Source organism: Colletes latitarsis, unplaced genomic scaffold, assembly GCF_051014445.1.
Source record: "Colletes latitarsis isolate SP2378_abdomen unplaced genomic scaffold, iyColLati1 scaffold0030, whole genome shotgun sequence".
NCBI classification, from domain to species: Eukaryota; Metazoa; Arthropoda; class Insecta; order Hymenoptera; family Colletidae; genus Colletes; species Colletes latitarsis.
In genome coordinates this window covers 232261-304349 of record NW_027488380.1, presented here as the reverse complement: position 1 = coordinate 304349, position 72089 = coordinate 232261, and positions in this window count along the sequence as shown.

Here is a 72089-nt window from a genome sequence, read left to right as displayed (position 1 = left end):
GGCTCATACTTTCGCATTTTTCGCATACTTCTTGGCCAGATCCTGGGTTTTTTCCGTTTTGGATTATGTAGTAATATGGTACCACCCCGAAAAAGTCAATTATACCTGGTTCCGATTAATAGTTTGGAGGATAACGCCGGTTATATTTGCGTTAGTTCTCATATTTGCAATCATCTGACTCATACTTTCGCATTTTTCGAATACTTGTTGGCCAGATCCTGGGCTTTTGCTGATTTGGATCACGTAGTAATGTGGTACCACACCGAAGCAGTCAATTAAACCAGGTTCCGATTAGTATTTTAGAGGATAACGCTGGTTATATCTGGGTTATTTCTGGTGTTTGCTATCATCTGGCTCATACATTCGCATTTTTCGCATACCTGTTGGCCAGACCCTGGGTTTATTCTGGTTTGATTACATAGTAATGTGGTGCCACACCGGAACAGTCAATTAATCCTGGTTCCGATTAATATTTTAGAGGATAACGCCGGTTATGTCTGGGTTAGGTCTCGTATTAGCAATCATCAGTCTCATACTTTCGCATTTTTCGCATACTTGAATGGCCAGAACTTGGGCTTTTTCTAGTTTGGATCACGTAGTAATGTGGCACCACACCGAAACAGTCAATTAAACCTGGTTCCGATTAATATTTTAGAGGATAACGCCGGTTATGTCTGGGTTAGTTCCAGTATTTGCGATCATCTGGCTCATACTTTCGCATTTTTCGCATACTTCTTTGCCAGATCCTGGGTTTTTTCCGTTTTGAATTACGTAGTAATATGGTACCACACCGAAAAAGTCAATTAACCCTGGTTCCGATTAATATTTTAGAGGACAACGCCGGTTATGTCTGGGTTAGGTCTGGTATTTGCCATCATCTAGCTCATACTTTCGCATTTTTCGAATACTTGTTGGCCAGATCCTGGCTTTTGCTGATTTGGATCACGTAGTAATGTGGTACCACACCGAAACTGTCGATTAAACCTCGTTGCGATTCACATTTTGGAGGTTTACACCGGTTAGGTCTGGGTTACGTCTGATAATTGCAATGATTATCCATTTGCTTTCGCTTTTCTCGCATACTTGTTTGCCTGATCCTGGGTTTTTTCTGATTGGGATTACGTAGTAATGTGGTATCACACCGAAGCAGTCAATTAAACCAGGTTCCGATTAATATTTTAGAGGATAACGCCGGTTATGCCTGGGTTAGGCCTGGTATTTGCAATCATCTAGTTCATACTTTCGCATTTTTCGCATACTTGAATGGCCAGATCCTGGGCTTTTGCTGATTTGGATCACGTAGTAATGTGGTACCACACCGAAACTGTCGATTAAACCTCGTTGCGATTCATATTTTAGAGGTTTACACCGGTTAGGTCTTGGTTACGTCTGATAATTGCAGTCATTATCCATTTGCTTTCGCTTTTCTCGCATACTTGTTGACCAGATCCTGGGCTCTTGCTGATTTGCATCACGTAGTAATGTGGTACCACACCCAAATAGTCAATTAAAGCTGGTTTCGATCAATATTATAGGGGGAAACACCGGTTGTGTCTGGGTTAGGCCTGGTACTTGTAATCATCTGTCTCATACTTTCGCATTTTTCGCATACTTGTTGGCCAGATCCTTGGTTTTTTCTGAATTGGATTACGTAGCAATATGGTACTACACTGATACTGACAATTATACCTGGTTCCGATTAATAATTTAGAGGATAACGCCGGTTATGTCTGGGTTAGTTCTAGTATTTGCCATCATCTAGCTCATACTTTCGCATTTCTCACATACTTGAATGGCCAGAACCTGGGCTTTTTCTAGTTTGGATCACGTAGTAATGTAGCACCACACCGAAACAGTCAATTAAACCTGGTTCCGATTAATATTTTAGAGGATAACGCCGGTTATGTCTGGGTTAGGTCTGGTATTTGCCATCATCTAGCTCATACTTTCGCAATTTTCGAATACTTGTTGGCCAGATCCTGGGCTTTTGCTGATTTGGATCATGTAGTAATGTGGCACCACACCGAAACAGTCAATTAAACCTGGTTCCGATTAATATTTTAGAGGACAACGCCGGTTATGTCTGTGTTAGGTCTGGTATTTGCCATCATCTAGCTCATACTTTCGCATTTTTCGCATACTTGTTGACCAGATTCTGGGTTTTTCTGGTATGGATCACGTAGTATTGTGGTACAACACCGAAAAAGTCAATGAAACCTGGTTCCGATTAATATTTTAGAGGATAACGCCGGTAATGTCTGGGTTAGGTCTGGTATTTGCCATCATCTAGCTCATACTTTCGCATTTTTCGCATACTTGAATGGCCAGAACCTGGGCTTTTTTTAGAATGGATCACGTAGTAATGTGGCACCACACCGAAACAGTCAATTAAACCTGGTTCCGATTAATATTTTGGAGGATAACGGCGGTTATGTCTGGGTTAGGTCTGGTATTTGCCATCATCTGACTCATACTTTCGCATTTTTCGCAAATTTGTTGTCTAGATCCTGGGTTTTTTCATGTTTGGATTACGTAGTAATGTGGTACCACACCGGAGCATTCAATTAAACCTGGTTCCGATTAATATTTTAGAGGATAACGCCGGTTATGTCTGGGTTAGGTCAGGTACTTGCCATCATCTAGCTCATACTTTCGCATTTTTTGCATTCTTGTTGGCCAAATCCTGGGTTTTTTCCGGTTTCAATCACGTAGTAATGTGGTACCACACTGAAACAGTCAATTAAACCTGGTTCCGATTAATATTTTAGAGAACAACGCCGGTTAGGTTTGTGTTAGGTCTGGTATTTGCAATCATCTGCCTCATACTTTCGCATTTTTGCATTCTTGTTGGACAGATCCTGGGTTTTTTACTAGTTAGGATCACGTACTAATGTGGTGCCTCAATGAAATAGTCAATTCAACCTGGATTCGATGAACGTTTTAGGGGATAACACCGGTTAGGTCTGGGTTCCGTCTGGTAATTGCAATCATCATCCTCTTGCTTTCGCATTTCTCGCATACTTGTTGGCCAGATCCTTGGTTTTTTCTGATTTGGATTACGTAACAATGTGGTACCACACCGAAACAGTCAATTAAACCTGGTTCCGATTAATAGTTTAGAGCTTAACGCCGGTTATTTCTGGGTTAGGTCTGGTATTTGCAATCATCTGAATCATACTTTCGCATTTTTCGCATACTTGTTGGCCAGATCCTGAGTTTTTCTGATTTGGATCTCTTGGTAATGTTGTACTACACTGAGACAGACAATTATACCTGGTTCCGATTAATATTTTAGAGGATAACGCCGGTTATGTCTGGGTTAGTTCTAGTATTTGCAATCATCTGGCCCATACTCTCGCATTTTTCCCATACTTGTTGGCCAGATCCTGGGCTTTTGCTGATTTGGATCACGTAGTAATGTGGTACCACACCGAAACTGTCGATTAAACCTGGTTCCGATTAATATTTTAGAGGATAACGCCGGTTATGTCTGGGTTAGTTCCAGTATTTGCGATCATCTGGCTCATACTTTCGGATTTTTCGCATACTTCTTGGCCAGATCCTGGGTTTTTCCGGTTTGGATTACGTAATAATGTGGTACCACACCGTAACAGTCAATTAAACCTGGTTCCGATTAACATTTTAGAGTATATCACCGGTTAGGTCTGGGTTACGTCTGATAATTGCAATCATCATCCTCTTGCTTTCGCATTTCTCGCATACTTGCTGGCCAGATCCTTGGTTTTTTCAGATTTGGATTACCTAGTAATATGGTACTACACTGAGACAGACAATTATACCTGGTTCCGATTAATAATTTAGAGGATAACGCCGGTTATGTCTGGGTTAGTTCTAGTATTTGCAATCATCTGGCCCATACTTTCGCACTTTTCCCATACTTGTTGCCAGATCCTGGGCTTTTGCTGATTTGGATCACGTAGTAATGTGGTACCACACCGAAACAGTAAATTAAACCTGGTTCCCATTAATATTTTAGAGAATAACGCCGGTTATGTCTGGGTTAGGTCTGGTATTTGCCATCATCTAGCTCATACTTTCGTATTTTTCGCATACTCGAATGGCCAGAACCTGGGCTTTTTCTAGTTTGGATCACGTAGTAATGTGGCACCACACCGAAACAGTCAATTAGACCTGGTTCCGATTAATATTTCAGAGGATAACGCCGGTTATGTCTGGGTTAGGTCTGGTATTTGCCATCATCTAGCTCATACTTTCGCATTTTTCGAATACTTGTTGGCCTGATCCTGGGGTTTTGCTGATTTGGATTACGTAGTAATGCGGTACCACACCGAAACTGTCGATTAAACCTCGTTGCGATTAATATTTTAGGGGTTTACACCGGTTAGGTCTGGATTACGTCTGATAATTGCAATCATCATCCATTTGCTTTCGCATTTCTCGCATACTTGTTGGCCAGATCCTGGGCTTTTGCTGATTTGGATCACGTAGTAATGTGGTACCACACCGAAACAGTCAATTAAACCTCGTTGTGATTTATATCTTAGAGGATAACAGCGGTTATGTCTGCGTTAGGCCTGGTACTTGTAATCATCTGTCTCATACTTTCGCATTTTTCGCATACTTGTTGGCCAGATCCTGGGTTTTTCTGGTATGGATCACGTAGTATTGTGGTACAACACCGAAAAAGTCAATGAAACCTGGTTCCGATTAATATTTTAGAGGATAACGCCGGTTATGTCTGGGTTAGGTCTGGTATTTGCCATCATCTAGCTCATACTTTCGCATTTTTCGCATACTTGAATGGCCATAACCTGGGCTTTTTTTAGAATGGATCACGTAGTAATGTGGCACCACACCGAAACAGTCAATTAAACCTGGTTCCGATTAATATTTTCGAGAGTAACGGCGGTTATGTCTGGGTTAGGTCTGGTATTTGCCATCATCTGACTCATACTTTCGCATTTTTCGCAAATTTGTTGTCTAGATCCTGGGTTTTTTCATGTTTGGATTACGTAGTAATGTGGTACCACACCGGAGCATTCAATTAAACCTGGTTCCGATTAATATTTTAGAGGATAACGCCGGTTATGTCTGGGTTAGGTCAGGTACTTGCCATCATCTAGCTCATACTTTCGCATTTTTTGCATTCTTGTTGGCCAAATCCTGGGTTTTTTCCGGTTTCAATCACGTAGTAATGTGGTACCACACTGAAACAGTCAATTAAACCTGGTTCCGATTAATATTTTAGAGAACAACGCCGGTTAGGTTTGTGTTAGGTCTGGTATTTGCAATCATCTGCCTCATACTTTCGCATTTTTGCATTCTTGTTGGACAGATCCTGGGTTTTTTACTAGTTAGGATCACGTACTAATGTGGTGCCTCAATGAAATAGTCAATTCAACCTGGATTCGATGAACGTTTTAGGGGATAACACCGGTTAGGTCTGGGTTCCGTCTGGTAATTGCAATCATCATCCTCTTGCTTTCGCATTTCTCGCATACTTGTTGGCCAGATCCTTGGTTTTTTCTGATTTGGATTACGTAACAATGTGGTACCACACCGAAACAGTCAATTAAACCTGGTTCCGATTAATAGTTTAGAGCTTAACGCCGGTTATTTCTGGGTTAGGTCTGGTATTTGCAATCATCTGAATCATACTTTCGCATTTTTCGCATACTTGTTGGCCAGATCCTGAGTTTTTCTGATTTGGATCTCTTGGTAATGTTGTACTACACTGAGACAGACAATTATACCTGGTTCCGATTAATATTTTAGAGGATAACGCCGGTTATGTCTGGGTTAGTTCTAGTATTTGCAATCATCTGGCCCATACTCTCGCATTTTTCCCATACTTGTTGGCCAGATCCTGGGCTTTTGCTGATTTGGATCACGTAGTAATGTGGTACCACACCGAAACTGTCGATTAAACCTGGTTCCGATTAATATTTTAGAGGATAACGCCGGTTATGTCTGGGTTAGTTCCAGTATTTGCGATCATCTGGCTCATACTTTCGGATTTTTCGCATACTTCTTGGCCAGATCCTGGGTTTTTCCGGTTTGGATTACGTAATAATGTGGTACCACACCGTAACAGTCAATTAAACCTGGTTCCGATTAACATTTTAGAGTATATCACCGGTTAGGTCTGGGTTACGTCTGATAATTGCAATCATCATCCTCTTGCTTTCGCATTTCTCGCATACTTGCTGGCCAGATCCTTGGTTTTTTCAGATTTGGATTACCTAGTAATATGGTACTACACTGAGACAGACAATTATACCTGGTTCCGATTAATAATTTAGAGGATAACGCCGGTTATGTCTGGGTTAGTTCTAGTATTTGCAATCATCTGGCCCATACTTTCGCACTTTTCCCATACTTGTTGCCAGATCCTGGGCTTTTGCTGATTTGGATCACGTAGTAATGTGGTACCACACCGAAACAGTAAATTAAACCTGGTTCCCATTAATATTTTAGAGAATAACGCCGGTTATGTCTGGGTTAGGTCTGGTATTTGCCATCATCTAGCTCATACTTTCGTATTTTTCGCATACTCGAATGGCCAGAACCTGGGCTTTTTCTAGTTTGGATCACGTAGTAATGTGGCACCACACCGAAACAGTCAATTAGACCTGGTTCCGATTAATATTTCAGAGGATAACGCCGGTTATGTCTGGGTTAGGTCTGGTATTTGCCATCATCTAGCTCATACTTTCGCATTTTTCGAATACTTGTTGGCCTGATCCTGGGGTTTTGCTGATTTGGATTACGTAGTAATGCGGTACCACACCGAAACTGTCGATTAAACCTCGTTGCGATTAATATTTTAGGGGTTTACACCGGTTAGGTCTGGATTACGTCTGATAATTGCAATCATCATCCATTTGCTTTCGCATTTCTCGCATACTTGTTGGCCAGATCCTGGGCTTTTGCTGATTTGGATCACGTAGTAATGTGGTACCACACCGAAACAGTCAATTAAACCTCGTTGTGATTTATATCTTAGAGGATAACAGCGGTTATGTCTGCGTTAGGCCTGGTACTTGTAATCATCTGTCTCATACTTTCGCATTTTTCGCATACTTGTTGGCCAGATCCTGGGTTTTTCTGGTATGGATCACGTAGTATTGTGGTACAACACCGAAAAAGTCAATGAAACCTGGTTCCGATTAATATTTTAGAGGATAACGCCGGTTATGTCTGGGTTAGGTCTGGTATTTGCCATCATCTAGCTCATACTTTCGCATTTTTCGCATACTTGAATGGCCATAACCTGGGCTTTTTTTAGAATGGATCACGTAGTAATGTGGCACCACACCGAAACAGTCAATTAAACCTGGTTCCGATTAATATTTTCGAGAGTAACGGCGGTTATGTCTGGGTTAGGTCTGGTATTTGCCATCATCTGACTCATACTTTCGCATTTTTCGCAAATTTGTTGTCTAGATCCTGGGTTTTTTCATGTTTGGATTACGTAGTAATGTGGTACCACACCGGAGCATTCAATTAAACCTGGTTCCGATTAATATTTTAGAGGATAACGCCGGTTATGTCTGGGTTAGGTCAGGTACTTGCCATCATCTAGCTCATACTTTCGCATTTTTTGCATTCTTGTTGGCCAAATCCTGGGTTTTTTCCGGTTTCAATCACGTAGTAATGTGGTACCACACTGAAACAGGCAATTAAACCTGGTTCCGATTAATATTTTAGAGAACAACGCCGGTTAGGTTTGTGTTAGGTCTGGTATTTGCAATCATCTGCCTCATACTTTCGCATTTTTGCATTCTTGTTGGACAGATCCTGAGCTTATGCTGCTTTGGATCACGTAGTAATGTGCTACCACACTGAAGGGTTCAATTAAACCTGGTTCTGATTAATATTTTGGAGGATAACGCCGGTTATGTCTGGGTAAGGTCTGGTATTTGCAATCATCTGAATCATACTTCCTCATTTTTCGCATACTTGAATGGCCAGATCCTGGGCTCTCGCTGATTTGGATCACGTAGTAATGTGGTACCAAACCGAAACAGTCAATTAATGCTGGTTTCGATCAATATTTTAGGGGGAAACACCGGTTATGTCTGGATTAGGTCTGGTATTTGCCATCATCTACCTCATACTTTCGCATTTTATGCATTCCTGTTGGCCAGATCCTGGGTACTTTCTAGTTTGGATCACATAGTAATGTGGTACCACACCGAAACAGTCAATTAAACCTCGTTGTGATTTATATCTTAGAGGATAACAGCGGTTATGTCTGGGTTAGGTCTGGTATTTGCCATCATCTAGCTCATACTTTCTCTTTTTTCGCATTCTTGTTGGCCAGATCCTGGGCTCTTGCTGATTTGCATCACGTAGTAATGTGGTACCACACCCAAATAGTCAATTAAAGCTGGTTTCGATCAATATTATAGGGGGAAACACCGGTTGTGTCTGGGTTAGGCCTGGTACTTGTAATCATCTGTCTCATACTTTCGCATTTTTCGCATACTTGTTGGCCAGATCCTGGGTTTTTCTGGTATGGATCACGTAGTATTGTGGTACAACACCGAAAAAGTCAATGAAACCTGGTTCCGATTAATATTTTAGAGGATAACGCCGGTTATGTCTGGGTTAGGTCTGGTATTTGCCATCATCTAGCTCATACTTTCGCATTTTTCGCATACTTGAATGGCCATAACCTGGGCTTTTTTTAGAATGGATCACGTAGTAATGTGGCACCACACCGAAACAGTCAATTAAACCTGGTTCCGATTAATATTTTCGAGAGTAACGGCGGTTATGTCTGGGTTAGGTCTGGTATTTGCAATCATCTGACTCATACTTCGCATTTTTCGCATATTTGTTGTCTAGATCCTGGGTTTTTTCATGTTTGGATTACATTGTAATGTGGTACCACACCGGAGCATTCAATTAAACCTGGTTGCGATTAATATTTTAGAGGATAACGCCGGTTATGTCTGGGTTAGGTCAGGTACTTGCCATCATCTGCCCCATACTTTCGCATTTTTTGCATTCTTTTTGGCCAAATCCTGGGTTTTTTCCGGTTTCAATCACGTAGTAATGTGGTACCACACTGAAACAGGCAATTAAACCTGGTTCCGATTAATATTTTAGAGAACAACGCCGGTTAGGTTTGTGTTAGGTCTGGTATTTGCAATCATCTGCCTCATACTTTCGCATTTTTGCATTCTTGTTGAACAGATCCTGGGTTTTTTACTAGTTAGGATCACGTACTAATGTGGTGCCTCAATGAAATAGTCAATTCAACCTGGATTCGATCAACGTTTTAGGGGATAACACCGGTTAGGTCTGGGTTCCGTCTGGTAATTGCAATCATCATCCTCTTGCTTTCGCATTTCTCGCATACTTGTTGGCCAGATCCTTGGTTTTTTCTGATTTGGATTACGTAATAATGTGGTACCACACCGAAACAGTCAATTAAACCTGGTTCCGATTAATAGTTTAGAGCATAACGCCGGTTATTTCTGGGTTAGGTCTGGTATTTGCAATCATCTGAATCATACTTTCGCATTTTTCGCATACTTGTTGGCCAGATCCTGAGTTTTTTCTGGTTTGGATCTCTTGGTAATGTTGTACTACACTGAGACAGACAATTATACCTGGTTCCGATTAATATTTTAGAGGATAACGCCGGTTATGTCTGGGTTAGTTCTAGTATTTGCAATCATCTGGCCCATACTTTCGCATTTTTCCCATACTTGTTGGCCAGATCCTGGGTTTTTGCTGATTTGGATCACGTAGTAATGTGGTACCACACCGAAACAGTCAATTAAACCTGGTTCCGATTAATATTTTGGAGGATAACGCTGGTTATGTCTGGGTTATTTCTGATATTTGCTATCATCTGGCTCATACATTCGCATTTTTTGCATACCTGTTGGCCAGACCCTGGGTTTATTCTGGTTTGATTACATAGTAATGTGGTGCCACACCGGAACAGTCAATTAAACCTGATTCCGATTAATATTTTAGAGGATAACACCGGTTAGGTCTGGGTTACGTCTGATAATTGCAATCACCATCCTCTTGTTTCGCATTTCTCGCATACCTGTTAGCAAGACCTTGGGTTTATTCTGGCTTGATTACATAGTAATGTGGTGCCACACCGGAACAGTCAATTAAACCTGATTCCGATTAATATTTTAGAGGATAACGCCGGTTATGTCTGGGTTAGTTCCAGTATTTGCAATCATCTGGCTCATACTTTCGCATTTTTCGCATACTTCCTGGCCAGATCCTGGGTTTTCGCTGATTTGGATCACGTAGTAATGTGGTACCACACCGAATCTGTCGATTATACCTCGTTGCGGTTAATATTTTGGAGGTTAACACCGGTTAGGTCTGGGTTACGTCAGATAATTGCAATCATCATCCATTTGCTTTCGCATTTCTCGCATACTTGTTGGCCAGATCCTGGGTTTTTTCTGATTCGTATTACGTAGTAATGTGGTGCCACACTGAAGGAGTCAATTAAACCTGGTTTCGATTAATATTTTAGAGGATAACACCGGTTAGGTTTGGGTTACGTCTGAAAATTGCAATCATCATCCTTTTGCTTTCGCATTTCTCGCATACCTGTTGGCAAGACCCTGGGTTTATTCTGGTTTGATTACATAGTAATGTGGTGCCACAACGGAACAGTCAATTAAACCTGATTCCGATTAATATTTTAGAGGATAACGCCGGTTATGTCTGGGTTAGTTCCAGTATTTGCAATCATCTGGCTCATACTTTCGCATTTTTCGCATACTTCTTGGCCAGATCCTGGGTTTTTCCCGTTTTGGATTACGTGGTAATATGGTACCACACCGAAAAAGTCAATTATACCTGGTTCCGATTATTAGTTTGGAGGATAACGCCGGTTATATTTGCGTTTGTTCTGGTATTTGCCATCATCTAGCTCATACTTTCGCATTTTTCGCATACTTGTTGGCCAGACCCTGGGCTCGTGCTGATTTGGATCACGTAGTAATGTGGTACCAAACCGAAACAGTCAATTAACGCTGGTTTCGATCAATATTATAGGGGGAAACACCGGTTGTGTCTGGGTTAGGCCTGGTACTTGTAATAATCTGTCTCATACCTTCGCATTTTTCGCATACTTGTTGGCCAGATTCTGGGTTTTTTCTGGTTTGGATCACGTAGTAATGGGGTGCCACAACGAAACAGTCAATTAAACCTCGTTGCGATTAATATTTTAGAGGATAACACCGGTTAGGTCTGGGTTACGTCTGATAATTGCAATCATCATCCTCTTGCTTTCGCATTTCTCGCATACTTGTTGGCCAGATCCTTGGTTTTTTTCTGATTTGTATTAGGTAGTAATGTGGTACCACACCGAAACAGTCAATTAAACCTGGTTCCGATTAATATTTTAGAGGATAACGCCGGTTATATTTGCGTTAGTTCCGGTAATAGCAATTATCTGGTTCATACTTTCGCATTTTGCGCATACCTGTTGGCCAGATCCTGGATTTTTCTGGTATGGATCACGTAGTATTGTGGTACCACACCGAAAAAGTCAGTGAACCCTGGTTCCGATTAATATTTTAGAGGATAACGCCGGTTATGTCTGGGTTAGGTCTGGTATTTGCCATCATCTAGCTCATACTTTCGCATTTTTCGCATACATGAATGGCCAGAACCTGGGGTTTTTTTAGAATGGATCACGCAGTAATGTGGTACCACACCGAAACTGTCGATTAAACCTCGTTGCGATTAATATTTTAGAGGTTAACACCGGTTAGGTCTGGGTTACGTCTGATAATTGCAATCATCATCCATTTGCTTTCGCATTTCTCGCATACTTGTTGGCCAGATCCTGGCTTTTTTCTGATTGGGATTACGTAGTAATGTGGTACCACACCGAAACAGTCAGTAAAACCAGGTTCCGATTAATATTTTAGAGGATAACGCTGGTTATGTCTGGGTTATTTCTGGTATTTGCTATCATCTGGCTCATACATTCGCATTTTTCGCATACCTGTTGGCCAGACCCTGGGTTTATTCTGGTTTGATTACATAGTAATGTGGTGCCACACCGGAACAGTCAATTAATCCTGGTTCCGATTAATATTTTAGAGGATAACGCCGGTTATGTCTGGGTGAGGTCTCGTATTAGCAATCATCTGTCTCATACTTTCGCATTTTTCGCATACTTGAATGGCCAGAACCTGGGCTTTTTCTAGTTTGGATCACGTAGTAATGTGGTACTACACTGAAACTGTCTATTAAACCTGGTTCCGATTAATATTTTAGAGGATAACGCCGGTTATGTCTGGGTTAGTTCCAGTATTTGCGACCATCTTGCTCATACTTTCGGATTTTGCGCATACTTCTTGGCCAGATCCTGAGTTTTTCCGGTTTGGATTACGTAATAATGTGGTACCACACCGAAACAGTCAATTAAACCTGGTTCCGATTAACATTTTAGAGTATATCACCGGTTAGGTCTGGGTTACGTCTGATAATTGCAATCATCATCCTCTTGCTTTCGCATTTCTCGCATACTTGTTGGCCAGATCCCTGGTTTTTTCAGATTTGGATTACCTAGTAATATGGTACTACACTGAGACAGACAATCATACCTGGTTCCGATTAATAATTTAGAGGATAACGCCGGTTATGTCTGGGTTAGTTCTAGTATTTGCAATCATCTGGCCCATACTTTCGCATTTTTCGAATACTTGTTGCCAGATCCTGGGCTTTTGCTGATTTGGATCACGTAGTAATGTGGTACCACACCGAAACAGTAAATTAAACCTGGTTCCCATTAATATTTTAGAGAATAACGCCGGTTATGTCTGGGTTAGGTCTGGTATTTGCCATCATCTAGCTCATACTTTCGTATTTTTCGCATACTCGAATGGCCAGAACCTGGGCTTTTTCTAGTTTGGATCACGTAGTAATGTGGCACCACAACGAAACAGTCAATTAAACCTGGTTCCGATTAATATTTTAGAGGATAACGCCGGTTATGTCTGGGTTAGGTCTGGTATTTGCCATCATCTAGCTCATACTTTCGCATTTTTCGAATACTTGTTGGCCTGATCCTGGGCTTTTGCTGATTTGGATCACGTAGTAATGTGGTACCACACCGAAACTGTCGATTAAACCTCGTTGCGATTAATATTTTAGGGGTTTACACCGGTTAGGTCTGGATTACGTCTGATAATTGCAATCATCATCCATTTGCTTTCGCATTTCTCGCATACTTGTTGGCCAGATCCTGGGCTTTTGCTGATTTGGATCACGTAGTAATGTGGTACCACACCGAAACAGTCAATTAAACCTGGTTGCGACTAATATTTTAGAGGATAACGCCTGTTATGTCTGGGTTAGGTCTGGTGTTTGCCATCATCTAGCTCATTCTTTCGCATTTTTCGCATACTTGAATGGCCAGATCCTGGGCCTTTCCTGATTTGGATCACGTAGTAATGTGGTACTACACTGAAACTGACTATTAAACCTGGTTCCGATTAATATTTTAGAGGATAACGCCAGTTATGTCTGCGCTAGGTCTGGTATTTGCCATCATCTGACTCATACTTTCGCATTTTTCGCATACCTGTTGGCCAGATCCTGAGCCAATGCTGCTTTGGATCACGTAGTAATGTGCTACCACACTGAAGGGTTCAATTAAACCTGGTTCTGATTAATATTTTGGAGGATAACGCCGGTTATGTCTGGGTTAGGTCTGGTATTTGCAATCATCTGAATCATACTTCCTCATTTTTCGCATACTTGAATGGCCAGATCCTGGGCCTTTCCTGATTTGGATCACGTAGTAATGTGGTACTACACTGAAACTGACTATTAAACCTGGTTCCGATTAATATTTTAGAGGATAACGCCAGTTATGTCTGCGCTAGGTCTGGTATTTGCCATCATCTGACTCATACTTTCGCATTTTTCGCATACTTGTTGGCCAGCTCCTGGGCTTTTTTTAGAATGGATCACGTAGTAATGTGGCACCACACCGAAACAGTCAATTAAACCTGGTTCCGATTAATATTTTAGAGGATAACGGCGGTTATGTCTGGGTTAGGTCTGGTATTTGCAATCATCTGACTCATACTTTCGCATTTTGCGCATACCTGTTGGCCAGATCCTGGGTTTTTCTGGTATGGATCACGTAGTATTGTGGTACCACACCGAAAAAGTCAGTGAAACCTAGTTCCGATTAATATTTTAGAGGATAACGCCGGTTATGTCTGGGTTAGGTCTGGTATTTGCCATCATCTAGCTCATACTTTCGCATTTTTCGCATACATGAATGGCCAGAACCTGGGCTTTTTTTAGAATGGATCACGTAGCAATGTGGCACCACACCGAAACAGTCAATTAAACCTGGTTCCGATTAATATTTTAGAGGATAACGGCGGTTATGTCTGGGTTAGGTCTGGTATTTGCCATCATTTACCTCATACTTTCGCATTTCATGCATACTTGTTGGCCAGATCCTTGGTTTTTTCTGGTTTGGATCACATAGTAATGTGGTACCACAGCGAAACTGTCAATTAAACCTGGTTGCGATTTATATTTTAAATGATAACGCCGGTTATGTCTGGGTTAGGTCTGGTATTTGCAATCATCTGACTCATACTTTCGCATTTTGCGCATACTTGTTGGCCTGATTCTGGGCTCTTGCTGATTTGGATCACGTAGTAATGTGGTACCAAACCGAAACAGTCAATTAATGCTGGTTTCGATCAATATTTTAGAGGATAACGGCGGTTATGTCTGGGTTAGGCCTGTTATTTGCCATCATCTAGCTCATACTTTCGCATTTTTCGCATACTTGAATGGCCAGATCTGGGCTTTTTTTAGATTGGATCACGCAGTAATGTGGTACTACACTGAAACTGTCTATAAAACCTGGTTCCGATTAATATTTTAGAAGATAGCGCCGGTTATGTCTTGGTTAGGTCTGGTATTTGCCATCATCTAGCTCATACTTTCGCATTTTTCGCATACTTGTTGGACAGTTCCTGTGCTTTTGCTGATTTGGATCACGTAGTAATGTAGTATCACACTGAAGGGGTCAATTGAACCTGGTTCCGATTAATATTTTAGAGGATAACGCCGGTTATGTCTGGGTTAGTTCTCGTATTTGCAATCATCTGGCACATACTTTCGCATTTTTCGCATAGTTGAATGGCCAGATCCTGGGCTTTTTCTGATTTGGATCTCGTAGTAATGTGGCACCAAACCGAAACAGTCAATTAATGCTGGTTTCGGTCAATATTTTAGGGGGAAACACCGGTTATGTCTGGGTAAGGTCTGGTATTTGCCATCATCTGACTCATAGTTTTGCAATCTTCGCATACTTGTTGGCCAGATTCTTGGTGTTTTCTGGTTTGGATTACGTAGTAACGTGGTACCACACCGAAGCAGTCAATTCAACTTGGTTACGATTAATATTTTAGAGGATAACTCCGGTTATGTCTGGGTTAGGTCTGGTATTTGCCATCATCTGACTCATACTTTCGCATTTTTTGCATTCTTGTTGGCCAGATCCTTGGTTTTTTACTGGTTAGGATCACGTACTAATGTGGTGCCACAATGAAATAGTCAATTAATCCTGGTACCGATTAATATTTTAGAGGATAACCCCGGTTATGTCTGGGTTAGGTCTGGTATTTGCCATCATCTGGCTCATACTTTCGCATTTTCCGCATACTTGAATGGCCAGATCCTGGGCTCTTGCTTATTTGGATCACGTAGTAATGTGGCACCAAACCGAAACAGTCAATTAATGCTGGTTTCGGTCAATATTTTAGGGGGAAACACCGGTTATGTCTGGGTAAGGTCTGGTATTTGCCATCATCTGACTCATAGTTTTGCAATCTTCGCATACTTGTTGGCCAGATTCTTGGTGTTTTCTGGTTTGGATTACGTAGTAACGTGGTACCACACCGAAGCAGTCAATTCAACTTGGTTACGATTAATATTTTAGAGGATAACTCCGGTTATGTCTGGGTTAGGTCTGGTATTTGCCATCATCTAGCTCATACTTTCGCATTTTTCGCATACTTGAATGGCCTGAACCAGGGCTTTTTTTAGATTGGATCACGTAGTAATGTGGTACTACTCTGAAACTGTCTATTAAGCCTGGTTCCGATTAATATTTTAGAGGATAACGCCGGTTATGTCTGGGTTAGGTCTGGTATTTGCCTTCATCTAGCTCATACTTTCGCATTTTTCCAATACTTGAATGGCCAGAACCTGGGCTTTTTTTAGATTGGATCACGTAGTAATGTGGCACCACACCGAAACAGTCAATTAAACCTGGTTCCGATTAATATTTTAGAGGATAACGGCGGTTATGTCTGGGTTAGGTCTGGTATTTGCCATCATCTTGCTCATACTTTCGCATTTTTCGCATACTTGAATGGCCAGAACCGGGGCTTTTTTTAGATTGGATCACGTAGTAATGTGGCACCACACCGAAACAGTCAATTAAACCTGGTTCCGATTAATATTTTAGAGGATAACGGTGGTTATGTCTGGGTTAGGTCTGGTATTTGCCATCATCTAGCTCATACTTTCGCATTTTTCGCATACTTGAATGGCCAGAACCTGGGCTTTTTTTGGATTGGATCACGTAGTAATGTGGCACCACACCGAAGCAGTCAATTAAACATGGTTCCGATTAATATTTTAGAGGATAACCCCGGTTATGTCTGGGTTAGGTCTGGTATTTGCCATCATCTGGCTCATACTTTCGCATTTTCCGCATACTTGAATGGCCAGATCCTGGGCTCTTGCTTATTTGGATCACGTAGTAATGTGGCACCAAACCGAAACAGTCAATTAATGCTGGTTTCGGTCAATATTTTAGGGGGAAACACCGGTTATGTCTGGGTAAGGTCTGGTATTTGCCATCATCTGACTCATAGTTTTGCAATCTTCGCATACTTGTTGGCCAGATTCTTGGTGTTTTCTGGTTTGGATTACGTAGTAACGTGGTACCACACCGAAGCAGTCAATTCAACTTGGTTACGATTAATATTTTAGAGGATAACTCCGGTTATGTCTGGGTTAGGTCTGGTATTTGCCATCATCTAGCTCATACTTTCGCATTTTTCGCATACTTGAATGGCCTGAACCAGGGCTTTTTTTAGATTGGATCACGTAGTAATGTGGTACTACTCTGAAACTGTCTATTAAACCTGGTTCCGATTAATATTTTAGAGGATAACGCCGTTTATGCCTGGGTTAGGTCTGGTATTTGCAATTATCTAGCTCATACTTTCGCATTTTTCGCATACTTGTTGGCCAGATTCTTGGCACCAGCTGATTTGGATCACGTAGTAGTTTGGTACCAAACCGAGACAGTCAATTAAACCTGGTTGCAATTTCGACAGACAATAATACCTGGTTTCGATCAATATTTTAGGGGGAATCACCGGTTATGTCTGGGTTAGGTCTGGTATTTGCCATCATCTAGCTCATACTTTCGCATTTTTCCAATACTTGAATGGCCAGAACCTGGGCTTTTTTTAGATTGGATCACGTAGTAATATGGTACTACACTGAGACAGACAATTATACCTGGTTCCGATTAATATTTTAGAGGATAACGCCGGTTATGCCTGGGTTAGGTCTGGTATTTGCCATCATCTAGCTCATACTTTCGCATTTTTCGCATACTTGATCGGCCAGATTCTGGGCTCTTGCTGATTTGGATCACGTAGTAATGTGGTACCAAACCGAAACAGTCTATTAAAGCTGGTTTCGAACAATATTTTTTAGGGTGAAACACCGGTTATGTCTGGGTTAGGTCTGGTATTTGCCATCATATGACTCATACTTTCGCATTCTTCGGATACTTGTTGTCTAGATCCTGGGTTTTTTCTGGTTTGGATTACATAGTAATGTGGTACCACACCGAAACAGTCAACTAGACCTGGTTGCGATTAATATTTTAGAAGATAACGCCGGCTATGTCTGGGTTAGGTCTGGTATTTGCCATCATGTGCCTCATACTTTCGCATGTTTTGCATTCTTGTTGGCCAGATCCTGGGTTTTTTCCGGTTTGGATCACGTTGTAATGTGGTACCACACTGAAACAGTCAATTAAGCCTGGTTCCGATTAATAATTTAGAGAACAACGTCGGTTAGGTTTGTGTTAGGTCTGGTATTTGCAATCATATGCCTCATACTTTCGCATTTTTCGCATACTTGTTGGCCAGATCCTGGGCTTTTGATGATTTGGATCACGTAGTAATGTGGTACCACACTGGAACAGTCAATTAATCCTGTTTCCGATTAATATTTTGGAGGACAGCGCCGGTTATGTCTGGGTTAGTTCTCGTATTTGGAATCATCTAGTTCACACTTTCCCATTTTTCGCATTCTTGTTGGCCAGATCCTGGTTTTTTTCTGGTTTGGATCACATAGTAACGTGGTACCACACCGAAGCTGTCAATTAAACTTGGTTACGATTAATAGTTTGGAGGATAACTCCGGTTATGTCGGTGTTAGTTCTGGTATTTGCGATCATTGGCTCATACTTTCGCATCTTTCGCATACTTGAATGGCCAGATTCTTGGCTCTTGCTGATTTGGATCAGGTAGTAATGAGGTACCAAACCGTACAGTCAACTAAAGCTGGTTTCGATCAATATTTTTTAGGGGGAAAGACTGGTTATGTCTGGGTTAGGTCTTGTATTTGCCATCATCTGACTCATACTTTCGCATTTTTGGCATTCTTGTTGGCCTTATCCTGTGCTTTTGCTGATTTGGATCACGTAGTAATGTAGTATCACACTGAAGGGGTCAATTAAACCTGGTTCCGATTAATATATTAGAGGATAACGCCAGTTATGTCTGGGTTAGGTCTGGTATTTGCCATCATCTAGCTCATACTTTCGCATTTTTCACATACTTGTTGGCCAGATCCTGGGCTTTTTCTGATTTGGATCACGTAGTAATGTGGTACTACACTCAAAACTGTCTATTAAACCCGGTTCCGATTAATATATTAGTGGATAACGCCAGTTATGTCTGGGTTAGGTCTGTTATTTGCCATCATCTGACTCATACTTTCGCATTTTTCGCATACTTGTTGGCCAGATCCTGGGCTCTTGCTGATTTGGATCACGTAGTAATGTGGTACCACAGTGGAACAGTCTATTAAAGCTCATATCGATCAATATTTTAGGGGGAAACACCGGTTATGTCTGGGTTAGGTCTGGTATTTGCCATCATCTGACTCATAGTTTTGCAATCTTCGCATACTTGTTGGCCAGATACTTGGTGTTTTCTGGCTTGGATTACGTAGTAACGTGGTACCACACCGAAGCAGTCAATTCAACTTGGTTACGATTAATATTTTAGAGGATAACTCTGGTCATGTCAGGGTTAGTTCTGGTATTTGCAATCATCTGGCTCATACTTTCGCATTTTTCGCATACTTGAATGGCCAGATCCTGGGCTCTTGCTTATTTGGATCACGTAGTAATGTGGCACCAAACCGAAACAGTCAATTAATGCTGGTTTCGGTCAATATTTTAGGGGGAAACACCGGTTATGTCTGGGTAAGGTCTGGTATTTGCCATCATCTGACTCATAGTTTTGCAATCTTCGCATACTTGTTGGCCAGATTCTTGGTGTTTTCTGGTTTGGATTACGTAGTAACGTGGTACCACACCGAAGCAGTCAATTCAACTTGGTTACGATTAATATTTTAGAGGATAACTCCGGTTATGTCTGGGTTAAGTCTGGTATTTGCCATCATCTAGCTCATACTTTCTCATTTTTCGCATACTTGAATGGCCTGAACCAGGGCTTTTTTTAGATTGGATCACGTAGTAATGTGGTACTACTCTGAAACTGTCTATTAAACCTGGTTCCGATTAATATTTTAGAGGATAACGCCGGTTGTGTCTGGGTTAGGTCTGGTATTTGCCTTCATCTAGCTCATACTTTCGCATTTTTCCAATACTTGAATGGCCAGAACCTGGGCTTTTTTTAGATTGGATCACGTAGTAATGTGGCACCACACCGAAACAGTCAATTAAACCTGGTTCCGATTAATATTTTAGAGGATAACGGCGGTTATGTCTGGGTTAGGTCTGGTATTTGCCATCATCTTGCTCATACTTTCGCATTTTTCGCATACTTGAATGGCCAGAACCGGGGCTTTTTTTAGATTGGATCACGTAGTAATGTGGCACCACACCGAAACAGTCAATTAAACCTGGTTCCGATTAATATTTTAGAGGATAACGGTGGTTATGTCTGGGTTAGGTCTGGTATTTGCCATCATCTTGCTCATACTTTCGCATTTTTCGCATACTTGAATGGCCAGATCCTGGGCTTTTTCTGATTTGAATCTCGTAGTAATATGGTACTACACTGAGTCAGACAATTAGACCTGGTTCCGATTAACATTTTAGAGGATAACGCCGTTTATGCCTGGGTTAGGTCTGGTATTTGCAATCATCTAGCTCATACTTTCGCATTTTTCGCATACTTGAATGGCCAGAACCTGGGCTTTTTCTGATTTGGATCTCGTAGTAATATGGTACTACACTGAGACAGACAATTATACCTGGTCCCGATTAATATTTTAGAGGATAACGCCGTTTATGCCTGGGTTAGGTCTGGTATTTGCAATTATCTAGCTCATACTTTCGCATTTTTCGCATACTTGTTGGCCAGATTCTTGGCACCAGCTGATTTGGATCACGTAGTAGTTTGGTACCAAACCGAGACAGTCAATTAAACCTGGTTGCAATTTCGACAGACAATAATACCTGGTTTCGATCAATATTTTAGGGGGAATCACCGGTTATGTCTGGGTTAGGTCTGGTATTTGCCATCATCTAGCTCATACTTTCGCATTTTTCCAATACTTGAATGGCCAGAACCTGGGCTTTTTTTAGATTGGATCACGTAGTAATATGGTACTACACTGAGACAGACAATTATACCTGGTTCCGATTAATATTTTAGAGGATAACGCCGGTTATGCCTGGGTTAGGTCTGGTATTTGCCATCATCTAGCTCATACTTTCGCATTTTTCCAATACTTGAATGGCCAGATCCTGGGTTTTTTCCGGATTGGATTAGGTAGTAATGTGGTACCACACCGAAATAGTCAATTAAACCTGGTTGCGATTAATATTTTAGAGGATAACGGCGGTTATGTCTGGGTTAGGTCTGGTATTTGCCATCATCTTGCTCATACTTTCGCATTTTTCGCATACTTGTTGGCCAGATCGTGGGCTTTTTCTTATTTGGATCACGTAGTAATGTAGTACCACACTGACGGGGTCAATTAAAACTGGTTCCGACTAATACTTTAGAGGATAACGCCGGTTATGTCTGGGTCAGGTCTGGTATTTGCCATCATCTACCTCATACTTTCGCATTTTATGCATTCTTGTTGGCCAGATCCTGGGTTTTTTCTGGTTTGGATCACATAGTATTGTGGTACCGCACCGAAACAGTCAATTAAACCTGGTTCCGATTAATATTTTAGAGGACAACGCCGGTTATGTCTGGGATAGGTCTGGTATTTGCAATCATCTGACTCATACTTTCGCATTTTTCGCATATTTGTTGTCTAGATCCTGGGTTTTTTCTGGTTTGGATTACATAGAAATGTGGTTCCACACTGAAACAGTCAACTATACCTGGTTCCGATTAATACTTTAGAGAACAACGCCGGTTATGTCTGGGTTAGCACCAGTATTTGGAATCATCTGGCGCATACTTTCGCATTTTTCGCATACTTCTTGGCCAGATCCTGGGTATTTTCCGGTTTGGATTACGTAGTAATGTGGTACCACACCGAAACAGTCAATTAAACCTGGTACCATAATATTTTAGAGGATAACGCCGGTTAAGTCAGGGTTAGTTCTTGTATTTGCAATCATCTAGCTCATACTTTCGCATTTTTCGCATACATGAATGGCCAGATCCTGGGCTTTTTCTGGTTTGGATCTCGTAGTAATATGGTACCACACTGAGACAGACAATTATACCTGGTTCCGATTAATATTTTAGAGGATAACGCCGGTTATGCCTGGGTTAGGTCTGGTATTTGCAATCATCAAGCTCATACTTTCGCAATTTTATGCATTCTTGTTGGCCAGATCCTCGGTTTTTTCTGGTTTGGATCGCATAGTAATGTGGTACCGCACCGAAGCTGTCAACTAAACTTGGTTACGATTAATATTATAGAGGATCACTCCGGTTATGTCGGGGCCAGTTCTGGTATTTGCCATCATGTGCCTCATACTTTCGCATGTTTTGCATTCTTGTTGGCCAGATCCTGGGTTTTTTCCGGTTTGGATCACGTTGTAATGTGGTACCACACTGAAACAGTCAATTAAGCCTGGTTCCGATTAATAATTTAGAGAACAACGTCGGTTAGGTTTGTGTTAGGTCTGGTATTTGCAATCATATGCCTCATACTTTCGCATTTTTCGCATACTTGTTGGCCAGATCCTGGGCTTTTGATGATTTGGATCACGTAGTAATGTGGTACCACACTGGAACAGTCAATTAATCCTGTTTCCGATTAATATTTTGGAGGACAGCGCCGGTTATGTCTGGGTTAGTTCTCGTATTTGGAATCATCTAGTTCACACTTTCCCATTTTTCGCATTCTTGTTGGCCAGATCCTGGGTTTTTTCTGGTTTGGATCACATAGTAACGTGGTACCACACCGAAGCTGTCAATTAAACTTGGTTACGATTAATAGTTTGGAGGATAACTCCGGTTATGTCGGTGTTAGTTCTGGTATTTGCGATCATTGGCTCATACTTTCGCATCTTTCGCATACTTGAATGGCCAGATTCTTGGCTCTTGCTGATTTGGATCAGGTAGTAATGAGGTACCAAACCGAAACAGTCAACTAAAGCTGGTTTCGATCAATATTTTTTAGGGGGAAAGACTGGTTATGTCTGGGTTAGGTCTTGTATTTGCCATCATCTGACTCATACTTTCGCATTTTTGGCATTCTTGTTGGCCTTATCCTGTGCTTTTGCTGATTTGGATCACGTAGTAATGTAGTATCACACTGAAGGGGTCAATTAAACCTGGTTCCGATTAATATATTAGAGGATATCGCCAGTTATGGCTGGGTTAGGTCTGGTATTTGCCATCATCTAGCTCATACTTTCGCATTTTTCACATACTTGTTGGCCAGATCCTGGGCTTTTTCTGATTTGGATCACGTAGTAATGTGGTACTACACTCAAAACTGTCTATTAAACCCGGTACCGATTAATATATTAGTGGATAACGCCAGTTATGTCTGGGTTAGGTCTGTTATTTGCCATCATCTGACTCATACTTTCGCATTTTTCGCATACTTGTTGGCCAGATCCTGGGCTCTTGCTGATTTGGATCACGTAGTAATGTGGTACCACAGTGGAACAGTCAATTAAAGCTCATATCGATCAATATTTTAGGGGGAAACACCGGTTATGTCTGGGTTAGGTCTGGTATTTGCCATCATCTGACTCATAGTTTTGCAATCTTCGCATAGTTGTTGGCCAGATACTTGGTGTTTTCTGGTTTGGATTACGTAGTAACGTGGTACCACACCGAAGCAGTCAATTCAACTTGGTTACGATTAATATTTTAGAGGATAACTCCGGTCATGTCAGGGTTAGTTCTGGTATTTGCAATCATCTGGCTCATACTTTCGCATTTTTCGCATACTTGAATGGCCAGATCCTGGGCTCTTGCTTATTTGGATCACGTAGTAATGTGGCACCAAACCGAAACAGTCAATTAATGCTGGTTTCGGTCAATATTTTAGGGGGAAACACCGGTTATGTCTGGGTTAGGTCTGGTATTTGCCATCATCTGACTCATAGTTTTGCAATCTTCGCATACTTGTTGGCCAGATTCTTGGTGTTTTCTGGTTTGGATTACGTAGTAACGTGGTACCACACCGAAGCAGTCAATTCAACTTGGTTACGATTAATATTTTAGAGGATAACTCCGGTTATGTCTGGGTTAGGTCTGGTATTTGCCATCATCTAGCTCATACTTTCGCATTTTTCGCATACTTGAATGGCCTGAACCAGGGCTTTTTTTAGATTGGATCACGTAGTAATGTGGTACTACTCTGAAACTGTCAATCAAACCTGGTTCCGATTAATATTTTAGAGGATAACGGCGGTTATGTCTGGGTTAGGTCTGGTATTTGCCATCATCTTGCTCATACTTTCGCATTTTTCGCATACTTGAATGGCCAGAACCTGGGCTTTTTTTAGATTGGATCACGTAGTAATGTGGCACCACACCGAAACAGTCAATTAAACCTGGTTGCGATTAATATTTTAGAGGATAACGGCGGCTATGTCTGGGTTAGGTCTGGTATTTGCCATCATCTTGCTCATACTTTCGCATTTTTCGCATACTTTTTGGCCAGATCCTGGGCTTATGCTGACTTGGATCACGTAGTAATGTGCTACCACACTGAAGGGGTCAATTAAACCTGGTTCTGATTAATATTTTGGAGGATAACGCCGGTTATGTCTGGGTTAGGTCTGGTATTTGCAATCATCTGACTCATACTTTCACATTTTTCGCATACTTGTTGGCCAGATTCTTGGCACCTGCTGATTTGGATCACGTAGTAGTGTGGTACCAAACCGAGACAGTCAATTAAACCTGGTTGCTATTTCGACAGACAATTGTACCTGGTTTCGATCAATATTTTAGGGGGAAACACCGGTTATGTCTGGGTTAGGTCTGGTATTTGCCATCATGTGCCTCATACTTTCGCATTTTTTGCATTATTGTTGGCCAGATCCTGGGTTTTTTCCGGTTTGGATCAGATAGTAATGTGGTTCCACACTGAAACAGTCAATTATACCTGGTTCCGATTAATACTTTAGAGAACAACGCCGGTTATGTCTGGGTTAGCACCAGTATTTGGAATCATCTGGCGCATACTTTCGCTTTTTTCGCATACTTCTTGGCCAGATCCTGGGTATTTTCCGGTTTGGATTACATAGTAATGTGGTACCACACCGAAACAGTCAATTAAACATGGTACCATAATATTTTAGAGGATAACGCCGGTTAAGTCAGGGTTAGTTTTTGTATTTGCAATCATCTAGCTCATGCTTTCGCATTTTTCGCATACATGAATGGCCAGATCCTGGGCTTTTTCTGATTTGGATCTCGTAGTAATGTGGTACTACACTGAGACAGACAATTATACCTGGTTCCGATTAATATTTTAGAGGATAACGCCGGTTATGCCTGGGTTAGGTCTGGTATTTGCAATCATCTAGTTCATACTTTCGCATTATTCGCGTACTTGTTGGCCAGATCCAGGGCTTTTTCTGATTTGGATCAGGTAGTAATGTGGTACTACACTGAGACAGACAATTATACCTGGTTCCGATTAATATTTTAGAGGATAACGCCGGTTATGCCTGGGTTAGGTCTGGTATTTGCAATCATCTAGTTCATACTTTCGCATTTTATGCATTCTTGTTGGCCAGATCCTGGGTTTTTTCCGGTTTGGATCACGTTGTAATGTGGTACCACACTGAAACAGTCAATTAAGCCTGGTTCCGATTAATAATTTAGAGAACAACGCCGGTTAGGTTTGTGTTAGGTCTGGTATTTGCAATCATATGCCTCATACTTTCGCATTTTTCGCATACTTGTTGGCCAGATCCTGGGCTTTTGATGATTTGGATCACGTAGTAATGTGGTACCACACTGGAACAGTCAATTAATCCTGTTTCCGATTAATATTTTGGAGGACAGCGCCGGTTATGTCTGGGTTAGTTCTCGTATTTGGAATCATCTAGTTCACACTTTCCCATTTTTCGCATTCTTGTTGGCCAGATCCTGGGTTTTTTCTGGTTTGGATCACATAGTAACGTGGTACCACACCGAAGCTGTCAATGAAACTTGGTTACGATTAATATTTTAGAGGATAACGGCGGTTATGGCTGGGTTAGGTCTGGTATTTGCCATCATGTGCCTCATACTTTCGCATGTTTTGCATACTTGTTGGCCAGATCCTGGGTTTTTCCGGTTTGGATCACGTTGTAATGTGGTTCCACACTGAAACAGTCAATTAAGCCTGGTTGCGATTTATATTTTAGAGGATAACAGCGGTTATGTCTGGGTTAGGTCTGGTATTTGCCATCATCTAGCTCATACTTTCGCATTTTATGCATTCTGGTTGGCCAGATCCTAGGTTTTTTTTGGTTTGGATCACATAGTAATGTGGTACCACACCGAAACAGTCAATTAAACCTGTTTGCGATTAATATTTTAGAGAACAACGCCGGTTAGGTTTGTGTTAGGACTGGTATTTGCAATCATCTGCCTCATACTTTCGCATTTTTCGCATGCTTGTTGGCCAGATCCTGGGCTCTTGCTGATTTGGATCACGTAGTAATGTGGTACCAAACCGAAACAGTCAACTAAAGCTGGTTTCGATCAATATTTTTTAGGGGGAAAGACTGGTTATGTCTGGGTTAGGTCTTGTATTTGCCATCATCTGACTCATACTTTCGCATTTTTGGCATTCTTGTTGGCCTTATCCTGTGCTTTTGCTGATTTGGATCACGTAGTAATGTAGTATCACACTGAAGGGGTCAATTAAACCTGGTTCCGATTAATATATTAGAGGATAACGCCAGTTATGTCTGGGTTAGGTCTGGTATTTGCCATCATCTAGCTCATACTTTCGCATTTTTCACATACTTGTTGGCCAGATCCTGGGCTTTTTCTGATTTGGATCACGTAGTAATGTGGTACTACACTCAAAACTGTCTATGAAACCCGGTTCCGATTAATATATTAGTGGATAACGCCAGTTATGTCTGGGTTAGGTCTGTTATTTGCCATCATCTGACTCATACTTTCGCATTTTTCGCATACTTGTTGGCCAGATCCTGGGCTCTTGCTGATTTGGATCACGTAGTAATGTGGTACCAAACCGAAACAGTCAATTAAAGCTGGTTTCGATCAATATTTTAGGGGAAGCACCGGTTATGACTGGGTTAGGTCTGGTATTTGCCATCATCTGACTCATACTTTCGCATTTTTGGCATTCTTGTTGGCCTTATCCTGTGCTTTTGCTGATTTGGATCACGTAGTAATGTAGTATCACACTGAAGGGGTCAATTAAACCTGGTTCCGATTAATATATTAGAGGATAACGCCAGTTATGTCTGGGTTAGGTCTGGTATTTGCAATCATCTAGCTCATACTTTCGCATTTTTCGCATACTTGAATGGCCAGATCCTGGGCTCTTGCTTATTTGGATCACGTAGTAATGTGGCACCAAACCGAAACAGTCAATTAATGCTGGTTTCGGTCAATATTTTAGGGGGAAACACCGGTTATGTCTGGGTAAGGTCTGGTATTTGCCATCATCTGACTCATAGTTTTGCAATCTTCGCATACTTGTTGGCCAGATTCTTGGTGTTTTCTGGTTTGGATTACGTAGTGACGTGGTACCACACCGAAGCAGTCAATTCAACTTGGTTACGATTAATATTTTAGAGGATAACTCCGGTCATGTCGGGGTTAGTTCTGGTATTTGCAATCATCTGGCTCATACTTTCGCATTTTTCGCATACTTGAATGGCCAGATCCTGGGCTCTTGCTTATTTGGATCACGTAGTAATGTGGCACCAAACCGAAACAGTCAATTAATGCTGGTTTCGGTCAATATTTTAGGGGGAAACACCGGTTATGTCTGGGTAAGGTCTGGTATTTGCCATCATCTGACTCATAGTTTTGCAATCTTCGCATACTTGTTGGCCAGATTCTTGGTGTTTTCTGGTTTGGATTACGTAGTAACGTGGTACCACACCGAAGCAGTCAATTCAACTTGGTTACGATTAATATTTTAGAGGATAACTCCGGTTATGTCTGGGTTAGGTCTGGTATTTGCCATCATCTAGCTCATACTTTCGCATTTTTCGCATACTTGAATGGCCTGAACCAGGGCATTTTTTAGATTGGATCACGTAGTAATGTGGTACTACTCTGAAACTGTCTATTAAACCTGGTTCCGAATAATATTTTAGAGGATAACGCCGGTTATGTCTGGGTTAGGTCTGGTATTTGCCTTCATCTAGCTCATACTTTCGCATTTTTCCAATACTTGAATGGCCAGAACCTGGGCTTTTTTTAGATTGGATCACGTAGTAATGTGGTACCAAACCGAAACAGTCAATTAAAGCTGGTTTCGATCAATATTTTAGGGGAAGCACCGGTTATGACTGGGTTAGGTCTGGTATTTGCCATCATCTGACTCATACTTTCGCATTTTTCGCATACTTGAATGGCCAGATCCTGGGCTTTTTCTGATTTGAATCTCGTAGTAATATGGTACTACACTGAGACAGACAATTAGACCTGGTTCCGATTAACATTTTAGAGGATAACGCCGTTTATGCCTGGGTTAGGTCTGGTATTTGCCATCATCTTGCTCATACTTTCGCATTTTTCGCATACTTGAATGGCCAGATCCTGGGCTTTTTCTGATTTGAATCTCGTAGTAATATGGTACTACACTGAGACAGACAATTAGACCTGGTTCCGATTAATATTTTAGAGGATAACGGCGGTTATGTCTGGGTTAGGTCTGGTATTTGCCATCATCTTGCTCATACTTTCGCATTTTTCGCATACTTGAATGGCCAGATCCTGGGCTTTTTCTGATTTGAATCTCGTAGTAATATGGTACTACACTGAGGCAGACAATTAGACCTGGTTCCGATTAACATTTTAGAGGATAACGCCGTTTATGCCTGGGTTAGGTCTGGTATTTGCCATCATCTTGCTCATACTTTCGCATTTTTCCAATACTTGAATGGCCAGAACCTGGGCTTTTTTTAGATTGGATCACGTAGTAATGTGGCACCACACCGAAACAGTCAATTAAACCTGGTTCTGATTAATATTTTGAGGGATAACGCCGGTTATGTCTGGGTTAGGTCTGGTATTTGCAATCATCTGACTCATACTTTCACATTTTTCGCATACTTGTTGGCCAGATTCTTGGCACCTGCTGATTTGGATCACGTAGTAGTGTGGTACCAAACCGAGACAGTCAATTAAACCTGGTTGCAATTTCGACAGACAATTGTACCTGGTTTCGATCAATATTTTAGGGGGAATCACCGGTTATGTCTGGGTTAGGTCTGGTATTTGCCATCATCTACCTCATACTTTCGGATTTTACGCATACTTGAGTGGCCAGAACCTGGGTATTTTCTGGTTTGGATCACATAGTAATGTGGTACCACACCGAAGCAGTCAATTAAACTTGGTTACGATTAATATTTTAGGGCGAAACACCGGTCATGTCTGGGTTAGGTCTGGTATTTGCCATCATCTAGCTCAAACTATCGCATTTTTCGCATACTTGTTGGCCAGATCCTGGGCTTTTGCTCATTTGGATCACGTAGTAATGTAGTACCACACTGGCGGGGACAATTAAAACTGGTTCCGATTAATATTTTAGAGGATAACGCCGGTTATGTCTGGGTTAGGTCTGGTATTTGCCATCATGTGCCTCATACTTTCGCATTTTTTGCATTATTGTTGGCCAGATCCTGGGTATTTTCCGGTTTGGATTACGTAGTGATGTGGTACCACACCGAAACAGTCAATTAAACATGGTACCATAATATTTTAGAGGATAACGCCGGTTAAGTCAGGGTTAGTTTTTGTATTTGCAATCATCTAGCTCATGCTTTCGCATTTTTCGCATACATTAATGGCCAGATCCTGGGCTTTTTCTGATTTGGATCTCGTAGTAATGTGGTACTACACTGAGACAGACAATTATACCTGGTTCCGATTAATATTTTAGAGGATAACGCCGGTTATGCCTGGGTTAGGTCTGGTATTTGCAATCATCTAGTTCATACTTTCGCATTATTCGCGTACTTGTTGGCCAGATCCAGGGCTTTTTCTGATTTGGATCAGGTAGTAATGTGGGGTCTACACTGAGACAGACAATTATACCTGGTTCCGATTAATATTTTAGAGGATAACGCCGGTTATGCCTGGGTTAGGTCTGGTATTTGCAATCATCTAGTTCATACTTTCGCATTTTATGCATTCTTGTTTGCCAGATCCTGGGTTTTTTCTGGATTGGATCACATAGTATTGTGGTACCGCAACGAAACAGTCAATTAAACCTGGTTGCGGTTTATATTTTAGGGGATAACGGCGGTTATGTCTGGGTTAGGTCTGGTATTTGCCATCATCTAGCTCATACTTTCGCATTTTTCGCATACTTGCTGGCCAGATCCTGGGCTCTTTCTGATTTGTATCACGTAGTAATGTCGTACCACACTGGTACTGTCAATTGAAGCTGGTTTCGATCAATATTTTAGGGGGAAACACTGGTTATGTCTGGGTTAGGTCTGGTATTTGCAATCATCTAGCTCATACTTTCGCATTTTTCGCATACTTGAATGGCCAGAACCTGGGCTTTTTTTAGATTGGATCACGTAGTAATGTGGTACTACACAGAAACTGTCTATTAAACCTGGTTCCGATTAATATTTTTGTGCATAACGCCGGTTATGTCTGGGTAAGGTCTGGTATTTGCCATCATCTAGCTCATACTTTCGCATTTTTCGCATACTTCTTGGCCAGATCCTGGGTTTTTCCGGATTGGATTAGGTAGTAATGTGGTACCACACCGAAATAGCCAATTAAACCTGGTTGCGATTAATATTTTAGAGGATAACGGCGGTTATGTCTGGGTTAGGTCTGGTATTTGCCATCATCTAGCTCATACTTTCGCATTTTTCGCATACTTGTTGGCCAGATCCTGGGCTTATGCTGACTTGGATCACGTAGTAATGTGCTACCACACTGAAGGGGTCAATTAAACCTGGTGTCGATTAATATTTTGGAGGATAACGCCGATTATGTCTGGGTTAGGTCTGGTATTTGCAATCATCTGACTCATACTTTCACATTTTTCGCATACTTGTTGGCCAGATTCTTGGCTCCTGCTGATTTGGATCACGTAGTAGTGTGGTACCAAACCGAAACAGTCAATTAAACCTGGTTGCAATTTCGACAGACAATTATACCTGGTTTCGATCAATATTTTAGGGGGAATCACCGGTTATGTCTGTGTTAGGTCTGGTATTTGCCATCATCTACCTCATACTTTCGCATTTTTCGCATACTTGAGTGGCCAGAACCTGAGTTTTTTCTGGTTTGGATCACATAGTAATGTGGTACCACACTGAAACAGACAATTAAGCCTGGTTGCGATTTATATTTTAGAGGATAACGGCGGTTATGTCTGGGTTAGGTCTGGTATTTGCCATCATGTAGCTCACACTTTCGCATTTTTCGCATACTTGTTGGCCAGATCGTGGGCTTTTTCTAATTTGGATCACGTAGTAATGTAGTACCACACTGACGGGGTCAATTAAAACTGGTTCCGACTAATATTTTAGAGGATAACGCCGGTTATGTCTGGGTTAGGTCTGGTATTTGCCATCATCTACCTCATACTTTCGCATTTTATGCATTCTTGTTGGCCAGATCCTGGGTTTTTTCTGGTTTGGATCACATAGTATTGTGGTACCGCACCGAAACAGTCAATTAAACCTGGTTCCGATTAATATTTTAGAGGACAACGCCGGTTATGTCTGGGATAGGTCTGGTAATTGCAATCATCTGACTCATACTTTCGCATTTTTCGCATATTTGTTGTCTAGATCCTGGGTTTTCTCTGGTTTGGATTACATAGTAATGTGGTACCACACGGAAACAGTCAATTAAACCTGGTTGCGATTAATATTTTAGAGGATAACGCCGGTTATGTCTGGGTTAGCACCAGTATTTGTAATCATCTGGCGCATACTTTCGCATTTTTCGCATACTTCTTGGCCAGATCCTGGGTTTTTTCCGGTTTGGATCAGGTAGTAATGTGGTTCCACACTGAAACAGTCAACTATACCTGGTTCCGATTAATACTTTAGAGAACAACGCCGGTTATGTCTGGGTTAGCACCAGTATTTGGAATCATCTGGCGCATACTTTCGCATTTTTCGCATACTTCTTGGCCAGATCCTGGGTATTTTCCGGTTTGGATTACGTAGTAATGTGGTACCACACCGAAACAGTCAATTAAACATGGTACCATAATATTTTAGAGGATAACGCCGGTTAAGTCAGGGTTAGGTCTGGTATTTGCAATCATCTAGTTCATACTTTCGCATTATTCGCGTACTTGTTGGCCAGATCCAGGGCTTTTTCTGATTTGGATCTCGTAGTAATGTGGTACTACACTGAGACAGACAATTATACCTGGTTCCGATTAATATTTTAGAGGATAACGCCGGTTATGCCTGGGTTAGGCCTGGTATTTGCAATCCTCAAGCTCATACTTTCGCAATTTTATGCATTCTTGTTGGCCAGATCCTCGGATTTTTCTGGTTTGGATCACATAGTAATGTGGTACCGCACCGAAGCTGTCAACTAAACTTGGTTACGATTAATATTATAGAGGATCACTCCGGTTATGTCGGGGCCAGTTCTGGTATTTGCGATCATCTGGCTCATACTTTCGCAACTTACGCATACTTGAATGGCCAGATTCTTGGCTCTTGCTGATTTGGATCACGTAGTAATGTGGTACCAAACCGAAACAGTCAATCAATCCTGGTTCCGATTAATATTTTAGAGGATAACGCCGGTTATGTCTGGGTTAGTTCCAGTATTTGCAATTACCTAGCTCATACTTTCGCATTTTTCGCATACTTGTTGGCCAGATCGTGGGCTTTTTCTTATTTGGATCACGTAGTAATGTAGTACCACACTGACGGGGTCAATTAAAACTGGTTCCGACTAATACTTTAGAGGATAACGCCGGTTATGTCTGGGTCAGGTCTGGTATTTGCCATCATCTACCTCATACTTTCGCATTTTATGCATTCTTGTTGGCCAGATCCTGGGTTTTTTCTGGTTTGGATCACATAGTATTGTGGTACCGCACCGAAACAGTCAATTAAACCTGGTTCCGATTAATATTTTAGAGGACAACGCCGGTTATGTCTGGGATAGGTCTGGTATTTGCAATCATCTGACTCATACTTTCGCATTTTTCGCATATTTGTTGTCTAGATCCTGGGTTTTTTCTGGTTTGGATTACATAGAAATGTGGTTCCACACTGAAACAGTCAACTATACCTGGTTCCGATTAATACTTTAGAGAACAACGCCGGTTATGTCTGGGTTAGCACCAGTATTTGGAATCATCTGGCGCATACTTTCGCATTTTTCGCATACTTCTTGGCCAGATCCTGGGTATTTTCCGGTTTGGATTACGTAGTAATGTGGTACCACACCGAAACAGTCAATTAAACCTGGTACCATAATATTTTAGAGGATAACGCCGGTTAAGTCAGGGTTAGTTCTTGTATTTGCAATCATCTAGCTCATACTTTCGCATTTTTCGCATACATGAATGGCCAGATCCTGGGCTTTTTCTGGTTTGGATCTCGTAGTAATATGGTACCACACTGAGACAGACAATTATACCTGGTTCCGATTAATATTTTAGAGGATAACGCCGGTTATGCCTGGGTTAGGTCTGGTATTTGCAATCATCAAGCTCATACTTTCGCAATTTTATGCATTCTTGTTGGCCAGATCCTCGGTTTTTTCTGGTTTGGATCGCATAGTAATGTGGTACCGCACCGAAGCTGTCAACTAAACTTGGTTACGATTAATATTATAGAGGATCACTCCGGTTATGTCGGGGCCAGTTCTGGTATTTGCGATCATCTGGCTCATACTTTCGCAACTTACGCATACTTGAATGGCCAGATTCTTGGCTCTTGCTGATTTGGATCACGTAGTAATGTGGTACCAAACCGAAACAGTCAATTAATCCTGGTTCCGATTAATATTTGAGAGGATAACGCCGGTTATGTCTGGGTTAGTTCCAGTATTTGCAATCACCTAGCTCATACTTTCGCATTTTTCGCATACTTGTTGGCCAGATCCTGGGCTTTTTCTGATTTGGATCACGTAGTAATGTGGTACTACACTCAAAACTGTCTATTAAACCTGGTTCCGATTAATATATTAGTGGATAACGCCAGTTATGTCTGGGTTAGGTCTGGTATTTGCCGTCATCTGACTCATACTTTCGCATTTTTCGCATACTTGATCGGCCAGATTCTGGGCTCTTGCTGATTTGGATCACGTAGTAATGTGGTACCAAACCGAAACAGTCTATTAAAGCTGGTTTCGAACAATATTTTTTAGGGGGAAACACCGGTTATGTCTGGGTTAGGTCTGGTATTTGCCATCATATGACTCATACTTTCGCATTCTTCGGATACTTGTTGTCTAGATCCTGGGTTTTTTCTGGTTTGGATTACATAGTAATGTGGTACCACACCGAAACAGTCAACTAGACCTGGTTGCGATTAATATTTTAGAGGATAACGCCGGCTATGTCTGGGTTAGGTCTGGTATTTGCCATCATGTGCCTCATACTTTCGCATGTTTTGCATTCTTGTTGGCCAGATCCTGGGTTTTTTCCGGTTTGGATCACGTTGTAATGTGGTACCACACTGAAACAGTCAATTAAGCCTGGTTCCGATTAATAATTTAGAGAACAACGTCGGTTAGGTTTGTGTTAGGTCTGGTATTTGCAATCATATGCCTCATACTTTCGCATTTTTCGCATACTTGTTGGCCAGATCCTGGGCTTTTGATGATTTGGATCACGTAGTAATGTGGTACCACACTGGAACAGTCAATTAATCCTGTTTCCGATTAATATTTTGGAGGACAGCGCCGGTTATGTCTGGGTTAGTTCTCGTATTTGGAATCATCTAGTTCACACTTTCCCATTTTTCGCATTCTTGTTGGCCAGATCCTGGGTTTTTTCTGGTTTGGATCACATAGTAACGTGGTACCACACCGAAGCTGTCAATTAAACTTGGTTACGATTAATAGTTTGGAGGATAACTCCGGTTATGTCGGTGTTAGTTCTGGTATTTGCGATCATTGGCTCATACTTTCGCATCTTTCGCATACTTGAATGGCCAAATTCTTGGCTCTTGCTGATTTGGATCAGGTAGTAATGAGGTACCAAACCGAAACAGTCAACTAAAGCTGGTTTCGATCAATATTTTTTAGGGGGAAAGACTGGTTATGTCTGGGTTAGGTCTTGTATTTGCCATCATCTGACTCATACTTTCGCATTTTTGGCATTCTTGTTGGCCAGATCCTGGGCTTTTTCTGATTTGGATCACGTAGTAATGTGGTACTACACTCAAAACTGTCTATTAAACCCGGTACCGATTAATATATTAGTGGATAACGCCAGTTATGTCTGGGTTAGGTCTGTTATTTGCCATCATCTGACTCATACTTTCGCATTTTTCGCATACTTGTTGGCCAGATTCTTGGCACCTGCTGATTTGGATCACGTAGTAGTGTGGTACCAAACCGAGACAGTCAATTAAACCTGGTTGCAATTTCGACAGACAATTGTACCTGGTTTCGATCAATATTTTAGGGGGAATCACCGGTTATGTCTGGGTTAGGTCTAGTATTTGCCATCATCTACCTCATACTTTCGGATTTTTCGCATACTTGAATGGCCAGATCCTGGGCTCTTGCTTATTTGGATCACGTAGTAATGTGGCACCAAACCGAAACAGTCAATTAATGCTGGTTTCGGTCAATATTTTAGGGGGAAACACCGGTTATGTCTGGGTAAGGTCTGGTATTTGCCATCATCTGACTCATAGTTTTGCAATCTTCGCATACTTGTTGGCCAGATTCTTGGTGTTTTCTGGTTTGGATTACGTAGTAACGTGGTACCACACCGAAGCAGTCAATTCAACTTGGTTACGATTAATATTTTAGAGGATAACTCCGGTTATGTCTGGGTTAGGTCTGGTATTTGCCATCATCTAGCTCATACTTTCGCATTTTTCGCATACTTGAATGGCCTGAACCAGGGCTTTTTTTAGATTGGATCATGTAGTAATGTGGTACTACTCTGAAACTGTCAATCAAACCTGGTTCCGATTAATATTTTAGAGGATAACGGCGGTTATGTCTGGGTTAGGTCTGGTATTTGCCATCATCTTGCTCATACTTTCGCATTTTTCGCATACTTGAATGGCCAGAACCTGGGCTTTTTTTAGATTGGATCACGTAGTAATGTGGCACCACACCGAAACAGTCAATTAAACCTGGTTGCGATTAATATTTTAGAGGATAACGGCGGCTATGTCTGGGTTAGGTCTGGTATTTGCCATCATCTTGCTCATACTTTCGCATTTTTCGCATACTTGAATGGCCAGAATCTGGACTTTTTTTAGATAGGATCAGGTAGTAATGTGGCACCACACCGAAACAGTCAATTAAACCTGGTTCCGATTAATATTTTAGAGGATAACGCCGGTTATGTCTGGGTTAGCACCAGTATTTGGAATCATCTGGCGCATACTTTCGCTTTTTTCGCATACTTCTTGGCCAGATCCTGGGTATTTTCCGGTTTGGATTACATAGTAATGTGGTACCACACCGAAACAGTCAATTAAACATGGTACCATAATATTTTAGAGGATAACGCCGGTTAAGTCAGGGTTAGTTTTTGTATTTGCAATCATCTAGCTCATGCTTTCGCATTTTTCGCATACATGAATGGCCAGATCCTGGGCTTTTTCTGATTTGGATCTCGTAGTAATGTGGTACTACACTGAGACAGTCAATTAATCCTGTTTCCGATTAATATTTTGGAGGACAGCGCCGGTTATGTCTGGGTTAGTTCTCGTATTTGGAATCATCTAGTTCACACTTTCCCATTTTTCGCATTCTTGTTGGCCAGATCCTAGGTTTTTTTTGGTTTGGATCACATAGTAATGTGGTACCACACCGAAACAGTCAATTAAACCTGTTTGCGATTAATATTTTAGAGAACAACGCCGGTTAGGTTTGTGTTAGGACTGGTATTTGCAATCATCTGCCTCATACTTTCGCATTTTTCGCATGCTTGTTGGCCAGATCCTGGGCTCTTGCTGATTTGGATCACGTAGTAATGTGGTACCAAACCGAAACAGTCAACTAAAGCTGGTTTCGATCAATATTTTTTAGGGGGAAAGACTGGTTATGTCTGGGTTAGGTCTTGTATTTGCCATCATCTGACTCATACTTTCGCATTTTTGGCATTCTTGTTGGCCTTATCCTGTGCTTTTGCTGATTTGGATCACGTAGTAATGTAGTATCACACTGAAGGGGTCAATTAAACCTGGTTCCGATTAATATATTAGAGGATAACGCCAGTTATGTCTGGGTTAGGTCTGGTATTTGCCATCATCTAGCTCATACTTTCGCATTTTTCACATACTTGTTGGCCAGATCCTGGGCTTTTTCTGATTTGGATCACGTAGTAATGTGGTACTACACTCAAAACTGTCTATGAAACCCGGTTCCGATTAATATATTAGTGGATAACGCCAGTTATGTCTGGGTTAGGTCTGTTATTTGCCATCATCTGACTCATACTTTCGCATTTTTCGCATACTTGTTGGCCAGATCCTGGGCTCTTGCTGATTTGGATCACGTAGTAATGTGGTACCAAACCGAAACAGTCAATTAAAGCTGGTTTCGATCAATATTTTAGGGGAAGCACCGGTTATGACTGGGTTAGGTCTGGTATTTGCCATCATCTGACTCATACTTTCGCATTTTTGGCATTCTTGTTGGCCTTATCCTGTGCTTTTGCTGATTTGGATCACGTAGTAATGTAGTATCACACTGAAGGGGTCAATTAAACCTGGTTCCGATTAATATATTAGAGGATAACGCCAGTTATGTCTGGGTTAGGTCTGGTATTTGCAATCATCTAGCTCATACTTTCGCATTTTTCGCATACTTGAATGGCCAGAACCTGGGCTTTTGCTGATTTGGATCACGTAGTAATGTGGTACCACACTGGAACAGTCAAGTAAAGCTCATATCGATCAATATTTTAGGGGGAAACACCGGTTATGTCTGGGTTAGGTCTGGTATTTGCCATCATCTGACTCATAGTTTTGCAATCTTCGCATACTTGTTGGCCAGATACTTGGTGTTTTCTGGTTTGGATTACGTAGTAACGTGGTACCACACCGAAGCAGTCAATTCAACTTGGTTACGATTAATATTTTAGAGGATAACTCCGGTCATGTCGGGGTTAGTTCTGGTATTTGCAATCATCTAGCTCATACTTTCGCATTTTTCGCATACTTGAATGGCCAGAACCTGGGCTTTTGCTGATTTGGATCACGTAGTAATGTGGTACCACACTGGAACAGTCAAGTAAAGCTCATATCGATCAATATTTTAGGGGGAAACACCGGTTATGTCTGGGTTAGGTCTGGTATTTGCCATCATCTGACTCATAGTTTTGCAATCTTCGCATACTTGTTGGCCAGATACTTGGTGTTTTCTGGTTTGGATTACGTAGTAACGTGGTACCACACCGAAGCAGTCAATTCAACTTGGTTACGATTAATATTTTAGAGGATAACTCCGGTCATGTCGGGGTTAGTTCTGGTATTTGCAATCATCTGGCTCATACTTTCGCATTTTTCGCATACTTGAATGGCCAGATCCTGGGCTCTTGCTTATTTGGATCACGTAGTAATGTGGCACCAAACCGAAACAGTCAATTAATGCTGGTTTCGGTCAATATTTTAGGGGGAAACACCGGTTATGTCTGGGTAAGGTCTGGTATTTGCCATCATCTGACTCATAGTTTTGCAATCTTCGCATACTTGTTGGCCAGATTCTTGGTGTTTTCTGGTTTGGATTACGTAGTAACGTGGTACCACACCGAAGCAGTGAATTCAACTTGGTTACGATTAATATTTTAGAGGATAACTCCGGTTATGTCTGTGTTAGGTCTGGTATTTGCCATCATCTAGCTCATACTTTCGCATTTTTCGCATACTTGAATGGCCTGAACCAGGGCTTTTTTTAGATTGGATCATGTAGTAATGTGGTACTACTCTGAAACTGTCAATCAAACCTGGTTCCGATTAATATTTTAGAGGATAACGGCGGTTATGTCTGGGTTAGGTCTGGTATTTGCCATCATCTTGCTCATACTTTCGCATTTTTCGCATACTTGAATGGCCAGAACCTGGGCTTTTTTTAGATTGGATCACGTAGTAATGTGGCACCACACCGAAACAGTCAATTAAACCTGGTTGCGATTAATATTTTAGAGGATAACGGCGGCTATGTCTGGGTTAGGTCTGGTATTTGCCATCATCTTGCTCATACTTTCGCATTTTTCGCATACTTGAATGGCCAGAATCTGGACTTTTTTTAGATAGGATCAGGTAGTAATGTGGCACCACACCGAAACAGTCAATTAAACCTGGTTCCGATTAATATTTTAGAGGATAACGCCGGTTATGTCTGGGTTAGCACCAGTATTTGGAATCATCTGGCGCATACTTTCGCTTTTTTCGCATACTTCTTGGCCAGATCCTGGGTATTTTCCGGTTTGGATTACATAGTAATGTGGTACTACACTGAGACAGTCAATTAATCCTGTTTCCGATTAATATTTTGGAGGACAGCGCCGGTTATGTCTGGGTTAGTTCTCGTATTTGGAATCATCTAGTTCACACTTTCCCATTTTTCGCATTCTTGTTGGCCAGATCCTAGGTTTTTTTTGGTTTGGATCACATAGTAATGTGGTACCACACCGAAACAGTCAATTAAACCTGTTTGCGATTAATATTTTAGAGAACAACGCCGGTTAGGTTTGTGTTAGGACTGGTATTTGCAATCATCTGCCTCATACTTTCGCATTTTTCGCATGCTTGTTGGCCAGATCCTGGGCTCTTGCTGATTTGGATCACGTAGTAATGTGGTACCAAACCGAAACAGTCAACTAAAGCTGGTTTCGATCAATATTTTTTAGGGGGAAAGACTGGTTATGTCTGGGTTAGGTCTTGTATTTGCCATCATCTGACTCATACTTTCGCATTTTTGGCATTCTTGTTGGCCTTATCCTGTGCTTTTGCTGATTTGGATCACGTAGTAATGTAGTATCACACTGAAGGGGTCAATTAAACCTGGTTCCGATTAATATATTAGAGGATAACGCCAGTTATGTCTGGGTTAGGTCTGGTATTTGCCATCATCTAGCTCATACTTTCGCATTTTTCACATACTTGTTGGCCAGATCCTGGGCTTTTTCTGATTTGGATCACGTAGTAATGTGGTACTACACTCAAAACTGTCTATGAAACCCGGTTCCGATTAATATATTAGTGGATAACGCCAGTTATGTCTGGGTTAGGTCTGTTATTTGCCATCATCTGACTCATACTTTCGCATTTTTCGCATACTTGTTGGCCAGATCCTGGGCTCTTGCTGATTTGGATCACGTAGTAATGTGGTACCAAACCGAAACAGTCAATTAAAGCTGGTTTCGATCAATATTTTAGGGGAAGCACCGGTTATGACTGGGTTAGGTCTGGTATTTGCCATCATCTGACTCATACTTTCGCATTTTTGGCATTCTTGTTGGCCTTATCCTGTGCTTTTGCTGATTTGGATCACGTAGTAATGTAGTATCACACTGAAGGGGTCAATTAAACCTGGTTCCGATTAATATATTAGAGGATAACGCCAGTTATGTCTGGGTTAGGTCTGGTATTTGCAATCATCTAGCTCATACTTTCGCATTTTTCGCATACTTGAATGGCCAGAACCTGGGCTTTTGCTGATTTGGATCACGTAGTAATGTGGTACCACACTGGAACAGTCAAGTAAAGCTCATATCGATCAATATTTTAGGGGGAAACACCGGTTATGTCTGGGTTAGGTCTGGTATTTGCCATCATCTGACTCATAGTTTTGCAATCTTCGCATACTTGTTGGCCAGATACTTGGTGTTTTCTGGTTTGGATTACGTAGTAACGTGGTACCACACCGAAGCAGTCAATTCAACTTGGTTACGATTAATATTTTAGAGGATAACTCCGGTCATGTCGGGGTTAGTTCTGGTATTTGCAATCATCTAGCTCATACTTTCGCATTTTTCGCATACTTGAATGGCCAGAACCTGGGCTTTTGCTGATTTGGATCACGTAGTAATGTGGTACCACACTGGAACAGTCAAGTAAAGCTCATATCGATCAATATTTTAGGGGGAAACACCGGTTATGTCTGGGTTAGGTCTGGTATTTGCCATCATCTGACTCATAGTTTTGCAATCTTCGCATACTTGTTGGCCAGATACTTGGTGTTTTCTGGTTTGGATTACGTAGTAACGTGGTACCACACCGAAGCAGTCAATTCAACTTGGTTACGATTAATATTTTAGAGGATAACTCCGGTCATGTCGGGGTTAGTTCTGGTATTTGCAATCATCTGGCTCATACTTTCGCATTTTTCGCATACTTGAATGGCCAGATCCTGGGCTCTTGCTTATTTGGATCACGTAGTAATGTGGCACCAAACCGAAACAGTCAATTAATGCTGGTTTCGGTCAATATTTTAGGGGGAAACACCGGTTATGTCTGGGTAAGGTCTGGTATTTGCCATCATCTGACTCATAGTTTTGCAATCTTCGCATACTTGTTGGCCAGATTCTTGGTGTTTTCTGGTTTGGATTACGTAGTAACGTGGTACCACACCGAAGCAGTGAATTCAACTTGGTTACGATTAATATTTTAGAGGATAACTCCGGTTATGTCTGTGTTAGGTCTGGTATTTGCCATCATCTAGCTCATACTTTCGCATTTTTCGCATACTTGAATGGCCTGAACCAGGGCTTTTTTTAGATTGGATCACGTAGTAATGTGGTACTACTCTGAAACTGTCTATTAAACCTGGTTCCGAATAATATTTTAGAGGATAACGCCGGTTATGTCTGGGTTAGGTCTGGTATTTGCCTTCATCTAGCTCATACTTTCGCATTTTTCCAATACTTGAATGGCCAGAACCTGGGCTTTTTTTAGATTGGATCACGTAGTAATGTGGTACCAAACCGAAACAGTCAATTAAAGCTGGTTTCGATCAATATTTTAGGGGAAGCACCGGTTATGACTGGGTTAGGTCTGGTATTTGCCATCATCTGACTCATACTTTCGCATTTTTCGCATACTTGAATGGCCAGATCCTGGGCTTTTTCTGATTTGAATCTCGTAGTAATATGGTACTACACTGAGACAGACAATTAGACCTGGTTCCGATTAACATTTTAGAGGATAACGCCGTTTATGCCTGGGTTAGGTCTGGTATTTGCCATCATCTTGCTCATACTTTCGCATTTTTCGCATACTTGAATGGCCAGATCCTGGGCTTTTTCTGATTTGAATCTCGTAGTAATATGGTACTACACTGAGGCAGACAATTAGACCTGGTTCCGATTAACATTTTAGAGGATAACGCCGTTTATGCCTGGGTTAGGTCTGGTATTTGCCATCATCTTGCTCATACTTTCGCATTTTTCGCATACTTGAATGGCCAGATCCTGGGCTTTTTCTGATTTGAATCTCGTAGTAATATGGTACTACACTGAGGCAGACAATTAGACCTGGTTCCGATTAACATTTTAGAGGATAACGCCGTTTATGCCTGGGTTAGGTCTGGTATTTGCCATCATCTTGCTCATACTTTCGCATTTTTCCAATACTTGAATGGCCAGAACCTGGGCTTTTTTTAGATTGGATCACGTAGTAATGTGGCACCACACCGAAACAGTCAATTAAACCTGGTTCTGATTAATATTTTGAGGGATAACGCCGGTTATGTCTGGGTTAGGTCTGGTATTTGCAATCATCTGACTCATACTTTCACATTTTTCGCATACTTGTTGGCCAGATTCTTGGCACCTGCTGATTTGGATCACGTAGTAGTGTGGTACCAAACCGAGACAGTCAATTAAACCTGGTTGCAATTTCGACCGACAATTGTACCTGGTTTCGATCAATATTTTAGGGGGAATCACCGGTTATGTCTGGGTTAGGTCTGGTATTTGCCATCATCTACCTCATACTTTCGGATTTTTCGCATACTTGAGTGGCCAGAACCTGGGTATTATCTGGTTTGGATCACATAGTAATGTGGTACCACACCGAAGCAGTCAATTAAACTTGGTTACGATTAATATTTTAGGGCGAAACACCGGTCATGTCTGGGTTAGGTCTGGTATTTGCCATCATCTAGCTCAAACTATCGCATTTTTCGCATACTTGTTGGCCAGATCCTGGGCTTTTGCTCATTTGGATCACGTAGTAATGTAGTACCACACTGGCGGGGACAATTAAAACTGGTTTCGATTAATATTTTAGAGGATAACGCCGGTTATGTCTGGGTTAGGTCTGGTATTTGCCATCATGTGCCTCATACTTTCGCATTTTTTGCATTATTGTTGGCCAGATCCTGGGTTTTTTCCGGTTTGGATCAGGTAGTAATGTGGTTCCACACTGAAACAGTCAATTATACCTGGTTCCGATTAATACTTTAGAGAACAACGCCGGTTATGTCTGGGTTGGCACCAGTATTTGGAATCATCTGGCGCATACTTTCGCTTTTTTCGCATACTTCTTGGCCAGATCCTGGGTATTTTCCGGTTTGGATTACGTAGTGATGTGGTACCACACCGAAACAGTCAATTAAACATGGTACCATAATATTTTAGAGGATAACGCCGGTTAAGTCAGGGTTAGTTTTTGTATTTGCAATCATCTAGCTCATGCTTTCGCATTTTTCGCATACATGAATGGCCAGATCCTGGGCTTTTTCTGATTTGGATCTCGTAGTAATGTGGTACTACACTGAGACAGACAATTATACCTGGTTCCGATTAATATTTTAGAGGATAACGCCGGTTATGCCTGGGTTAGGTCTGGTATTTGCAATCATCTAGTTCATACTTTCGCATTATTCGCGTACTTGTTGGCCAGATCCAGGGCTTTTTCTGATTTGGATCAGGTAGTAATGTGGGGTCTACACTGAGACAGACAATTATACCTGGTTCCGATTAATATTTTAGAGGATAACGCCGGTTATGCCTGGGTTAGGTCTGGTATTTGCAATCATCTAGTTCATACTTTCGCATTTTATGCATTCTTGTTGGCCAGATCCTGGGTTTTTTCTGGATTGGATCACATAGTATTGTGGTACCGCAACGAAACAGTCAATTAAACCTGGTTGCGGTTTATATTTTAGGGGATAACGGCGGTTATGTCTGGGTTAGGTCTGGTATTTGCCATCATCTAGCTCATACTTTCGCATTTTTCGCATACTTGCTGGCCAGATCCTGGGCTCTTTCTGATTTGTATCACGTAGTAATGTCGTACCACACTGGTACTGTCAATTGAAGCTGGTTTCGATCAATATTTTAGGGGGAAACACCGGTTATGTCTGGGTTAGGTCTGGTATTTGCAATCATCTAGCTCATACTTTCGCATTTTTCGCATACTTGAATGGCCAGAACCTGGGCTTTTTTTAGATTGGATCACGTAGTAATGTGGTACTACACAGAAACTGTCTATTAAACCTGGTTCCGATTAATATTTTTGTGCATAACGCCGGTTATGTCTGGGTTAGGTCTGGTATTTGCCATCATCTAGCTCATACTTTCGCATTTTTCGCATACTTCTTGGCCAGATCCTGGGTTTTTCCGGATTGGATTAGGTAGTAATGTGGTACCACACCGAAATAGCCAATTAAACCTGGTTGCGATTAATATTTTAGAGGATAACGGCGGTTATGTCTGGGTTAGGTCTGGTATTTGCCATCATCTAGCTCATACTTTCGCATTTTTCGCATACTTCTTGGCCAGATCCTGGGTTTTTCCGGATTGGATTAGGTAGTAATGTGGTACCACACCGAAATAGCCAATTAAACCTGGTGTCGATTAATATTTTGGAGGATAACGCCGATTATGTCTGGGTTAGGTCTGGTATTTGCAATCATCTGACTCATACTTTCACATTTTTCGCATACTTGTTGGCCAGATTCTTGGCTCCTGCTGATTTGGATCACGTAGTAGTGTGGTACCAAACCGAAACAGTCAATTAAACCTGGTTGCAATTTCGACAGACAATTATACCTGGTTTCGATCAATATTTTAGGGGGAATCACCGGTTATGTCTGTGTTAGGTCTGGTATTTGCCATCATCTACCTCATACTTTCGCATTTTTCGCATACTTGAGTGGCCAGAACCTGGGTTTTTTCTGGTTTGGATCACATAGTAATGTGGTACCACACTGAAACAGACAATTAAGCCTGGTTGCGATTTATATTTTAGAGGATAACGGCGGTTATGTCTGGGTTAGGTCTGGTATTTGCCATCATGTAGCTCACACTTTCGCATTTTTCGCATACTTGTTGGCCAGATCGTGGGCTTTTTCTAATTTGGATCACGTAGTAATGTAGTACCACACTGACGGGGTCAATTAAAACTGGTTCCGACTAATATTTTAGAGGATAACGCCGGTTATGTCTGGGTTAGTTCCTGTATTTGCAATCACCTAGCTCATACTTTCGCATTTTTTGCATTCTTGTTGGTCAGATCCTGGTGTTTTACTTGTTAGGATCACGTACTAATGTGGTGCCACAATGAAATACTCAATTCTACCTGTATTCGATCAACATTTTAGGGGATATCACCGGTTAGGTCCGGGCTCCGTCTGGTAATTGCAATTATCTTCCCCTTGCTTTCGCATTTTTCGCATACTTGTTGGCCAGATCCTGGGGTTTTCTTGGCTTGGATTACATAGTAATGTGGTACCGCACCGAAACATTCAATTAAACCTGGTTGCGATTTATATTTTAGAGGATAACGGCGGTTATGTCGGGGTTAGTTCTGGTATTTGCGATCATCTGGCTCATACTTTCGCATTTTTCGCATACTTGTTGGCCAGATCCTGGGTATTTTCCAGTTTGGATTATGTAGTAATGTGGTACCACACCGAAACAGTCAATTAAACCTGGTACCGTTTAATATTTTAGAGGATAACGCCGGTTGTGTCAGGGATAGTTATTGTATTTGCAATCATCTAGCTCATACTTTCGCATTTTTCGTATACTTGTTGGCCAGATCCTGGGCTTTTTCTGATTTGGATCGCGTAGTAATGTGGTACTACACTCAAAACTGTCTATTAAACCTGGTTCCGATTAATATATAAGAGGATAACGCCAGTTATGTCTGGCTTAGGTCTGGTATTTGCCATCATATGGCTCATACTTTCGCATTTTTCGCATACTTGTTGGCCAGATCCTGGGATTTTGATGATTTGGATCACGTAGTAATGTGGTACCACACTGGAACAGTCAATTAATCCTGTTTCCGATTAATATTTTGGAGGGCAGCACCGGTTATGTCTGGGTTAGTTCTCGTATTTGGAATCATCTAGTTCACACTTTCCCATTTTTCGCATACTTGTTGGCCAGATCCTGGGTTTTTTCTGGTTTGGATCACATAGTAACGTGGTACCACACCGAAGCTGTCAATTAAACTTGGTAACGATTAATATTTTGGAGGATAACTCCGGTTATGTCGGGGTTAGTTCTGGTATTTGCGATCATTGGCTCATACTTTCGCACCTTTCGCATACTTGAATGGCCAGATTCTTGGCTCCTGCTGATTTGGATCACGTAGTAATGTGGTACCAAACCGAAACAGTCAATTAATCCTGGTTCCGATTAATATTTTAGAGGATAACGGCGGTTATGTCTGGGTTAGGTCTGGTATTTGCCATCATCTTGCTCATACTTTCGCATTTTTCGCATACTTGAATGGCCAGATCCTGGGCTTTTTCTGATTTGAATCTCGTAGTAATATGGTACTACACTGAGGCAGACAATTAGACCTGGTTCCGATTAACATTTTAGAGGATAACGCCGTTTATGCCTGGGTTAGGTCTGGTACTTGCCATCATCTTGCTCATACTTTCGCATTTTTCCAATACTTGAATGGCCAGAACCTGGGCTTTTTTTAGATTGGATCACGTAGTAATGTGGCACCACACCGAAACAGTCAATTAAACCTGGTTCTGATTAATATTTTGAGGGATAACGCCGGTTATGTCTGGGTTAGGTCTGGTATTTGCAATCATCTGACTCATACTTTCACATTTTTCGCATACTTGTTGGCCAGATTCTTGGCACCTGCTGATTTGGATCACGTAGTAGTGTGGTACCAAACCGAGACAGTCAATTAAACCTGGTTGCAATTTCGACCGACAATTGTACCTGGTTTCGATCAATATTTTAGGGGGAATCACCGGTTATGTCTGGGTTAGGTCTGGTATTTGCCATCATCTACCTCATACTTCCGGATTTTTCGCATACTTGAGTGGCCAGAACCTGGGTATTTTCTGGTTTGGATCACATAGTAATGTGGTACCACACCGAAGCAGTCAATTAAACTTGGTTACGATTAATATTTTAGGGCGAAACACCGGTCATGTCTGGGTTAGGTCTGGTATTTGCCATCATCTAGCTCAAACTATCGCATTTTTCGCATACTTGTTGGCCAGATCCTGGGCTTTTGCTCATTTGGATCACGTAGTAATGTAGTACCACACTGGCGGGGACAATTAAAACTGGTTCCGATTAATATTTTAGAGGATAACGCCGGTTATGTCTGGGTTAGGTCTGGTATTTGCCATCATGTGCCTCATACTTTCGCATTTTTTGCATTATTGTTGGCCAGATCCTGGGGTTTTTCCGGTTTGGATCAGGTAGTAATGTGGTTCCACACTGAAACAGTCAATTATACCTGGTTCCGATTAATACTTTAGAGAACAACGCCGGTTATGTCTGGGTTGGCACCAGTATTTGGAATCATCTGGCGCATACTTTCGCTTTTTTCGCATACTTCTTGGCCAGATCCTGGGTATTTTCCGGTTTGGATTACGTAGTGATGTGGTACCACACCGAAACAGTCAATTAAACATGGTACCATAATATTTTAGAGGATAACGCCGGTTAAGTCAGGGTTAGTTTTTGTATTTGCAATCATCTAGCTCATGCTTTCGCATTTTTCGCATACATGAATGGCCAGATCCTGGGCTTTTTCTGATTTGGATCTCGTAGTAATGTGGTACTACACTGAGACAGACAATTATACCTGGTTCCGATTAATATTTTAGAGGATAACGCCGGTTATGCCTGGGTTAGGTCTGGTATTTGCAATCATCTAGTTCATACTTTCGCATTATTCGCGTACTTGTTGGCCAGATCCAGGGCTTTTTCTGATTTGGATCAGGTAGTAATGTGGGGTCTACACTGAGACAGACAATTATACCTGGTTCCGATTAATATTTTAGAGGATAACGCCGGTTACGCCTGGGTTAGGTCTGGTATTTGCAATCATCTAGTTCATACTTTCGCATTTTATGCATTCTTGTTGGCCAGATCCTGGGTTTTTTCTGGATTGGATCACATAGTATTGTGGTACCGCACCGAAACATTCAATTAAACCTGGTTGCGATTTATATTTTAGAGGATAACGGCGGTTATGTCGGGGTTAGTTCTGGTATTTGCGATCATCTGGCTCATACTTTCGCATTTTTCGCATACTTGTTGGCCAGATCCTGGGTATTTTCCAGTTTGGATTATGTAGTAATGTGGTACCACACCGAAACAGTCAATTAAACCTGGTACCGTTTAATATTTTAGAGGATAACGCCGGTTATGTCAGGGATAGTTATTGTATTTGCAATCATCTAGCTCATACTTTCGCATTTTTCGTATACTTGTTGGCCAGATCCTGGGCTTTTTCTGATTTGGATCGCGTAGTAATGTGGTACTACACTCAAAACTGTCTATTAAACCTGGTTCCGATTAATATATAAGAGGATAACGCCAGTTATGTCTGGCTTAGGTCTGGTATTTGCCATCATATGGCTCATACTTTCGCATTTTTCGCATACTTGTTGGCCAGATCCTGGGATTTTGATGATTTGGATCACGTAGTAATGTGGTACCACACTGGAACAGTCAATTAATCCTGTTTCCGATTAATATTTTGGAGGGCAGCACCGGTTATGTCTGGGTTAGTTCTCGTATTTGGAATCATCTAGTTCACACTTTCCCATTTTTCGCATACTTGTTGGCCAGATCCTGGGTTTTTTCTGGTTTGGATCACATAGTAACGTGGTACCACACCGAAGCTGTCAATTAAACTTGGTAACGATTAATATTTTGGAGGATAACTCCGGTTATGTCGGGGTTAGTTCTGGTATTTGCGATCATTGGCTCATACTTTCGCACCTTTCGCATACTTGAATGGCCAGATTCTTGGCTCTTGCTGATTTGGATCACGTTGTAATGTGGTACCAAACCGAAACAGTCAATTAATCCTGGTTCCGATTAATATTTTAGAGGATAACGCCGGTTATGTCTGGGTTAGTTCCAGTATTTGCAATCACCTAGCTCATACTTTCGCATTTTTCGCATACTTGTTGGCCAGATCCTGGGCTTTTTCTGATTTGGATCGCGTAGTAATGTGGTACTACACTCAAAACTGTCTATTAAACCTGGTTCCGATTAATATATAAGAGGATAACGCCAGTTATGTCTGGCTTAGGTCTGGTATTTGCCATCATATGGCTCATACTTTCGCATTTTTCGCATACTTCTTGGCCAGATCCTGGGTTTTTTCCGGTCTGGATTACGTAGTAATGTGTCACCACACCGAAATAGTCAATTAAACCTGGTTGCGTTTAATATTTTAGAGGATAAGGGCGGTTATGTCTGGGTTAGGTCTGGTATTTGCCATCATCTAGCTCATACTTTCGCATTTTATGCATACTTGTTGGCCAGATCCTGGGCTTTTTCTCATTTGGATTACGTAGTAATGTGGTACTACACTCAAAACTGTCTATTAAACCTGGTTCCGATTAATATATGAGAGGATAACGCCAGTTATGTCTGGGTTAGGTCTGGTATTTGCCATCATCTGACTCAGACTTTCGCAATTTTGGCATTCTTGTTGGCCTTATCCTGTGCTTTTGCTGATTTGGATCACGTAGTAATGTAGTATCACACTGAAGGGGTCAATTAAACCTGGTTCCGATTAATATATTAGAGGATAACGCCAGTTATGTCTGGGTTAGGTCTGGTATTTGCCATCATCTACCTCATACTTTCGCATTTTTCGCATACTTGTTGGCCAGATCCTGGGCTTTTTCTGATTTGGATCACGTAGCAATGTGGTACTACACTCAAAACTGTCTATTAAACCTGGTTCCGATTAATATTTTAGAGGATAACGCCGGTTATGTCTGGGTTAGTTCCAGTATTTGCAATCACCTAGCTCATGCTTTCGCATTTTTCGCATACTTCTTGGCCAGATCCTGGGCTTTTTCTGATTTGGATCACGTAGTAATGTGGTACTTCTCTCAAAACTGTCTATTAAACCTGGTTCCGATTAATATATTAGTGGATAACGCCAGTTATGTCTGGGTTAGGTCTGGTATTTGCCATCATCTGACTCATAGTTTCGCATTTTTCGCATACTTGTTGGGCAGATTCTGGGCTCTTGCTGATTTGGATCACGTAGTAGTGTGGTACCAAACCGAAACAGTCTATTAAAGCTGGTTTCGATCAATATTTTTTAGGGGGAAACACCGGTTATGTCTGGGTTAGGTCTGGTATATGCCATCATCTGACTCATACTTTCGCATTCTTCGCATACTTGTTGTCTAGATCCTGGGTTTTTTCTGGTTTGGATTACATAGTAATGTGGTACCACACCGAAACAGTCAACTAGACCTGGTTGCGATTAATATTTTACAGGATAACGTCGGTTATGTCTGGGTTAGGTCTGGTATTTGCCATCATCTGCCTCATACTTTCGCATTTTTTGCATTCTTGTTGGCCAGATCCTGGTTTTTTACTTGTTAGGATCACGTACTAATGTGGTGCCACAATGAAATACTCAATTCTACCTGTATTCGATCAACATTTTAGGGGATGTCACCGATTAGGTCCGGGCTCCGCCTGGTAATTGCAATTATCTTCCTCTTGCTCACGCATTTTTCGCATACTTGTTGGCCAGATCCTGGGTTTTTCTTGTCTTGGATCACATAGTAATATGGTACCGCACCGAAACAGTCAATTAAACCTGGTTGCGATTTATATTTTAGAGGATAACGGCGGTTATGTCGGGGCTAGTTCTGGTATTTGCGATCATCTGGCTCATACTTTCGCATTTTTCGCATACTTGTTGGCCAGATCCTGGGTATTTTCCAGTTTGGATTATGTAGTAATGTGGTACCACACCGAAACAGTCAATTAAACCTGGTACCGTTTAATATTTTAGAGGATAACGCCGGTTATGTCAGGGATAGTTATTGTATTTGCAATCATCTAGCTCATACTTTCGCATTTTTCGCATACTTGTTGGCCAGATCCTGGGCTTTTGATGATTTGGATCACGTAGTAATGTGGTACCACACTGGAACAGTCAATTAATCCTGTTTCCGATTAATATTTTGGAGGACAGCACCGGTTATGTCTGGGTTAGTTCTCGTATTTGGAATCATCTAGTTCACACTTTCCCATTTTTCGCATACTTGTTGGCCAGATCCTGGGTTTTTTCTGGATTGGATCACATAGTAACGTGGTACCACACCGAAGCTGTCAATTAAACTTGGTAACGATTAATATTTTGGAGGATAACTCCGGTTATGTCGGGGTTAGTTCTGGTATTTGCGATCATTGGCTCATACTTTCGCATCTTTCGCATACTTGAATGGCCAGATTCTTGGCTCTTGCTGATTTGGATCACGTAGTAATGTGGTACCAAACCGAAACAGTCAATTAATCCTGGTTCCGATTAATATTTTAGAGGATAACGCCGGTTATGCCTGGGTTAGGTCTGGTATTTGCCATCATGTGCCTCATACTTTCGCATGTTTTGCATTCTTGTTGGCCAGATCCTGGGTTTTGCCGGTTTGGATAACGTTGTAATGTTGTACCACACTGAAACAGTCAATTAAGCCTGGTTGCGATTTATATTTTAGAGGATAACGGCGGTTATGTCTGGGTTAGGTCTGGTATTTGCCATCATCTAGCTCATACTTTCGCATTTTATGCATACTTGTTGGCCAGATCCTGGTTTTTTCCGGTTTGGATCACGTTGTAATGTAGTACCACACTGAAACAGTCAATTAAGCCTGGTTGCGATTTATATTTTAGAGGATAACGGTGGTTATGTCTGGGTTAGGTCTGGTACTTGCCATCATCTAGCTCATACTTTCGCATTTTATGCATTCTTGTTGGCCAGATCCTGGGCTTTTTCTGATTTGGATCACGTAGTAATGTGGTACCGCTCTCAAAACTGTCTATTAAACCTGGTTCCGAATAATATATTAGTGAATAACGCCAGGTATGTCTGGGTTAGGTCTGGTATTTGCTATCATCTGACTCAAACTTTCGCATTTTTCGCATACTTGTTGGCCAGATCCTGGGCTCTTGCTGATTTGGATCACGTAGTAATGTGGTACCAAACCGAAACAGTCAACTAAAGCTGGTTTCGATCAATATTTTAGGGGGATATACCGGTTATGTCTGGGTTAGGTCTGGTATTTGCCATCATCTGACTCATACTTTCGCATTCTTCGCATACTTGTTGCCTAGATCCTGGGTCTTTTCTGGCTTGGATTACATAGTAATGTGGTACCACACCGAAACAGTCAATTAAACCTGGTTGCGATTAATATTTTAGAGGATAACGCCGGTTATGTCTGGGTTAGGTCTGGTATTTGCCATCATGTGCCTCATACTTTCGCATGTTTTGCATTCTTGTTGGCCAGATCCTGGGTTTGTCCGGTTTGGATCACGTTGTAATGTAGTCCCACACTGTAACAGTCAATTAAGCCTGGTTGCGATTTATATTTTAGAGGATAACGGCGGTTATGTCTGGGTTAGGTCTGGTATTTGCCATCATCTAGCTCATACTTTCGCATTTTATGCATTCTTGTTGGCCAGATCCTGGGCTTTTTCTGGTTTGGATCACGTAGTAATGTGGTACTACTCTCAAAACTGTCTATTAAACCTGGTTCCGATTAATATATTAGTGGATAACGCCAGTTATGTCTGGGTTAGGTCTCGTATTTGCCATCATCTGGCTCATACTTTCGCATTTTTCGCATACTTGTTGGCCAGATCCTGGGCTCTTGCTGATTTGGATCACGTAGTAATGTGGTACCAAACCGAAACAGTCAACTAAAGCTGGTTTCGATCAATATTTTAGGGGGATATACCGGTTATGTCTGGGTTAGGTCTGGTATTTGCCATCATCTGACTCACACTTTCGCATTTTTCGCATACTTGTTGGCCAGATCCTGGGCTCTTGCTGATTTGGATCACGTAGTAATGTGGTACCAAACCGAAACAGTCAACTAAAGCTGGTTTCGATCAATATTTTAGGGGGATATACCGGTTATGTCTGCGTTAGGTCTGGTATTTGCCATCATCTAGCTCATACTTTCGCATTTTATGCAATCTTGTTGGCCAGATCCTGGGCTTTTTCTGGTTTGGATCACGTAGTAATGTGGTACTACTCTCAAAACTGTCTATTAAACCTGGTTCCGATTAATATATTAGTGGATAACGCCAGTTATGTCTGGGTTAGGTCTGGTATTTGCCATCATCTGACACATACTTTCGCATTTTTGGCATTCTTGTTGGCCTTATCCTGTGCTTTTGCTGATTTGGATCACGTAGTAATGTAGTATCACACTGAAGGGGTCAATTAAACCTGGTTCCGATTAATATATTAGAGGATAACGCCAGTTATGTCTGGGTTAGGTCTGGTATTTGCCATCATCTACCTCATACTTTCGCATTTTTCGCATACTTGTTGGCCAGATCCTGGGCTTTTTCTGATTTGGATCACGTAGTAATGTGGTACTACACTCAAAACTGTCTATTAAACCTGGTTCCGATTAATATTTTAGAGGATAACGCCGGTTATGTCTGGGTTAGTTCCAGTATTTGCAATCATCTAGCTCACACTTCCGCATTTTTTGCATTCTTGTTGGCCAGATCCTGGTTTTTTACTTGTTAGGATCACGTACTAATGTGGTGCCACAATGAAATACTCAATTCTACCTGTATTCGATCAACATTTTAGGGGATGTCACCGGTTAGGTCCGGGCTCCGTCTGGTAATTGCAATTATCTTCCTCTTGCTTTCGCATTTTTCGCATACTTGTTGGCCAGATCCTGGGTTTTTCTTGGCTTGGATCACATAGTAATATGGTACCGCACCGAAACAGTCAATTAAACCTGGTTGCGATTTATATTTTAGAGGATAACGGCGGTTATGTCGGGGTTAGTTCTGGTATTTGCGATCATCTGGCTCATACTTTCGCATTTTTCGCATACTTGTTGGCCAGATCCTGGGTATTTTCCAGTTTGGATTATGTAGTAATGTGGTACCACACCGAAACAGTCAATTAAACCTGGTACCGTTTAATATTTTAGAGGATAACGCCGGTTATGTCAGGGATAGTTATTGTATTTGCAATCATCTAGCTCATACTTTCGCATTTTTCGCATACCTGTTGGCCAGATCCTGGGCTTTTTCTGATTTGGATCGCGTAGTAATGTGGTACTACACTCAAAACTGTCTATTAAACCTGGTTCCGATTAATATATAAGAGGATAACGCCAGTTATGTCTGGCTTAGGTCTGGTATTTGCCATCATATGCCTCATACTTTCGCATTTTTCGCATACTTGTTGGCCAGATCCTGGGCTTTTGATGATTTGGATCACGTAGTAATGTGGTACCACACTGGAACAATCAATTAATCCTGTTTCCGATTAATATTTTGGAGGACAGCACCGGTTATGTCTGGGTTAGTTCTCGTATTTGGAATCATCTAGTTCACTCTTTCCCATTTTTCGCATACTTGTTGGCCAGATCCTGGGTTTTTTCTGGTTTGGATCACATAGTAACGTGGTACCACACCGAAGCTGTCAATTAAACTTGGTAACGATTAATATTTTGGAGGATAACTCCGGTTATGTCGGGGTTAGTTCTGGTATTTGCGATCATTGGCTCATACTTTCGCATCTTTCGCATACTTGAATGGCCAGATTCTTGGCTCTTGCTGATTTGGATCACGTAGTAATGTGGTACCAAACCGAAACAGTCAATTAATCCTGGTTCCGATTAATATTTTAGAGGATAACGCCGGTTATGCCTGGGTTAGGTCTGGTATTTGCCATCATGTGCCTCATACTTTCGCATGTTTTGCATTCTTGTTGGCCAGATCCTGGGTTTTGCCGGTTTGGATAACGTTGTAATGTTGTACCACACTGAAACAGTCAATTAAGCCTGGTTGCGATTTATATTTTAGAGGATAACGGCGGTTATGTCTGGGTTAGGTCTGGTATTTGCCATCATCTACCTCATACTTTCGCATTTTTCGCATACTTGTTGGCCAGATCCTGGGCTTTTCCTGATTTGGATCACGTAGTAATGTGGTACTACACTCAAAACTGTCTATTAAACCTGGTTCCGATTAATATTTTAGAGGATAACGCCGGTTATGTCTGGGTTGGTTCCGGTATTTGCAATCACCTAGCTCATACTTTCGCATTTTTCGCATACTTCTTGGCCAGATCCTGGGCTTTTTCTGATTTGGATCACGTAGTAATGTGGTACTACTCTCAAAACTGTCTATTAAACCTGGTTCCGATTAATATATTAGTGGATAACGCCAGTTATGTCTGGGTTAGGTCTGGTATTTGCCATCATCTGACTCATAGTTTCGCATTTTTCGCATACTTTTTGGGCAGATTCTGGGCTCTTGGTGATTTGGATCACGTAGTAATGTGGTAGCAAAGCGAAACAGTCTATTAGAGCTGGTTTCGTTCAATATTTTTTAGGGGGAAACACCGGTTATGTCAGGGTTAGGTCTGGTATATGCCATCATCTGACTCATACTTTCGCATTCTTCGCATACTTGTTGTCTAGATCCCGGGTTTTTTCTGGTTTGGATTACATAGTAATGTGGTACCACACCGAAACAGTCAATTAAAACTGGTTGCGATTAATATTTTAGAGGATAACGCCGGTTATGTCTGGGTTAGGTCTGGTATTTGCCATCATGTGCCTCATACTTTCGCATGTTTTGCATTCTTGTTGGCCAGATCCTGGGTTTTTTCTGGTTTGGATTACATAGTAATGTGGTACCACGCCGAAACAGTCAATTAAACCTGGTTGCGATTAATACTTCAGAGGATAACGCCGGTTATGTCTGGGTTAGGTCTGGTATTTGCCATCATGTGCCTCATACTTTCGCATTTTTCGCATACTTGTTGGCCAGATCCTGGGCTCTTGCTGATTTGGATCACGTAGTAATGTGGTACCAAACCGAAACAGTCAACTAAAGCTGGTTTCGATCAATATTTTAGGGGGATATACCGGTTATGTCTGGGTTAGGTCTGGTATTTGCCATCATCTGACTCACATTATCGCATTTTTTGCATTCTTGTTGGCCAGATCCTGGGTTTTTTACTGGTTAGGATCACGTACTAATGTGGTGCCACAATGAAATAGTCAATTCTCCCTGTATTCGATCAACATTTTAGGGGATATCACCGGTTAGGTCCGGGCTCCGTCTGGTAATTGCAATTATCTTCCTCTTGCTTTCGCATTTTTCGCATACTTGTTGGCCAGATCCTGGGTTTTTTCTGGTTTGGATCACATAGTAATGTGGTACCACACTGGTACAGTCAGTTAATCCTGGTTCCGATTAATATTTTAGAGGACAACGCCGGTTATGTCGGGGTTAGTTCTGGTATTTGCGATCGTCTGGCTCATACTTTCGCATTTTTCGCATACTTGTTGGCCAGATCCTGGGCTCTTGCTGATTTGGATCACGTAGTAATGTGGTACTACACTGAAACTGTCAATTAAACCTGGTTCCGAATAATATTTTAGAGGATAACGCCAGTTATGTCTGGGTTAGGTCTGGTATTTGCCATCATCTGACTCATACTTTCGCATTCTTCGCATACTTCTTGGCCAGATCCTGGGATTTTTCTGGTTTGGATCACATAGTTATGTGGTACCACACCGAAACAGTCAATTAAACCTGGTTGCGATTAATATTGTAGAGGATAACGCCGGTTATGTCTGGGTTAGGTCTGGTATTTGCCATCATCTAGCTCATACTTTCGCATTTTTCGCATACTTGTTGGCCAGATCCTGGGCTTTTTCTGATTTGGATCACGTAGTAATGTGTTTCCACACTGAAGCAGTCAATTATACCTGGTTCCGATTAATATTTTAGAGAACAACGCCGGTTATGACTGGGTCAGTTCCAGTATTTGCAATCATCTGGCTCATACTTTCGCATTTTTCGCGTACCTGTTGGCCAGACGCTGGGCTCTTGCTGATTTGGATCACGTAGTAATGTGGTACCAAACCGAAACAGTCAAATAAAGCTGGTTTCGTTCAATATTTTAGGGGGAAGCACCGGTTATGACTGGGTTAGCTCCAGTATTTGGAATCATCTGCCTCATACTTTCACATTCTTTGCATTCTTGTTTGCCAGATCCTGGGTTTTTTCCGGTTTGGATCACGTAGTAATGTGGTTCCACACAGAAACAGTCAATTAAACCTGGTTTCAATCAATATTTTAGGGGGAAGCATCGGTTATGACTGGGTTAGGTTTGGTATTTGCCATCATCTGACCCATACTTTCGCATTCTTCGCATACTTGTTGCCTAGATCCTGGGTTTTTTCTGGTTTGGATTACATAGTAATGTGGTACCGCACCGAAACAGTCAATTAAACCTGGTACCATATTATTATAGCGGATAACGCCGGTTATGTCAGGGTTAGTTCTTGTATTTGCAATCATCTAGCTCATACTTTCGCATTTTTCGCATACATGAATGGCCAGATCCTGGGCTTTTTCTGAGTTGGATCACGTAGTAATGTGGTACTACACTGAGACAGACAATTATACCTGGTTCCGATTAATATTTTAGAGGATAACGCCGGTTATGCCTGGGTTAGGTCTGGTATTTGCAATCATCTAGTTCATACTTTCGCATTTTTCGCATACTTGTTGGCCAGATCCTGGGCTCTTGCTGATTTGGATCACGTAGTAATGTGGTACCAAACCGAACCAGTCAACTAAAGCTGGTTTCGATCAATATTTTAGGGGGATATACCGGTTATGTCTGGGTTAGGTCTGGGTATTTGCCATCATCTGACTCATACTTTCGCATTCTTCGCATACTTGTTGTCTAGATCCTGGTTTTTTTCTGGTTTGTATTACATAGAAATGTGGTACCACAACGAAACAGTCAATTAAACCTGGTTGCGATTAATATTTTAGAGGCTAACGCTGGTTATGTCTGGGTTAGGTCTGGTATTTGCCATCATCTGACTCATACTTTCGCATTCTTCGCATACTTCTTGGCCAGATCCTGGGATTTTTCTGGTTTGGATCACGTAGTAATGTGGTACCACACCGAAACAGTCAATTAAACCTGGTTGCGATTAATATTGTAGAGGATAACGCCGGTTATGTCTGGGTGTAGGTCTGGTATTTGCCATCACCTGCCTCATACTTTCGCATGTTTTGCATTCTTGTTGGCCAGATCCTGGGTTTTTTCCGGTTTGGGTCACGTTGGAATGTGGTACCACACTGAAACAGACAATTAAACCTGGTTCCGATTAATGTTATAGAGAACAACGCCGGTTAGGTTTGTGTTAGGTCTGGTATTTGCAATCATCTGCCTCACACTTTCGCATTTTTCGCATACTTGTTGGCCAGATCCTGGGCTTTTGCTGATTTGGATCACGTAGTAATGTGGTACCAAACCGAAACAGTCAATAAATGCTGGTTTCGATCAATATTTTAGGGGGAAACACCGGTTATGTCTGGGTTAGGTCTGGTATTTGCCATCATCTGACTCATACTTTTGCAATCTTCGCATACTTGTTGGCCAGATCCTGCGTTTTTTCTGGTTTGAATACGTAGTAACGTGGTACCACACCGAAGCAGTCAATTAAACTTGGTTACGATTAATATTTCAGAGGATAACTCCGGTTGTGTCGGGGTTAGTTCTGGTATTTGCGATCATCTGGCTCATACTTTCGCATTTTTCGCATACTTGAATGGCCAGACCCTGGGCTTTTGCTGATTTGGATCACGTAGTAATGTGCTACCAAACCGAAACAGTCAATAAATGCTGGTTTCGATCAATATTTTAGGGGGAAACACCGATTATGACTGGGTTAGGTCCGGTATTTGCCATCATCTGACTCATACTTTCGCATTCTTCGCATACTTGTTGCCTAGATCCTGGGTTTTTTCTGGTTTGGATTACATAGTAATGTGGTACCACACCGAAACAGTCAATTAAACCTGCTTGCGATTAATATTTTAGAGGATAACGCCGGTTATGTCTGGGTTAGGTCTGGTATTTGCCATCATCTGACTCATACTTTCGCATTTTTCGCATACTTGTTGGCCAGATCCTGGGTTTTTTCTGGTTTGGATCACGTACTAATGTGGTGCCACACTGAGACAGACAATTATACCTGGTTCCGATTAATATTTTAGAGGTTAACGCCGGTTATGTCTGGGTTAGGTCTGGTATTAGCCATTATCTGACTCATACTTTCGCATTTTTCGCATACTTGTTGGCCAGATCCTGGGCTTTTTCTGATTTGGATCACGTAGTAATGTGGTACTACACTCAAAACTGTCTATTAAACCTGGTTGCGATTAATATTTTAGAGAACAACACCCGGTTATGTCTGGGTTAGTTCCAGTATTTGCAATCATATGGCTCATACTTTCGCAATTTTCGCATACTTCTTGGCCAGATACTGGGCTTTTTCTGATTTGGATCACGTAGTAATGTGGTACTACACTCAAAACTGTCTATTAAACCTGGTTGCGATTAATATTTTAGAGAACAACGCCGGTTATGTCTGGGTTAGTTCCAGTATTTGCAATCATATGGCTCATACTTTCGCAATTTTCGCATACTTCTTGGCCAGATACTGTGTATTTTCCGGTTTGGATTACGTAGTAATGTGGTACCACACCGAAACAGTCAATTAAACCTGGTTGCGATTAATATTTTAGAGGATAACGCCGGTTATGTCTGGGTTAGGTCTGGTATTTGCAATCATATGCCTCACACTTTCGCATTTTTCGCATACTTGTTGGCCAGATCCTGGGCTCTTGCTGATTTGGATCACATAGTTATGTGGTACCAAACCGAAACAGTCAACTAAAGCTGGTTTCGATCAATATTTTAGGGGGGCATACCGGTTATGTCTGGGTTAGGTCTGGTATTTGCCATCATCTAGCTCATACTTTCGCATTTTTCGCATACTTGTTGGCCAGATCCTGGTCTTTTTCTGGTTTGGATCACGTAGTAATGTAGTATCACACTGAAGGGGTCAATTAAACCTGGTTCCGATTTATATTTTAGAGGATAACGCCGGTTATGTCTGGGTTAGTTCTCGTATTTGCAATCATCTGGTTCATACTTTCGCATTTTTGGCATTCTGGTTGGCCAGATCCTGGGCTCTTGCTGATTTGGATCACGTAGTAATGTGGTACCAAACCGAAACAGTCAACTAAAGCTGGTTTCGATCAATATTTTAGGGGGGCATACCGGTTATGTCTGGGTTAGGTCTGGTAATTGCAATCATATGCCTCACACTTTCGCATTTTTCGCATACTTGTTGGCCAGATCCTGGGCTCTTGCTGATTTGGATCACGTAGTAATGTGGTACCAAACCGAAACAGTCAACTAAAGCTGGTTTCGATCAATATTTTAGGGGGGCATACCGGTTATGTCTGGGTTAGGTCTGGTATTTGCCATCATCTAGCTCATACTTTCGCATTCTTCGCGTACTTCTTGGCCATATCCTGGGATTTTTCTGGTTTTGATCACATAGTAATGTGGTACCACACCGAGACAGTCAATTAAACCTGGTTGCGATTAATATTTTAGAGGATAGCGCCGGTTATGTCTGGTATTTGCCATCATCTGACTCATACTTTCGCATTTTTCGCATACTTGCTGGCCAGATCCTGGGCTTTTGCTGATTTGGATCACGTAGAAATGTGTTACCACACTGAAACAGTCAATTAAACCTGGTTCCGATTAATATTTTAGAAAACAACGCCGGTTAGGTTTGTGTTAGGGCTGGTATTTGCAATCATCTGCCTCATACTTTCGCTTTTTTTCCATTCTTCTTGGCCAGATCCTGGGTTTTTTACTGGTTGCTATCACGTACTAATGTGGTGCCACAATAAAATAGTCAATTCAACCTGTATTCGATCAACATTTTAGGGGATAACTCAGGTTAGGTCTGGGCTCCGTCTGGTAATTGCAATCATCTGCCTCATACTTTCGCATTTTTTGCATTCTTATTGGCCAGATCCTGGGATTTTTCTAGTTTGGATCACATTGTAATGTGAAAGCACACCGAAACAGTCAATTAAACCTGGTTAAGATTTATATTTTAGAGGGTAACGCCGCTTATGTCTGTGTTAGTTGTGCTATTTGGCATCATCTGACTCATACTTTCGCATTCCTCGCATACTTGTGGGCCAGATCCTGGGTTTTTTCCAGTTTGGATTACGTAGAAATGTGGTACCACACCGAAACTGTCAATTAAACCTGGTTACGATTAATATTTTAGAGGATAACGCTGGTTATGTCTGCGTTAGGTCTGGTAATAGCCATCATCTAGCTCATACTTTCGCATTTTTCGCATACTTGTTGGCCACATCCTGGGCTTTTTCTGATTTGGATCTCGTAGTAATGTGGTACTACACTGAGGCAGACAATTATACCTGGTTCCGATTAATATTTTAGAGGATAACGCCGGTTATGTCTGGCTTAGTTCTAGTATTTGCAATCATCTGTCCCATACTTTCGCATTATTCGAATACTTGTTGGCCAGATCCTGGGCTTTTTCTGATTTGGATCTCGTGGTAATGTGATACTACACTGAGACAGAAAATTATACCTGGTTCCGATTAATATTTTAGAGGATAACGCCGGTTATGTCTGGGTTAGTTCTAGTATTTGCAATCATCTGGCCCATACTTTCGCATTTTTCGCACTCTTGTTGGCCAGATCCTGGGCTTTTTCTGATTTGGATCACGTAGTAATGGGGTACTATTCCGAAACTGTCAATTACACCTGGTTGCGATTAATATTTTAGAGGATACCGCCGGTTATGTCTGGGTTATGTCTGGTTATGTCTGGTATTTGCCATCATCTGACTCATACTTTCGCATTCTTCGCATACTTGTTGGCCAGATCCTGGGCTTTTTCTGATTTGGATCACGTAGTAATGGGGTACTACACCGAAACTGTCAATTAAACCTGGTTCCGATTAATATTTTAGAGGATACCGCCGGTTATGTATGGGTTATGTCTGGTTATGTCTGGTATTTGCCATCATCTGACTCATACTTTCGCATTCTTCGCATACTTCTTGGCCAGATCCTGGGTTTTTTCTGGTTTGGATCACATAGTAATGTGGTACCACACCGAAACAGTCAATTAAAGCTGGTTTCGATCAATATTTTAGGGGGTATCACCGGTTATGTCTGGGTTAGGTCTGGTATTTGCCATCATCTGACTCATACTTTCGCATTTTATGCATTCTTGTTGGCCAGATCCTGGGTTTTTTCTGGTTTGGATCACATATTAACGTGGTACCACACCGAAGCTGTCAACTAAACTTGGTCACGATTAATATTTTAGAGGATAACTCCGGTTATGTCGGGGATAGTTCTGGTATTTGCGATCATCTGGCTCATACTTTCGCATCTTTCGCATACTTGAATGGCAAGATTCTTGGCTCTTGCTGATTTGGATCACGTAGTAATGTGTTTCCACACTGAAACAGTCAATTAAACCTGGTTCCGATTAATATTTTAGAGAACAACGCCGGTTATGTCTGGGTTAGTTTCAGTATTTGCAATCATATGGCTCATACTTTCGCAATTTTCGCATACTTCTTGGCCAGATCCTGGGTATTTTCCGGTTTGGATTACGTAGTAATGTGGTACTACACTGAGACAGACAATTATACCTGGTTCCGATTAATATTTTAGAGGATAACGCCGGTTATGCCTGGGTTAGGCCTGGTATTTGCAATCATCTAGTTCATACTTTCGCATTTTTCGCATACTTGTTGGCCAGATCCTGGTCTTTTTCTGGTTTGGATCACGTAGTAATGTAGTATCACACTGAAGGGGTCAATTAAACCTGGTTCCGATTTATATTTTAGAGGATAACGCCGGTTATGTCTGGGTTAGTTCTCGTATTTGCAATCATCTGGCTCATACTTTCGCATTTTTCGTATAGTTGAATGGCCAGATCCTGGGCTTTTTCTGATTTGGACCTCGTAGTAATGTGGAACTACACTGAGACAGACAATTATACCTGGTTCCGATTAATATTTTAGAGGATAACGCCGGTTATGCCTGGGTTAGGTCTGGTATTTGCAATCATCTAGTTCATACTTTCGCATTCTTCACATACTTGTTGGGCAGATGCAGGGTTTTTTTCTGGTTTTGATCACGTAGTAATGTGGTACCACACCGAAACTGTCAATTAAACCTGGTTCCGATTAATATTTTGGAGGATAACGCCGGTTATATCTGCGTTAGTTCTGGTATTAGCAATCATCTGGTTCATACTTTCGCATTTTTGGCATTCTGGTTGGCCAGATCCTGGGTTCTTGCTGATTTGGATCACGTAGTAATGTGGTACCAAACCGAAACAGTCAACTAAAGCTGGTTTCGATCAATATTTTAGGGGGGCATACCGGTTATGTCTGGGTTAGGTCTGGTAATTGCAATCATATGCCTCACACTTTCGCATTTTTCGCATACTTGTTGGCCAGATCCTGGGCTCTTGCTGATTTAGATCACGTAGTAATGTGGTACCAAACCGAAACAGTCAACTAAAGCTGGTTTCGATCAATATTTTAGGGGGGCATACCGGTTATGTCTGGGTTAGGTCTGGTATTTGCCATCATCTAGCTCATACTTTCGCATTCTTCGCGTACTTCTTGGCCATATCCTGGGATTTTTCTGGTTTGGATCACATAGTAATGTGGTACCACACCGAAACAGTCAATTAAACCTGGTTGCGATTAATATTTTAGAGGATAGCGCCGGTTATGTCTGGTATTTACCATCATCTGACTCATACTTTCGCATTTTTCGCATACTTGTTGGCCAGATCCTGGGCTTTTGCTGATTTGGATCACGTAGAAATGTGTTACCACACTGAAACAGTCAATTAAACCTGGTTCCGATTAATATTTTAGAAAACAACGCCGGTTAGGTTTGTGTTAGGGCTGGTATTTGCAATCATCTGCCTCATACTTTCGCTTTTTTTCCATTCTTCTAGGCCAGATCCTGGGTTTTTTACTGGTTGCTATCACGTACTAATGTGGTGCCACAATAAAATAGTCAATTCAACCTGTATTCGATCAACATTTTAGGGGATAACTCCGGTTAGGTCTGGGCTCCGACTTGTAATTGCAATCATCTTCCTCTTGCTTTCGCATTTTTCGCATACTTGTTGGCCAGATCCTGGGCTTTTTCTGATTTGTATCACGTAGTAATGTGGTACCACAGTGAAACAGTCAATTAAACCTGGTTTCGATCAATATTATAGGGGAAAACACCGGTTGCGTCTGGGTTAGGCCTGGTATTTGCCATCATCTAGCTCATGCTTTCGCATTTTTCGCATACTTGTTGACCAGAACCGGGGTTTTTTCCGGTTTGGATCACATAGTAATGTGGTACCACACGGAAACAGTCGATTAAACCTCGTTGCGCTTAATATTTTAGAGAACAACGCCGGTTCGGTGTGTGTTAGGTCTGGTATTTGCAATCATCTGCCTCATACTTTCGCATTTTTTGCATTCTTATTGGCCAGATCCTGGGTTTTTTCTGGTTTGGATCACATAGTAATGTGGTACCACACCGAAACAGTCAATTAAAGCTGGTTTCGATCAATATTTTAGGGGGTATCACCGGTTATGTCTGGGTTAGGTCTAGTATTTGCCATCATCTGACTCATACTTACGCATACTTGTTGGCCAGATCCTGGGCTTTTTCTGATTTCGATCACGTAGTAATGGGGTACTACACCGAAACTGTCAATTAATCCTGGTTCCGATTAATATTTTAGAGGATAACGGCGGTTATGTCTGGGTTCGGCCTGGTAGTTACAATCATGTGACTCATACCTTCGCATTCTTCGCATACTTGTTGGCCAGATCCTGGGGTTTTTCCGGTTTGGATTACGTACAAATGTGGTACCACACCGTAACTGTCAATTAAACCTGGTTACGATTATTATTTTAGGGGGAATCACCGGTTATGTCTGGGTTAGGTCTGGTATTTGCCATCATCTGACTCATACTTTCGCATTCTTCACATACTTGTTGGGCAGATCCTGAGTTTTTTCTGGTTTGGATCACGTAGTAATGTGGTACCACACCGAAACTGTCAATTAAACCTTGTTCATATTAATATTTTAGTGGATAACGCCGGTTATATTTGCGTTAGTTCTGGTATTAGCAATCATCTGAGTCATACTTTCGCATTTTTCGCATACTTCTTGGCCAGATCCTGGGTTTTTTCCGGTTTGGATTACGTAGTAATGTGGTACCACACTGGAACTGTCAATTAAACCTGGTTGCGATTAATATTTTAGAGGATAGCGCCGGTTATGTCTGGTATTTGCCATCATCTGACTCATACTTTCGCATTCTTCGCAAACTTGTTGGCCAGATCCTGGGTTTTTTCCGGTTTGGATTACGTAGTAATGTGGTTCCACACCGAAACTGTCAATTAAACCTGGTTGCGATTAATATTTTAGAGGATAGCGCCGGTTATGTCTGGTATTTGCCATCATCTGACTCATACTTTCGCATTCTTCGCAAACTTGTTGGCCAGATCCTGGGTTTTTTCCGGTTTGGATTACGTAGTAACGTGGTTCCACACCGAAACTGTCATTTAAACCTGGTTGCGACTAATCTTTTAGAGGATAACGCCGGTTATGTCTTGGTTAGGTCTGGTATTTGCCATCATCTGACGCATACTTTCCCATTCTTCGCATACTTGTTGGCCAGATCCTGGGCTTTTTCTGATTTGGATCAGGTAGTAATGTGGTACTACACTGAAACTGACAATTAAACCTGGTTCCGATTAATATTTTGGAGGATAACGCCAGTTATGTCTGGGTTAGGTCTGGTATTTGCCATCATCTGACTCATACTTTCGCAGTCTTCGCATACTTCTTGGCCAGATCCTGGGATTTTTCTGGTTTGGATCACATAGTAATGTGGTACCACACCGAAATAGTCAATTAAACCTGGTTGCGATTAATATTTTAGAGGATAGCGCCGGTTATGTCTGGTATTTGCCATCATCTGACTCATACTTTCGCATTTTTCACATACTTGTTGGCCAGATCCTGGGCTTTTGCTGATTTGGTTCACGTAGAAATGTGTTACCACACTGAAACAGTCAATTAAACCTGGTTCCGATTAATATTTTAGAAAACAACGCGGGTTAGGTTTGTGTTAGGGCTGGTATTTGCAATCATCTGCCTCATACTTTCGCTTTTTTCCCATTCTTCTTGGCCAGATCCTGGGTTTTTTACTGGTTGGTATCACGTACTAATGTGGTGCCACAATGAAATAGTCAATTCAACCTGTATTCGATCAACATTTTAGGGGATAACTCCGGTTAGGTCTGGGCTCCGTCTGGTAATTGCAATTATCTTCCTCTTGCTTTCGTATTTTTCGCATACTTGTTGGCCAGATCCTGGGCTTTTTCTGATCTGTATCACGTAGTAATGTGGTACCACAGTGAAACAGTCAATTAAACCTGGTTCCGATTAATATTTTAGAGGATAACGCCGGTTATGTCTGGGTTAGATCTGGTATTTGCAATCATCTGAATCATACTTTCGCATTTTTCGCATACTTCTTGGCCAGATCCTGGGTTTTTTCTGATTTGGATCACGTAGTAATGTGGTACTACACTCAAAACTGTCTATTAAACCTGGTTGCGATTAATATTTTAGAGAACAACGCCGGTTATGTCTGGGTTAGTTCCAGTATATGCAATCATATGGCTCATACTTTCGCAATTTTCGCATACTTCTTGGCCAGATACTGTGTATTTTCCGGTTTGGATTACGTAGTAATGTGGTACCACACCGAAACAGTCAATTAAACCTGGTTGCGATTAATATTTTAGAGGATAACGCCGGTTATGTCTGGGTTAGGTCTGGTATTTGCCATCAGCTGACTGATACTTTCGCATTTTTCGCATACTTGTTGGCCAGATCCTGGGTTTTTTCCGGTTTGGATCACATAGTAATGTGGTACCGCAACGAAACAGTCATTTAAACCTGGTTGCGATTTATATTTTAGAGGATAACGGCGGTTATGTCGGGGTTAGTTCTGGTATTTGCGATCATCTGGCTCATACTTTCGCATCTTTCGCACACTTGAATGGCCAGATCCTGGGTTCTTGCTGATTTGGATCACGTAGTAATGTGGTACCAAACCGAAACAGTCAACTAAAGCTGGTTTCGATCAATATTTTAGGGGGGCATACCGGTTATGTCTGGGTTAGGTCTGGTATTTGCCATCATCTAGCTCATACTTTCGCATTCTTCGCGTACTTCTTGGCCATATCCTGGGATTTTTCTGGTTTGGATCACATAGTAATGTGGTACCACACCGAAACAGTCAATTAAACCTGGTTGCGATTAATATTTTAGAGGATAGCGCCGGTTATGTCTGGTATTTGCCATCATCTGACTCATACTTTCGCATTTTTCGCATACTTGTTGGCCAGATCCTGGGCTTTTGCTGATTTGGATCACGTAGAACTGTGTTACCACACTGAAACAGTCAATTAAACCTGGTTCCGATTAATATTTTAGAAAACAACGCCGGTTAGGCTTGTGTTAGGGCTGGTATTTGCAATCATCTGCCTCATACTTTCGCTTTTTTTCCATTCTTCTAGGCCAGATCCTGGGTTTTTTACTGGTTGCTATCACGTACTAATGTGGTGCCACAATAAAATAGTCAATTCAACCTGTATTCGATCAACATTTTAGGGGATAACTCCGGTTAGGTCTGGGCTCCGTCTGGTAATTGCAATCATCTTCCTCTTGCTTTCGCATTTTTCGCATACTTGTTGGCCAGATCCTGGGCTTTTTCTGATTTGTATCACGTAGTAATGTGGTACCACAGTGAAACAGTCAATTAAACCTGGTTTCGATCAATATTATAGGGGAAAACACCGGTTGCGTCTGGGTTAGGCCTGGTATTTGCCATCATCTAGCTCATGCTTTCGCATTTTTCGCATACTTGTTGACCAGAACCTGGGTTTTTTCCGGTTTGGATCACACAGTAATGTGGTACCATACCGAAACAGTCGATTAAACCTCGTTGCGCTTAATATTTTAGAGAACAACGCCGGTTCGGTGTGTGTTAGGTCTGGTATTTGCAATCATCTGCCTCACACTTTCGCATTTTTTGCATTCTTATTGGCCAGATCCTGGGATTTTTCTAGTTTGGATCAGATTGTAATGTGAAAGCACACCGAAACAGTCAATTAAACCTGGTTGCGATTTATATTTTAGAGGGTAACGCCGCTTATGTCTGTGTTAGTTGTGCTATTTGCCATCATCTAGCTCATACTTTCGCATTTTTCGCATACTTGTTGGCCAGATCCTGTGCTTTTGCTGATTTCGATCACGTAGTAATGTAGTATCACGCTGAAGGGGTTAATTAAACCTGGTTCCGAATAATATTTTAGAGGATAACGCCGGTTATGGCTGGGTTAGGTCTGGTATTTGTCATCATCTGACTCATACTTTCGCATTCCTCGCATACTTGTGGGCCAGATCCTGGGTTTTTTCCAGTTTGGATTACGTAGAAATGTGGTACCACACCGAAACTGTCAATTAAACCTGGTTACGATTAATATTTTAGAGGATAACGCTGGTTATGTCTGGGTTAGGTCTGGTAATAGCCATCATCTAGCTCATACTTTCGCATTTTTCGCATACTTCTTGGCCAGATCCTGGGTTTTTTCTGGTTTGGATCACATAGTAATGTGGTACCACACCGAAACAGTCACGTAAACCTGGTTGCGATTAATATTTTAGGGGATAACGCCGGTTATGTCTGGGTTAGGTGTGCTATTTGCCATCATGTAGCTCATACTTTCGCATTTTTCGCATACTTGTTGGCCATATCCTGGGCTTTTTCTGATTTGGATCTCGTAGTAATGTGGTACTACACTGAGGCAGACAATTATACCTGGTTCCGATTAATATTTTAGAGGATAACGCCGGTTATGTCTGGCTTAGTTCTAGTATTTGCAATCATCTGTCCCATACTTTCGCACTATTCGAATACTTGTTGGCCAGATCCGGGGCTTTTTCTGATTTGGATCTCGTGGTAATGTGATACTACACTGAGACAGACAATTATACCTGGTTCCGATTAATATTTTAGAGGATAACGCCGGTTATGTCTGGGTTAGTTCTAGTATTTGCAATCATCTGGCCCATACTTTCGCATTTTTCGCATTCTTGTTGGCCAGATCCTGGGCTTTTTCTGATTTGGATCACGTAGTAATGGGGTACTACACCGAAACTGTCAATTACACCTGGTTGCGATTAATATTTTAGAGGATACCGCCGGTTATGTCTGGGTTATGTCTGGTATTTGCCATCATCTGACTCATACCTTCGCATTCTTCGCATACTTGTTGGCCAGATCCTGGGTTTTTTCCGGTTTGGATTACGTAGAAATGTGGCTCCACACCGAAACTGTCAATTAAACCTGGTTGCGATTAATATTTTAGAGGATAACGGCGGTTATGTCTGGGTTAGGTCTCGTATTAGCAATCATCTGACTCATACTTTCGCATTCTTCGCATACTTCTTGGCCAGATCCTGGGTTTTTTCTGGTTTGGATCACATAGTAGTGTGGTACCACACCGAAACAGTCAATTAAAGCTGGTTTCGATCAATATTTTAGGGGGTATCACCGGTTATGTCTGGGTTAGGTCTGGTATTTGCCATCATCTGACTCATACTTTCGCATTCTTCGCATACTTGTTGGCCAGATCCTGGGCTTTTTCCGGTTTGGATTACGTAGTAATGTGGCTCCACACCGAAACTGTCAATTAAACCTGGTTGCGATTAATATTTTAGAGGATAACGGCGGTTATGTCTGGGTTAGGTCTCGTATTAGCAATCATCTGACTCATACTTTCGCATTCTTCGCATACTTCTTGGCCAGATCCTGGGTTTTTTTCTGGTTTGGATCACATAGTAATGTGGTACCACACCGAAACAGTCAATTAAAGCTGGTTTCGATCAATATTTTAGGGGGTATCACCGGTTATGTCTGGGTTAGGTCTGGTATTTGCCATCATCTGACTCATACTTTCGCATTCTTCGCATACTTGTTGGCCAGATCCTGGGCTTTTTCTGATTTGGATCACGTAGTAATGGGGTACTACACCGAAACTGTCAATTAATCCTGGTTCCGATTAATATTTTAGAGGATAACGGCGGTTATGTCTGGGTTCGGCCTGGTAGTTGCAATCATGTGACTCATACTTTCGCATTCTTCGCATACTTCTTGGCCAGATCCTGGGTTTTTTTCTGGTTTGGATCACATAGTAATGTGGTACCACACCGAAACAGTCAATTAAAGCTGGTTTCGATCAATATTTTAGGGGGTATCACCGGTTATGTCTGGGTTAGGTCTGGTATTTGCCATCATCTGACTCATACTTTCGCATTCTTCGCATACTTGTTGGCCAGATCCTGGGCTTTTTCTGATTTGGATCACGTAGTAATGGGGTACTACACCGAAACTGTCAATTAATCCTGGTTCCGATTAATATTTTAGAGGATAACGGCGGTTATGTCTGGGTTCGGCCTGGTAGTTGCAATCATGTGACTCATACCTTCGCATTCTTCGCATACGTGTTGGCCAGATCCTGGGGTTTTTCCGGTTTGGAGTACGTACAAATGTGGTACCACACCGTAACTGTCAATTAAACCTGGTTACGATTATTATTTTAGGGGGAATCACCGGTTATGTCTGGGTTAGGTCTGGTATTTGCCATCATCTGACTCATACTTTCGCATTCTTCACATACTTGTTGGGCAGATCCTGAGTTTTTTCTGGTTTGGATCACGTAGTAATGTGGTACCACACCGAAACTGTCAATTAAACCTTGTTCATATTAATATTTTAGTGGATAACGCCGGTTATATTTGCGTTAGTTCTGGTGTTAGCAACCATCTGAGTCATACTTTCGCATTTTTCGCATACTTCTTGGCCAGATCCTGGGTTTTTTCCGGTTTGGATTACGTAGTAATGTGGTACCACACTGGAACTGTCAATTAAACCTGGTTGCGATTAATATTTTAGAGGATAGCGCCGGTTATGTCTGGTATTTGCCATCATCTGACTCATACTTTCGCATTCTTCGCAAACATGTTGGCCAGATCCTGGGTTTTTTCCGGTTTGGATTACGTAGTAATGTGGTTCCACACCGAAACTGTCAATTAAACCTGGTTGCGATTAATATTTTAGAGGATAGCGCCGGTTATGTCTGGTATTTGCCATCATCTGACTCATACTTTCGCATTCTTCGCAAACTTGTTGGCCAGATCCTGGGTTTTTTCCGGTTTGGATTACGTAGTAATGTGGTTCCACACCGATACTGTCATTTAAACCTGGTTGCGACTAATCTTTTAGAGGATAACGCCGGTTATGGCTTGGTTAGGTCTGGTATTTGCCATCATCTGACGCATACTTTCCCATTCTTCGCATACTTGTTGGCCAGATCCTGGGCTTTTTCTGATTTGGATCAGGTAGTAATGTGGTACTACACTGAAACTGACAATTAAACCTGGTTCCGATTAATATTTTAGAGGATAACGCCGGTTATGTCTGGCTTAGTTCTAGTATTTGCAATCATCTGTC